The 70,972-nt window shown below is 51.9% G+C and overlaps 1 protein-coding gene across 1 annotated transcript; it reads right to left on the reverse strand.

Moving 5' to 3' along the window:
* Positions 1 to 21,071: 21,071 nt before the first annotated feature.
* Positions 21,072 to 44,635, reverse strand: LOC135894424 (corticotropin-releasing factor receptor 1). The gene is made up of 8 exons (XM_065422502.1): positions 44,606 to 44,635; positions 41,746 to 41,899; positions 39,967 to 40,027; positions 38,480 to 38,552; positions 32,256 to 32,341; positions 27,971 to 28,106; positions 27,366 to 27,407; positions 21,072 to 21,212 (listed from the first exon to the last, which is right to left on the reverse strand). Exons 1-8 carry the CDS (start codon positions 44,633 to 44,635, stop codon positions 21,072 to 21,074), a joined length of 723 nt encoding a protein of 240 aa, XP_065278574.1.
* Positions 44,636 to 70,972: the final 26,337 nt, after the last annotated feature.

Consider the following 70,972-nt stretch of genomic DNA (forward strand, 5'->3'; position numbering starts at 1 on the left):
AATTTCAGTCAGAATAGTTGGTTCAGCTGTTTTTGGAACAAGGTGAGGGGGAGAATACATTGATTTGCCCATGTAAAAAACCTTCTGGTGAACTTTTTTTGAGACGATCTAGCACCCCTGTGCTTTGGAGCACAGATTTAAAATTGGGCCCGGAGGTGGTCTTTAGGTCAGGGATGTGCCTTTTGCTAAGCCCGTGAAAATCTGTCCATCTTTGGCCAAGTTATACGCCTCTGAAAATTTGCAGTTTGCACATGCTCAGTAGAGACTTCTACATTCACAGCTAAATTCCTCAAAGCTCCCAACAACACTGGACATGGAGCCGGGGTTGGGAGATTGGGACTGGGAGCCAATGGGAATGGGGAGCATGGAGGGGGGTGACTGGAGGCAGGAGGAGGGATTGAGACAGATCAGAGGAAGAGAGGGGAACTGGGATTGACTGGGTATGGGGGGGACAGAATAGACTGTGCCAGGGACCTGCTGGAGGGGACAGGGCACGCTTTGGATCAATGGGCAGAAGAGTCGGTGCCCAGTACAGCACGCTCCCCTCCAGAGGAGCCTGAATCTCACCATTCCTCTGCTGTCCGCAAATATCTGTGAAACCCACTGGCAAACTGTCCCCTCTCCCTCTAGTGCTGGGCCACCTGGGGGATGGCAACCTACTGCCGCTACCAGTCACTGTGTTAGCTCACGTGGCAGGGGTCTGGGTGGTGGATCTAAAGCTTCCAACCCTGCTGATGCCCCGTATCAATATGATGGAATTTCTGTTTTGTCAGTTTGCGTTTTTAAAAGCCTAGGAAATTGCTCACAAGAAAACTACCTTAAAGAGCTTTCTTCAGAAGGAAAAGTCAAGCACCCCAAAGCTAGAAAATGCCAGAATTAAGGTGGCCTGGGCAATGTTACTTTGCCCCATTGTGCATATTTAGGTGATCACACATTGTTGTTGTTTTTTCCCTGGAGGATCTTGGTTTCACTCGGTGCACAGGATGGACGGTGGTCACCGAGTGAACAGCTATTCAATATTTTGTTTTCTCCTCATTCTTCAGTGGCCCCATACCTTATGTACTGCATGCTATTCCTATATGTATCATTAGAATCAAAGACCAATGGATTATGACATGTGATTACCAAGGGATGCTGTTACATGGCCGGCAATCAGGGCCAGCTCCACGCACCAGTGAAGGAAGAAAGTGCCTGGGGCGGCCAATAGAAAGGGGCGGCAATTCGTCCGTTATTGGGGCGCCACGTCCGGGTCTTCAGTGCCAATTCGGTGGCGGGGATGTCCGGGTCTTCGGCGGCAATTCGGCGGCAGGTCCTTCAGTCCCTCTCTTCCTCTTCGGCGGCACTTCAGCGGCAGCTCAATCAGGTTTTTCTTTCTTTTTTTTTTTTTCCGCCACTTGGGGCGGCAAAAAAGCTGGAACCAGCCCTGCCGGCAATCCCACAGTTGCCAAAAGCCGCGGTGGTGTGATAAGATTGCCAGTGATGGACATAGACTGAACATCTAGCCAGAACGTCTTAAGGACCTAAGTAGAAATGGATCCAGGAGGCACTCAATCTGCAAGCAAGCTGTTTCTCTTTGGGGTTTGCGCTGTTGCTGATTCCTATATATGCCCTGTATTTTGTAAAACACTTTGAGATCTTTGACAAAATGCACTATGAAAATGTGAGAAATTATTATATTAGTAAACCTTTTTTCTCTTTTATAAACTAAGTCCAAACTTTAACTCAGAGCTGTCATGATAATTACTCTTTATGCAATCCTTGAACAATAGTCTAATAAATTTGGTATTGTGCTGTCATCCAGCCAGCTACTTGGGCCAGCTCTCTGTTGCTAGAGGAATTCAGGAGCTCTAGTGAACTAGTTGTCGGAGAGGAAAATTCCATAGTAAGGTCAGTCTATGTTGTGAAGAGTTCGAAAATAGGGAGGGTAGTGAACACCCAAAGAGTTCAAGGTTCAATGTGGATAATCACCCTACGTTTTACATGCACCTCCAAACCTCAGAAAGATCTGAAGAACTGAGTGAGATGTCTTGCAAGGGAGAGTTTTCCAGTAAACCCTCTTCTTGGTGGAGCCAGATAAAATATTTAGCCTCCTTACAGAACCTTCCATCTGAAGTTCTCCAAGTGCTTTATGTACTTCAATGAACTGAATCTCTACATCACTCTCTGAGGTAGACAATTGGACCAACTTCTGCTGGTGGAAGAGACAAGCTTTCAAACTTACACAGAGCTCTTCTTCAGTCTGGGAAAGGCAATCCAAGTGTCACAACTAAATAGGTGGGACGGACTGTTAAGCATAAGATGTTAACACATGTTGCAAGAGACCATTCAAGGTGAAGTGGGCAGGTAACATCTCTGCATGCATAGGCCAAAGGAGGGTCAGTGGGTTACAGATTGTTGTAATGAGCCATAAATCCAGTGTCTTCACCGAGTCCATGATTTTTAGTGTCTAGCAAAGCTATGAAATTTAAGCTTCCAGGCTCATCTTTTGAAAGCATCATACAGGTTCCCTTTGATAGGTCAGATCTAGAGTGATCGCCTTGGGAAAAGTGTTCACCCACACGTGATAGGGTGTTTGCACCTTTTATCATTTTCCTGTGTGAGTTCAGTCGAGAGCGTAGGGACTGTCTGGTTTCCCCCACATAATTGTTACTGGGGCATTTAGTGCACTGGCCAAGTGCCTCAATTTGGGTCAAATTGGGGTGTCACATTCTGGGACCGGTCGCCTCAGTGGGCCACACCTCTATACAATGCCATCTGGAAGGATTCCAAGCCACTCGTGGCTCAGGCTTTGACCTCGTCTCCCTTCCAGCTTCTAAAGTTTGCTGTGGGCCCAGGTACTTTCTGATGAATGGTACTGTACAGCAGGCCTTGCTGGCCCCGAGGGCGTAGCGGTGAAAGTCTAAACCTGAGAGCCAGGAGACGTGGGTTCTCTTCTCACCTCTGCCACTGCCTGGCTGCATGACCTCAAGCAAGTCACCGTCACAAGTCAAGTAAAATGGTGATAATGATCCCGCGCCTCCCTTGTGCAGTGATGAGGGTAAGGGCTCATAGGGGGGATGGCTCATAGTGGGAGGGATAGCTTAGTGGTTTGAGTATTGGCCTGCTAAACCCCAGGTTGTGAGTTCAGTCCTTGAGGGGGCCACTTAGGGATCTGGGGCAAAATCAGTACTTGGTCCTGCTAGTGAAGGCAGGGGGCTGGACTTGACGACCTTTCAAGGTCCCTTCCAGTCCTAGAAGATAGGACATCTCTATTTATTTATTTATTTATAAGGGCTGGGGAGGTTTCTAACCCCTGGCGTGGAAAGCAGGAAAGGCTAGCATATCTGAAGATGCTTGGGTGGTTGATGGCTCAGGCCTATCCATCATGCTGGCAGGCATAAGGATCAGAGGGGCTCCAGCCACTTGCAGAAGGCAGGGAAAGAACATAGCTGTGACCACAGCCAGTGTCTGTTCCCCCTCCCTGCCATGCATGGCTAGGCAGCAGTTCTGCAGAAAAGGACCTAGGGGTTAAGGTGGACGAGAAGCTGGATATGGGTCGACAGTGTGCCCTTGTTACCAAGAAGGCTAACGGTATTTTGGGCTGTATAAGTAGGGGCATTGCCAGCAGATCTAGGGACGTGATCATTCCCCTCTATTCGACATTGGTGAGGCCTCATCTGGAGTACTGTGTCCAGTTTTGGGCCCCATACTACAAGAAGGATGTGGAAAAATTGGAGAGAGTCCAGCGGAGGGCAACAAAAATTATTAGGGGGCTGGAGCACATGACTTATGAGGAGAGGCTGAGGGAACTGGGATTGTTTAGTCTGCAGAAGAGAAGAATGATGGGGGATTTGATAGCTGCTTTCAACTACCTGAAAGGGGGTTCCAAAGAGGATGGATCTAGACTGTTCTCAGTGGTACCAGATGACAGAACAAGGAGCAATGGTCTCAAGTTGCAGTGGGGGAGGTTTAGGTTGGATATTAGGAAAAACTTTTTCACTAGGAGTGTGGTGAACCACTGGAATGGGTTACCTAGGGAGGTGGTGGAATCTCCTTCCTTAGAGGTTTTTAAGGTCAGGCTTGACAAAGCCCTGGCTGGGATGATTTAGTAGGGGATTGATCCTGCTTTGAGCAGGGGGTTGGACTAGATGACCTCCTGAGATCCCTTCCAACCCTGATATTCTATGGTTCTAGGAGACTTGATGCTTTTCGAAATAGGTTTCATTTCAGCTAGTCCCCATAGAGTGCTGGGCTGGTCTAAGATGCAGGGGAGCTGCTTCTCCGAGGCTCCTGCCTAGCTGGGAGCAGTCCCCAGCCACACCAAGCCAGGTGCTCTCCTTTGTCATTGTATTCCAGAGACAGGGGCGGGATGGGGTTGCTGATGACTCAGTGACAGGTGTGGAGCAAGGTGTTGGGTGGGCGGTGGCTAAGGCCGCTCCAAAGGTTCTCTAAGTCCCAGAGGACAGGTGACCCCATCCCCAAATCCACTGGCATAACGGGCCCTTTTATCAGCAACCTCAGCAAACAGGACTGGGACCCACTGAGCCCCCGCCCCGGAGCTGTCGTCTCACCAGAAGGGGTCACACGTGGTCAGGGGGAAGTGGTTTAGAACAAGGGTCCATGCTTTGTGGCTTGGGGGACGTCAGCTTCCAGCGCTCTCCATCTGGCGTGTTTTACCAGCCCTTTAAAAAGTCTCCCCAGACGTGCTCATCTCCCAGGGCAGAGGCCGGACTGTATCTCCTGCCTTCACGTTTCCTCCAACCGGGAACAATTCAGCCCTTTGAAAATTTCATGAGAGCAGTAAAGCACCGTCACTGCACGCCATTTCACGGTGACTGCTCTGACAAATGTGAGCCGGGCTCCTTCTGGGGAGCAGGGAAGACAAGCGCAGGGGAATGAAGGGATTAAATATTAATTTGAGAGTTTCATGAGGTTGGAATAATAATACAGGGGGGAGAGGGAGACGTCTCTGGGCAAACGGCAATAAAAATGCTCAAATTAGACATTTTCAGCTGTAACAGGAAATGAGATTTTCCCTCCCGCCCCCCCAGCCTGTAGGGATGAACTTAACCCTTGCTTGCCCTGCGTGTGGCTGCTGCGTACCAATGCCATTTACATCTTGTTTTTTTTTACTAAGCAGGGGACTCTATAGAGGCCCAGCAGGGAATGTGGTCAAGTAGGTGACTGACCTCAGGACGCCTGGGTTCCATTCCTGGCTCTGCCGTGTGACCTTGGGGGGGGGGGAAGTGGTGCCTCAGTTTACCCAGCTGAAAGTAGCATAGCACAGGCCTGTTTCTTCCCTGCCTTGTGTCAGCACTTATACCAGTGCAAAGTGGTGTTAAAACGCAGCCAGGTCAGACTAGAATGTAGAAATACTACACATGAGGTGCAGGGCCAGGTGGGTCAGGCTTGACAAAGCCCTGGCTGGGATGATTTAGTTGGGGTTGGTCCTGCTTTGAGCAGGGGATTGGACTAGATGACCTCCTGAGGTCCCTTCCAATCCTGCTATTCTAGGATTCTATGGCATGAGAGTCAGAATCAGAGTTTAAGGCCAGAAGGGGTCAGCAGATCATCTATTCTGACCTCCTGTATAGCACAGGCAACTAACCATCACGCTCTAATCCCTCCACCACACAGAATTAGGCCAAAGTATTACAGCCCACTGGAGATGACTGTTGCGTGCCACAGGCAGAGACCAGGAGGGACCAGGCTGTGTCAGTTCCCTAGGCCCTGCGATGGACAGAAAACCTGAGGCCAGGAGGGGTGCCAATGGAGTAGCTCTCTTTTAAAAGGCAGTTGGGGTGCTCCTGGGGATGGCAGAGCTGTGCTCCTTAACCTGTTACATAGAGAACAACCCAACTGCTAGCTCAACAGTTCATAGAATCAGAGAACATCAGGGTTGGAAGGGACCTCAGGAGGACATCTAGTCCAACCCCCTGCTCAAAGCAGGACCAATCCCTAACGAAATCATCCCAGCCAGGGCTTTGTCAAGCCTGACCTTAAAAACCTCTAAGGAAAGAGATTCCACCACCTCCCTAGGTAACCCATTCCAGTGCTTTACCACCCTCCTAGTGAAATAGTGTTTCCTAATATCCAACCTAGACCTCCCCCACTGCAATTTGAGACCATTACTCCTTGTTCTGTTAGCTGGTACCACAGACTGTGGGTCGGGATCCCAAAGTGAATCTGGACCCCATTTTAATTGCGTCACCGGGGCGAGCATAGACTTGCTGGGACCGGGAGCTGAAGCTGAAATCCGAGCTCCACCCTCACCCAGGGCCAGGGCCGGCTCTAGGATTTTTTAATTACCCCCACCCCCGGCCCCGCCTCAACTCCGCCCTTTCCCCAAATCCCCAGCCCTGCCTCCTCCCCCCAGGCTCTCAAGCCTGGGAGGGAGAGCAGCGGCGCGCGAAACAAGTGTTTCGCGCGCCGCGGCTGCTCGGGATCTCCCCCTCCCTCCCAGGTTTGAGAGCCTGGGAGGGAGGGGGAGACTCCGAGTGGCCGCGGCGCGGGCGCCGCTTCTCCCCCTCCCTCCCAGGCTCTCAAGCCTGGGAGGGAGGGCGAGTAGCGGTGCATGAGCGGCAGCGGAGGTGAGCTAGGGCGGCCGGGGCACATTTTTAGGGGCGGCATTCTGGCGCCGGCCATGCCGCCCCTAAAAATGTGCCGCCCCAAGCACCAGCTTGTTTTGCTGGTGCCTAGAGCCGGCCCTGCCCAGGGCAGCGGGGCTCGGACTACAGTCCCTTCTCCCCCCACCCGGGTGGTGGGGCTTGGGCTGCGCCCCACCCCACCTGGGGTAGCAGGGCTCAGGCCCTGCCCCACCCCCCCTCCCGGTCATGCGGTAAACAGGGTCACAGTGCAATGAAGTTTGAGAACCGCTGTAGAAAGCTGAATGGACTGTGATAGAACCCATCTCACATGCCTTCCACACCCCTCTAATCGCCTCAAGTGCGTCAGCAGAGGAGTGGAGCCAGGAGAACATCATTTGACTGGGATTTGAAAAAGCCCTCTGACAAAGTCCTTTCTCCCCCACCCAGGAAGCTACACTGTTAAAAGGACATGTGTTTTCCTATGTAGCTGGTGGAACTCCCTGCTACTGGACACCACTGTGGTCTGGAGTTTAGCAGGATGCCTAAAAGGCCTGAACCCCTCTACCTGTTCCTATATTACTCTGTGTGTCACTTCCCAGCGGAGTTGTAGTGATGAGAGCTTGGAGAGTGAGCTGAGCCCGTTGGTGGAGTGCGCAATCCAAGCGCCAGCTCTAAGTAAATGATGGAACTGCTGGCTGGCTGGGGCCAGGCACAAGGTCCCAGAATGGGCAGAGGGGAGTTGTGGGGGTTTTCCATTCCTGACTGTACCATTAACTCACCATGTGACCTTCAAGCCCCTCCTCCTTTCTCTGTCCTGGGGAGATGACTCACCTTGTGCTATGGTTGGAAAACGTTAAGCATACGGATGGGGGACGCTCGCTGTCCCACACCAAGCCTGAGACTTTAATTTGCTGCTTCTCCTCCTTCCATCACCACTTTTCCGTGCACCCCTGACCAGGATCGTGCCCTGGGGCTATCACTTCTCCAGGTCGACGTCTAAGCCTTGTGCAGCCTGCGGTGGGGATGCTGGCAAGCTGGGTTGGCCCAGACATGGGTGTAGGCTGCAGGGTAGACGCCCCCTTTGTCGCAAAGTCGTTGCAGAAGCAGAGCTGGGGGAGGGAATGCCCATATGAACCTGACCCAAGGGACTGTGTGACCGGGGCCAACATCCTGCCTAGGTGACATTGTGATCAAACCCAGGCGCTAAAATAGGGACAGTGAACATGTGCAGCACCTGGTGTGGTGGCTGCCCCCTGAAGAGCACCCCCAAAAACCTGCTATATCCTGGCAACGAACTCTCCAGCGGTACCATATTGAACCAGGGTCCCCTGCCCTCTCCAGTTGGGTGGAATAGCCCACGTCCGTCCCCGCAGCGCATGGGGGCTGATTGAATAGTGACCTCCATGTAGAGACTGGTTCTGATGTTGCTATCACAGACCGAGCGCCATGAATGAGACTGTGCCCAAGCTTAGTCTGGGCTGGGTATGAAGACGTTTCATAAGTCATATCAAGACTGTTTCAGAAGGAGTCAGCGTGGTGGCTTTACTAATCTGAATGACTGGCATGTTCATTTATAACTCTGGCCTTGTGGCTTAATTCGTAGCACAGCCAGTTGGGGGACTTTTTTGCAGCCTGGTGAATCGGATTGGGTGTGCCGGGAGACTTGAGTTCGATTCCCTCTGCTGCCACGGACTGACTTCCTGACCGTGGGCAAAACACTTGACTTCTCTGTGCCTTCATTTCTCCATCTGTAAAATGGGGAGATTGACCCTGGCACACCTTGACGGAAAAGGGATTAGTCAGATGATGTGGTTCTGGCCTGGAAACAGACTTCTTGAAGCACGGGGGAGTTGGAACCTCTGGCTGTTTTTTGTTTTTTTTTCAAACGCGAAAAATAAACGGGAGGGAAACAAAGTGACGTGGACACGTCACGGCCTTTCCACAGGTTTGATTGACATTCGGGTCTGGCAATGAGCAAAGGCTCCAGTGGAGAGGAGGGTCTTCCTTCCTCCGAGCAGGGCCAGCTACTCCTAGACCCACTGGGCAACTGTGAGTGATCTGTGGGTCCTGCTGCGTGCTCCTTGGAGTATGGAAGGCTCATGCTGCTAGGAAGGCTGGAGCAGTGGTTAGGGTATTAGTCTAGCACTTATAAGCCCCATATTCGAGTCACTGTGTGTGTGGAGTCATCTGGCCTCTGTTCCCATCTGGAAAATGGGAATAATAACACTGGCCTACTCAAAAGGCGGTTACGAGAATAATGCAATGAATGGGAGGTGATCAGGTAATAGGGGGCTGTAGACAGCTAAGTAGGGGGTTTGTATTTTGTCCCCATCTAGCAGCTGGGCAAACAGAGAGAGTAATAGATTTATTGTTCGTATCAGTTAGGAGAGTGCGCCTTTAGCTCAGGGACTTGTGTGTTTGGAGCCAAAACCCTGGGTTCTAGTTTTGGCTCCCCAAGGTTTATACAGGATCTGGAATTGCATCTGCTATCGGCAGATGTGGACCTGTTAATAGCAAGGGGTCCTGTCAGCAACTGGGTAAAATCCAGCGATGGACAAAGAGTTCTCCAGTTCTTTCCTTTCCTTTTTTTGTTTTGGTCTTGTCACTGCTGTAAACAAAGGGCTGTCTTCGCAAGATCTCAGTCCCCAGGAGCCTGAGAGCAGGGCGCTAAATATCACCCCGACACTACCCCATATGGTGAAGGCTGAGCCAGCGCGATTTGTGGGGCGGGAGGCAGCCCCTGGAGAGGGCTTCGTTTGTTAATCAAATCAAGGGAGCAAAATGAAATGCCACCTGCCATCTGTCTCTCCCACGTTGCATTCTGGGCTTTTGTGCTGTCGTCCCATTGAAGGAATTCACGGGGGCTCCTGGTTTCAATCTGCCTCAGCCCCCAGCCAAAGAGGGACCCCAGGACACCCCCGTCCTGCTGAACATCCTCCCACATCGTTCTCTGGCCTCGTCTAGCGCTGCGGGAAATCATTAAACTCTGCCACTCCGTAAAATGCTCCGTGTTCCGATGCAGTCAGAGAATGAATTCCAGAGACATGAGCATCCAGACGCCCAAGACAGCGCTTACAATAACAGGAGGGGTCAATGGCTGGCAAGGGTGGGGGGAACTGGGTAGCCCAGGGCACTAGCAAGACCCTACAGAGCTTTTTACCTTTAGGTGTCTGCTTTAAAGCCACCCTGGCTGGGTAGCAACTGCAACTCGTCACCACCTGCCTGCCTGCTGCGTGGTTCATGTAACAAGTCTGGGGGCCTCAGCCCAGGTCTTCCCTAGTGCCCCTCGGCCCTGTTCTCAAAAGCGCGCCGCTCCTGGTTAGGCAGTGAAACAGAGCGGCCAGATTTTCCAAAGTGTTTGAGGTCAACGGGGAGCCGCTGGGGAGCTGGGCACGTGAAAATCTGGCCTTTGTTGGCAGCGAGGGTAAGGATGGAGTGGGCCATAGAAACTCACCTACCAGCTGACCCCTCTGGCTGAGCAAGTTGAGGCACATTGATGGGTGGGGACGATACCTGCCCAGGGGGAACTTCCAAAAGCACCTAAGTGATTTAGGCACCTACGTCCCATTGACTTTCAATGGGATTTGGGCACGTTTGGAGATGTTACCTGTGGTCTCCAGGGCTGTCAGTCTGGCCCCTTCAAAACACCTGGCCAGGATTGCACCTTCTGTGACTTCCAACCGAGGAGTGTTTCACAGCATCTCCTGCAGGCATCTCTGGTGCGGGGGAGGGGGGGGTCACTTACCCAAAGGGAAAAGGACAGCGCTTGTTCCTTGTGCCTCCACTTGTCACCACGCACGGTGCCTTCTTCTGCTTGGTGCTGCTAGCGTGTTCAGCTGCGGGAGCCTTCTACCAGAGCGTGCCCTACTCACGCGTCAGGCCAGTGTGCTAGTGCCATGGGTCGTTCGTGGCTGGGCCGAAGCCTGCGGGAGGAAGGGGAGATATGGGGAGACAGCGGGGACGTGGGCATGTGACAAAGGCATTAGTCCACGTGGAACTGAACGGGTGCCTATTAGCTCAGCCTAGGTTTGGGGAGAGTCCCTCAGCGCCGGGGGAGGTTTTTGCTAGTCCTCCACCCGCCTACGCTCCTCAGAGTGGCTGTGGAGGTTTTCTCTTCCCGTGTGGTTTTTTTTTTTGGCCTTCCTTTGGCATAAAACTATTAAAAAAGCCAAAGGGCGGCCCACACAACGTCTCTGAATGGACGTGACCCCACGGGCCGCGGGTTTAACTAAACTGAGTCAAAGACCCATCTAGTGACCAGTACAGAGCCCTGTCATAGAGACACTGACTTCTAAGCCTTGCTTGCTTCGATGCAGAGGGCCTTGGGGAAAACCCCAGTGAGGGAGGAGAGGTACTGGAGCTAAAGGACAAGACTGGCACAAAAACAAATGGGGATCAAGTGGCCATGATGAAATGTAGGCTTGACATGAGGAGGGTTTCTAAGCAGCAGCAGAGGGAGGTTCTGGAAGAGCCTGCCAGTAAGAGCAGTGGGGCCAGGAGACCCCAGGAGGCCGGACTAGATGATCACCGTCGTCCCATCTGGCTTTAGAATCTGTGAAGATGGAGCTTGATAAATTTATGAATGGGATGATATGATGGGGTTGCTTCGGTTACCCAGGAAGTCCTACGCCCCGTGTTCGAACAGGGCATCTCTTGTTCCCGAGATATACCGGGACATGATTGGAGGGTTACCACAGGATCATCTCGCCCTGCTAGAAGCTTGTCAGGAGATCTGAGGACAGCAAGTGACAGCTCATTAATCTGGGAATTGAGAACTTTAGTTATAATTGTTTGCAGGGTTGTGGTAGCTGTGTTGGTCCCAGGATATTAGACAGACAAGGTGGATGAGGTAATATCTTGTATTGACCCAACGTCTGTTTGTGAGAGAGACCAGCTTTCAAGCTTACGTAGGGCTGAAGACCTAAAGAAGAACTCTGGGTAGCTCGAAAGCTTCTCTCTCACCAACAGACGTTGGTCCAATACAAGATGTTACCTCACCCACCTTGTCTCTCTTAAATATAATTATCATGTAATCAGCAGGAACCTATAATTATTATTTATGTAATAATATAATTAATATATTTATCTATTATTTATATTTATGTGCCTAGTGCTTCTGCCCCTCAAGCTCGGTGCAACACGTGAATTAATTCCGCATGAGACTAACCTGACCAGAAAGAGACGTTTGTGTCCGAATTTCAGCAGTAAACAGAGATCCGTGGCATGACATTCAGTTTTGATTGGCCTTGCCCCCGAGGAACTGCATTGCAACGTTATTATAGCTTGGCCCAGCTAGTGAGGAACAGCTTCAGAGGCCTCATGCAGAAATTCAAATAACACTGTGGTTTTCCAGCCCTACCACCTCAGCCTGTGAATTTGCTCACAGTCTAAAGGGAAGTGGCGGGAGGGAGGCCAAGGGTCAACCTGGTTTCTGCCTGAAATGGCGTGGTAGCTACTACACAGCCTCCGAGTTAGTCCTGAATCAATCTCCACACTCACTAGGGGGTGCTGTTCTGCAGGGAGTTGTGTGGGGGATTCAGTAGGGGGCGCTCTCCTCTCTGATTAAAATGCCCCAAAGTGGTGGTGGTGGTGGGGGGGGGGATGCTATGCTGCCGGGAGCGGTGTTGGTAGCTCCGTAGGGGGCGATCTGCCCTCTGAGTCAGTGTTGAGCCCAGTACAATGCTGGGAGGCTCTGTGAGTGGGCGGGCGCAGTAGGGGGCGCTCTCCCCTACATGTAGAAATTGACAGCTTGAGCCGGGTAATAATTTTTCAAACATATCATAGTAATAATTAGCACTTCCTGTCTGCAAACCGCACCGCCGATCCCACCCAACTCCCCTCGCATATCATGACCCCCGTGACAGATGGGGAACAGAGGTGCAAAGGGGGCTGGCTGTGGGGGCTTGGCCCCTCTCACATTAAAGTGACAGGAATAGCAATACCCACAGCGTACTTGTTAGCAGTAGATGTCAACGGAGGTGAGTCTCCTTATCCCCGCTCTGCAGTTGGGGAAATGGCAGCACAGAGTGGGTAAGTAACTTGCCCTGGGGCAGAGTTGGGAAGAGAACCCAGGTCTTCTGAGCTCTGTCCACTAGGCCACACTGCCTCCAAGGTGCCGGGTTAATTCTACAGATCACCACCCAATTTTAGCTCATTTGGCACCCAAAAAGAAATAGCAGGATCAGGTTCTGCTTTGTATTTTGTGCCCTGGCTTCAACCCCTGATGCTTTCTGATGACCATCATCGGCTGGAACTTGAAGACCGTGCCCTTGGATCTGAGGCTCGGGTCTTTTGGAAACAGTTCCTCTTGAGATGTCCTAGATGTGGGGAGAAAAGGCAGGACTCCGGGGTCGCATCCAACAGGTGCGAAGAGCCATGACTGAACCAACCCTTCCTTCTCCGGGAGACAAACACACCTGCAAAGTCCCGGTGAAATAATTAAAAGCAGGTTTAATCGAACAGAGTTGAGAGTACACCTGGCAACACACAGATTTTTAAAGCAAATTGTGTACATCTGAACAATCGTATAACAGGAGGATGAAATAAATAGTGACACACACACAGAGCTGCTTTTTGTTGTCGTTTTTGAAAAAAAAAATCAGATTGCTTTGCGCCAAAACGACACGCGCCGCTTTTAAAATGCCCTTCGACCCAGGACTTTGGGGTAGTTTCTTAAAGTCAATTACGTTATCGTTTCGTATGTACAATGGAAACACCCCCAGGGCATGTCCCTTCTGTGAAGCAAAAGCTCCATTGATGTCTCCCACCAGCACACAATGGATAAATCAAACCGACCTCGTGGGAAGCCGATTGGGGGTTCTGTGTCGTGATTCAGCTCCCTGTTTGAATGCTGCCCTTTGCGGCGAGAGGGCACAGTGAAATCCGCACACAATGCTGTACCCACGACAGTATGGCCTTGCTGATTGGGATGTAAGCTGTGTGCTGGTCAAAGCGCTCGGAAATCCCGTTCTGTTGCCTGGACAAAGCGAGGTCTCTCGGAGAAGCAAAATAAAGCGGCGTGGTTTCGTTTTGTGGCTCTTAGGTGAGATGGTTCCAAATCCTTATGCAGGTGACTGGCCCTGGTGAGGCCCCTCCATGGGGAGCAGGATACAGGGAGAGGGAGAAAGGGATTAGTCAGCCAGCTTCAGGTCTCCCAAACTGGCACCATCCTGCATCCATTCTCCCGGGCACCCAAGGGCAAACTAAGATCATTGGCCCGCATGAGGGGATCCCAAGGAGGGAGTGCACTGGCCCCTCGGCGCTGATGGATTTCCGTGTTAAAGTGGGTGGGAATTGGCTGGACATGATGGTTTGTTTAGGCAGCAGTTTTTATAGTTTGTGGGATGGCAATGTTCATTTCGTTTATTTGGCGAGGTGTTAGGCTGCAGGGCAAAACTATGACTGCGAAATCACGGGGCACTGGTGCCATTCCACACAGAGAGCAGGCAGGACGTAGGCTTGGCAGCAAGTTGGGCATCGCACATCGGCCTCAGTTTCCCTGGAATCTGATGAATGCCATTCCCGGTTCTGCTTGCGCTCGTTTCATTCTCTTTGGAGTTCACTTTCCGTATCGGATCCCTCCGCACCCTGGAGCCGGTGAGCGTTGTTTGACTCTGCCTATTGTAAAGGGGTTCGTTTGAATCAGGTGTTCTACGCGGCAGTCAATCCCATCCGGCTGGAAAACAAGGAGTTCCTGGGTCCCATTCCTTTGCTGACGGGTCTGAGACGCCGTCAGCAAAGTACCGAGCCGTTGCCTCGTTCCTGGAGCTGGGCGCCACGTTTTTATTGAATATTTTTTTGCCGAGATCAAAATGCTGAGAAAAAGTGTCAATTTGACAACAGCGCGTTTCGCAAAACCTCCCCCTACGAAGCGATTGGATATTATCCTAGCTCGACATTTTCGGCGTGGACCACTGTGATTTTTCAGTTTGAAATGATTTTTGACATGAAATGTATTTTTTTAATATTTTTAAAAAAGTAAAAGGGTTTCCAAAGGTTGAAATTGAAATGAAATGTTTTGATTGTACCAACATGAAACGGTTCCATGGACCCAAAGTGATTTTTCCTCCCAGAATTTCCTTTTGCGGGAAAATTCAATTTTTTGGTTTGTTCCAGGTTTGGAAGGGAACAAATTTAGAAACTGTGAAATTCCTTTGAAATGAAAAATCCAGGTCCTGCCCAACTCTACTCATTTCTCCACAATGCTGCAGCACCTTGGAATTATTTTGGGGAAGTCCCATGGCCTGTGCGATACAGGAGGTCAGACTAGATGAGCACAATGGTTCCTTCTGGCCTTGGTATCTATGGACTTCTGTGTCTTCAGGTTGTGACATGGCTTGGATGCCATGATGTTGCTGCATCACCATGTGCTGGTGAATCACCCCAATGAGAGAGCAACATCTTCAAGTTAGAACATGGTAACTATGACCCTCAGCATCAATTTAGGGCTTTTCAATGACCTGTGGGTTGTGAAGCAATTTCTGGGCATGTGGCAGCTGGTCATGGGTGGGCCTAAAAGGTCCAGAGATGGATCTCAGTTCAGGGAACATCCTGAAGGTCGGATGGAGGTTTTCATTGTGTGTTTTCTCCTTCTCCTCTCTAGCACCTTTCATTCCAGGATAACAAAGTGTTTTGTGCATATTAATGTGAAGCCTCAAAACTCCCTTTTGAGGAAGTGTCATTAGCCCCATTTTATAGTGGAGAAAACTGAGACACAGAAAGGTGAAGTGACTTGCCCAAGGTCCTACAGTGAGTCAGTGGCAGAGTGGGGATTAGAAGCCAGGGGTCCTCAGGAATGAAGCATCTCCTAAAGCAGAAGGAAGCTAGTCTAGTCAGCCTTTTAACCATTACACCATCCTGCCCTTTAACCAGTGCACTCTCCTTGCCCTTATTAGAAGTGTTTGTTCATCTGTAGTGGCAACACTGATGAAATCTTGGCCCCAGTGCAGTCAATAGCAAAACACCCATTGACTTCAATGGGGGTCAGAATTTCACCCGATGTCAGTAAATTTTGCATAGGGCCCACCTGCCCCTGAGCACTAACTAGCTCATGTTCGGGGAGGATTAAGGTGAAATGGGACCCACAAACTACACCCCTGCTTTAGCCCCTTTGCCAGACAGACGGTCCTTCCTACACCCCATCCATCCGGGAAATATTCTGCTGTGAGAACTGCTGGCTCGTCAGCCACATGGAACTGCCAGACACAAATGTGACCTGCATGTGTAGGGAACATGGGACAGCACAAAAATGGCCATCAGGGGAATCGGCCAGGACCCCATAAGAACATAAGAACATAAGAAAGGCCGTACTGGGTCAGACCAAAGGTCCATCTAGCCCAGTATCTGTCTACCGACAGTGGCCAATGCCAGGTGCCCCAGAGGGAGTGAACCTAACAGGCAATGATCAAGTGATCTCTCTCCTGCCATCCATCTCCATCCTCTGACGAACAGAGGCTAGGGACACCATTCTTACCCATCCTGGCTAATAGCCATTTATGGACTTAGCCACCATGAATTTATCCAGTCCCCTTTTAAACATTGTTATAGTCCTAGCCTTCACAACCTCCTCAGGTAAGGAGTTCCACAAGTTGACTGTGCGCTGCGTGAAGAAGAACTTCCTTTTATTTGTTTTAAACCTGCTGCCTATTAATTTCATTTGGTGACCCCTAGTTCTTGTATTATGGGAATAAGTAAATAACTTTTCCTTATCCACTTTCTCAACATCATTCATGATTTTATATACCTCTATCATGTCCCCCCTTAGTCTTCTCTTTTCCAAACTGAAGAGTCCTAGCCTCTTTAATCTTTCCTCATATGGGACCCTCTCTAAACCCTTAATCATTTTAGTTGCTCTTTTCTGAACCTTTTCTAGTGCTAGAATATCTTTTTTGAGGTGAGGAGACCACATCTGTACACAGTATTTGAGATGTGGGCGTACCATGGATTTATATAAGGGCAATAATATATTCTCAGTCTTATTCTCTATCCCCTTTTTAATGATTCCTAACATCCTGTTTGCTTTTTTGACCGCCTCTGCACACTGCATGGACATCTTTAGAGAACTATCCACGATGACGCCAAGATCTTTTTCCTGACTCGTTGTAGCTAAATTAGCCCCCATCATGTTGTATGTATAGTTGGGGTTATTTTTTCCAATGTGCATTACTTTACATTTATCCACATTAAATTTCATTTGCCATTTTGCTGCCCAATCACTTAGTTTTGTGAGATCTTTTTGAAGTTCTTCACAATCTGCTTTGGTCTTAACTATCTTGAGTAGTTTAGTATCATCTGCAGACCCCAGAGAGAACCAAGCCTGGTACAGGGTCACTCTATCCCCTGCCCGGAGTGGTACTTCCTGGAATGAGACATGCTGTCTGGCTAGCATTGGGTTACCAACCCCGGTTGTCCTTCTCTGAATGGCACAGCCTTGTACAGTCATAGATTTTAAGGCCAGAAGGACTCTGATGATCAGCTAGTCTGACCGCCTGTATACCACAGTCCTGAAAACGTCACCCCGTGATTCTGGCAGTAGGACAGCCTGTTTCCATTTAAAGCCTCCCGGTGGTGATGAATTTGCCAGGTCCCTTGCTAACCTGTTCCAAGAATTATTTCCCCTCGGTGCATCTGGTTTCCCTTTTGAACTTTTCTGGCTGCAGCTTCCAGCTGGTGGATTTTGTTCTGCCTCTGCCAGCTACCTAAAAAAGCTCTCTACGACTGATATATTCTCTTGGCATAGGTATGGATGGATAGGGCTTCTGAGTTTAGGTTTTAACTGATAAACACTGATCAAACACCCCGGATACAGAACCCCCAAACAAACCAGTATTTATCCAGTCAACACTGAAAAACACCAGGAATGGTTTCTCAATTCACGTGGATTTCACCCCTTTCCCAGCCCGGTGTGTTTACATAGGTGATGTCCCTACTCACTGGCTTGTATCTATGGGCTTGTCTACATGGAGCACCACTGCGGACTACAGGAGTGTGACTTCTAAAGCGCACTAGCGTGTTGCGCATTAATTGGTCTGTGTAAACCTTGCTGGTGTGCACCAGTTTCCCTACTGCACATGAACATGGTGCAGTTTGCAGCAGTACGAGGTGTATATCCAAAGGGAAAGCCCTGAAAATAACCCAGTTTTTGGACATCTACACAGAACTCAAAAATGGCTAAAAATACCCTTCCCCAATGAAATTAATAAACCCTGAAAAATAGGACCCTACTCATAGATCACAAATAAATTGCCTTTTAACCATCTTGGGGCTGGTCTACACCCAGCCGCTAGTTCGGCGGCTGGGGATCGAAGTTCTGGGTTCGACTTATCGCGTCTGGTCTGGACGCGATAAGTCGAACCAGGAAGTGCTCGCCGTCGACTGCAGTACTCCAGCTCAGCGAGAGGAGTACCGCGGAGTCGACGGGGAGCCTGCCTGCCGCGTGTGGACCGCGTCTGAACTGCGGTAAGTTCGAACTAAGGTATGTCGAATTCAGCTACGTTATTCACGTAGCTGAATTTGCGTACCTTAGTTCGAATTGGGGGGTTAGTGTTGACCAAGCCTTGGATAAACTAAGCAGATGGAGCTCCATTAGACTCTCACTGGAAGGCAGGTTTTGCAGACCCTGAATCAACTGTATAGGTTTTTTCTAAACCTTCGCCAGTTGTTGAACATCCTTTTTGAAGTGTGGACACCGGGTCTGGATAAAGTCTCTCCAAGGCCGTAGACGGAGGTAGGGCCATGGAGTGAGAGGGGTATTTCAGAGAAGACGCTGGCACTCTTGGTAGAACTTAATAACGCTGAGCGAAGACTTTCAGAGGAAGGGCAGTACAAGGAGATGGGTGTAGGTCTGTGTCATAGGGTTGGATGGGAAACGGATTCCCCGTCCCATGAACATTTTTCAGATTTTGAACATTTTTCCCGTCCCAAGTTTGGATGAAAAGTGGAACTCTTGAACATTTTCATGACCCCCCCCACAACCTCCCTCCTCCAAATTTCACTTTAGGCCAATTGAAACATTTATTTCAATTTCAACCATATTTTTTAAAAAAAATGTCGTTACTCTAATTAGCTTTAATTTCTGAACAAAAAGTCTTTTTGACTTGGAAAACCATTTAGAAAACATCAAAACGGGACCTTTTTGGAACTTCGAAACTTTCTTTTCAACCGCTGAGGAATTCGTCGTCACTCAGCCATTCCTGAGAAAACGTGCAGTTTAGAAAAATGGACATTTTGGGGAGAAAAAAACGGTTCATCGAAGAATTCCTGACTAGCTCCACTGTCACTGCCATGAGTTTATGGGCTGAGAAAAGCAGGATTTGCATTTCTTTGTTAGTCATCTGCAATTTTTCTGTCGAGAAGGTACAAGCAAACCTTGCCCACAAACGAACTGTTCCCTAGCTCTCAGCTAAAGCAGTTCAGGGCAGCTGGGAATGTTTGCCACACAGCTCTACCCACCCGGCCCATACAAGGCCGAAGATCCAGAAATCTGGAGGGTTTATGCAAATGCTTCAATATCCTCATTTGCATACTGAATGAATATGCATAAATATGCGGAAGTAGCTGGATTGTAAAACTGCAGGTTTCAGAACATGCCACCCATGACCTACCAGTCTCTCCTCAGTGCTTTCTGTAGTTCTCCATCTCAGCTGTACACCCTTCGGGAACAAAGCCCGGAGGAGCAGCTTGAGACCAGGGGGCAGCTCAGCCCCATGGCCCCTCCTGCATCCCCACGGCTCTCCTGCGGGAATTGCGGCCTGTAGACAATGCAGCAGAGGTGGACCAAATTTTGCTTATGTTAGAAAAAAAAGACATCAAAGCCGTGTGGTCGGATGAAGCATAAACCCAAGGTGCTTTATGTGTGTGTGAGTTGCATGATTGTGAGTGTGTATGTGTGTGTAGGAGAGTGTGTCTGTGTGTGAGGGTGTATGTGTGCGTGTGGATTTGGGAGAAGTTAAAAGATTTTGTGGGGCTTTTGACTCCCTCTTCCCAAGGATCCGGGTGTGAACCCAGGTGTCCTCCAAATCCTTGTCTTGCCATGGGCAGAAGCCAACACCCCCCCAATTCAATTTTCCCTGGTGTTTCAATGGGAGCTGCCTTCCTCTTCTTCGCACCCAGCCCATGGCCCTATTATGCCAGGTCTCTGCTCTGGGAGGAAGAATCTCCTCCCCCCCGTCACTTGCTGCATCTCCACTAGCATTGCTGATCTAGTGTTCATTTACCCACTTCCTCCCCTGGGCTCTGATCTCCATGTTCCCTACGGGCGCTGGCTCTTTCCACCTTAGTGCGGGTGAAGAGGGGCTTTCCGCTGGCGTGGGCTGGCCCGGCGGGGTCCAGTGGGCGTTCCACTTGCGCGCTGGGCTAACGCCAGAGGAGTGAGCGCGAGGGCCGGTCCCTGGGGCGAATGCTGCCATGAAGACTCAGGATACTCTCACAAACGCTGAATTCACACAGCTACGTGCGGGCCTGGCTGCCGCGGGTCCTCGCCAGGCACTGCACGCTGGGGTTGGGGGGGGGGCAGCAGGGTGACCCCAGTGCTGCAGCAGGCCGCGTGACCTCACCAGGTGTCCCGCTTGGTGCGGGGCGACAAGGGGGATGAATAATCGCAGGGTGGGAATAAAACGGAGGCATAAGGCAAAGCACAGAAACGGCACCAGGCAAACTGCGTTCGTGGCCCAAGCAGCCGGTCTGTCCTCTGGGTTGACGCACATCGGGGCATCCCTCCCCAACACCGCAGCGTGCAGAGGTTCTTCAGGGCATCTGCACTGGCAGCAGGAGCCTGGAAGCAGCGTTTACCAGCCTTGCCCCCCAGAACGTGTTAGCAGGGCCGTGGGGTGGCAGGTGGCTTCGGACAGGGTCGTTCCCGAGGTGCCATCGCCATGTGCCACAAACAGGGCTTTCACCACACCTTTGGATGCAGACCTGCCGTGCAGCCGCTGAACCAGAGCGAGGGATTTATACCCATGGGAATGGGGAGAGAGGCAAGAACATAGACAGGTCATATCCCATCCATGTGACCAGTGCTAGCCGGACCGGGGCTCTCACTGGACGAACACGGGTTTCCGCTACACCTGCTGCTAGGTCAGGACTGGGGCGGATGCTGGACTCTGCCGTATCTCCAGCAAACCCAGCATCACTCGGGGAATTGCTCTGCCCTCAGCCGGCCTTGGGATAATGTGACTGGACCGTTGTCCTCAGTTGCTGTAGGCCTTGCCAGGGCCACCAGATATTGCCCAGACCCACAGTCCTGGGCCAGGGAGGTTCTGGCCTCACAAGGGTTTGGGAGAATAAGAAAGAGCTTCTCTGAGATCTGGTCTCCCAGAGCAGACACTGGCGAGGGGTTTCTTTGGTGTCGGACAGTCCCCGCCCCCGCCGGGGTTCTGCTGTGCTTGTGGGGCTGGGGGTCCGTCCTGGAAGTACATGGCCCACAGGCTGTGCTCAGTCTGCAGTGCAAGCAGCGGCGGCTCTGCTGCAAACCTTGGCTCCCCTCCCGCGCAATGGCTTCCTCCCCGCTCAGACAGCCGTCGACTGCTTGATGCTGTGGAAGCTGACGCGTGTCGGCGACGTAGGGATGGACATGGCTCTGGCCACGCGGGCGCGGATCGAGTGCTTGTCCTGCCACCGGTGCCATCTCTTCCGCACGGCGGAACGGACCTGCCAACACATTGCAGAGCACACAGGGCATTTACTACCCATGCTGCTGGAGAGGGCTTTCCTTAGCCCTGAGGCAAGGCTGGGGCAAGATTTCCCTCTCCCATTGCACAGCCTGGCAGTACACCTAAGAACTAAGGGGCTGAAAGCAGGTTACAGACATCAATGAACTAAGCCCTCAAACTCCCCAGGAGGAAGGGACAGTTCATGGCATTATCCCGTTTTTGTAGATGGGGAAACTGAGGCACAGAGCAGGGACATGACTTGCCCAAGGTCACCCTGGAGTTCTGGGGCTTGCCTTATGCTGGAGGTCAAACTAGGTGATCAGAGTGGAGCCTTCTGACCCCCAGAGCCTATGAATCTGCGAAAAATGCTTATCCCAGTGTGCCGGGGGGAGAGTTGAGGCAGATGGGGGGGGGCAGAGCATTTGCAACTGGGTCGTTGCAATGGGAGATTCGAGCCCAGCAGTTCTGACTCCAAACCCTTTGCTCTAACTGACAAGGCAGGCTCCTTCCCAGAGCCAGGAACAGGTCCCAGGAGTCCCGACTCCCAGGCCCGGCTAGTCCCTCTCCATGGTTGGACCCTGACCTCAATAAATCCTGTCTTTAAAGGTCTGACAGGAAACGAGAGCAATGAACCCAGCTCCATGAACACGAAAGAGCAAGCAGGAGATAAATCCGGACTCCGGCTATAAAAAAAAGGGGCTAGCGGCTCATAAACCTGAGGCTGTCTAGTGTGTGACGGAGGGCAAGTGAGCGATGGGCTCACAGAGTTTCTTTATTACTTGTCTGGTCCGCATCTGTGTCAGTTCTAACCTAGAGCAGCGCAGATGCCTTGGGTGGCTGGTAAATATCAGAGATTCACAGATTCCAAGGCCAGCGGGGCCCATTGTGCTAATCTAGTCTGACCTCGCGTACGACGCAAAGAATACTGCCCGGAGTTACTGCAGAAGGGCGGGTTGATTGGTAGCAAGGTGCGAATTCCACCAACGGGGACAGAAGCCGCTGGGGCGGATGAAATAGCTGTGTGGGGACAGATTTCTTAGTGCCCGTCATTAGCCTTCCAAATATTTAACACCCGGAGGACTGGGCTGCTAACTAGCTGGCACTGCCCCCTTTCTGTCCCCCTGGCTCTGAGCTACTCGAGTTAGTGCAGGGGACGATTGTTTCCCACGGAACCGCCCGGCCGGCAATCCGGTCTTGGCGCATTGTTTGCGCCGTGGGCACTGCAGCAGAACCAGGCCACACGCACTGCGCAGTCCAGCAGCGTGTCCTGTCCGACAGCGGAGCTAGGAATGGGATCGAAGAGCCTGGTCTATGTAATGGCTACTGGGGGTGTCTGCATCTCAGTGCTTCATGACCCTGGGCGAGCACTGAAATTCTGGAGGGCTCTGAAATTCCCAGGTCGTCTCCAGCGGGGTCCCATCCTAAACTGCCTGTTATTTGCTCACTGGGGCAAATGCCAACTGCTCGCCCAGCTGCAATCCTATGGGAGGCCCCGACAGCCCGGTGATGAGATGGAGAATCATAGAATCATAGAATATCAGGGTTGGAAGGGACCTCAGGAGGTGATCTAGTCCAACCCCCTGCTCAAAGCAGGACCAATCCCCAACTAAATCATCCCAGCCAGGGCTTTGTCAAGCCGGGCCTTAAAAACCTCTAAGGATGGAGATTCCACCACCTCCCTAGGGAACCCATTCCAGTGCTTCACCACCCAACCTAGACCTCCCCCACCGCAACTTGAGACCATTGCTTCTTGTTCTGTCATCTGCCACCACTGAGAACAGCCGAGCTCTATCCTCTTTGGAACGTCCCTTCAGGTAGTTGAAAGCAGCTATCAAATCCCCCCTCATTCTTCTCTTTTGCAGACTAAATAATCCCAGTTCCCTCAGCCTCTCCTCGTAAATCATGTGCCCCAGCCCCCTAATCATTTTCGTTGCCCTCCGCTGGACTCTCTCCAATTTGTTCACATCCCTTCTGTAGTGGGGGCCCCAAAACTGGATGCAGTACTCCAGGTGTGGCCTCACCAGTGCCGAATAGAGGGGAATAATCACTTCCCTCAATCTGCTGGCAATGCTCCTACTAATGCAGCCCAATATGCCTTTAGCCTTCTTGGCAACAAGGGCACACTGCTGACTCATATCCAGCTTTTCGTCCACTGTAATCCCCAGGTCCTTTTCTGCAGAACTGCTGTTTAGCCAGTCGGTCCCCAGTTTGTAGCAGTACATGGAATTCTTCCGTCCTAAGTGCAGGACTCTGCACTTAGAGACACAAGGAGGCTGCTGCTGCTGGCGTGAGCTGCAGAGGAGAAGGCTCCTGCACCCACAGCGTCTATAGGGCTGGGCAGAGAGGACGCCAATGCTAAAGGAAGGGAGTGGGGAGGGCTGTACAGAGAGAGAAGGTCAAAGGCGGAGTGGGGGGTGGATTTTGAACTGGGTCCAAACCGTGTTGGTGAGTGGGGTGCATGGGGCCATGGTTCTTTGACGAGGAAGGCAGCATTCTGCACTTACTAGACTCTGGAGAGCTGTGATTGGGGATGTGGCTGGACAGCAGCTGTTGCAGGGGAATAGACTTGTAGGAACCAAGGAGGAAAGAGGCAGATGGGAAGTCGTAGCATATGCGGGAGGTTGCAGAAGGAAATGACAGGCAGATTTGCGACACAGGAGACGAGGGAGGAGAAGCGGAGTTTAGGGTCAAAGATCACAGCAACAGGAGGTCAGAGAAAGGAGCTTTTTACCTGATCCACATGGAAAAAAATAGCCTCTCTCCACCTGCTACAAATTCAGTAGCTGGCAGCATCTTTCCCTTGTTCTGGGCTTCAAATGTCTTTATGACTTAGACAGGAAACATATGATTTGGAACACACATCTCAAATAATATCATTGTTATCTCAAATAATATTTTTGTTATATGTAGCCCTGCCATTGTTATCAGATGGCAGTGCTACATAGAGACCTACACATTCTTTTTCTTAGTGTGCGAGCAAGTTTTTAGTCTTAGAAGAAATGCCATGTTGGTTTTCAGATACGGTTTCCTTGGGGGGAGCTGTTGCAAGTAGCAGGAGAGTTTGCTCTCTCCCTTAACCTCTGTAAGCAGAGTCTGCTCCGGGGATAGAGTTGGGAGCTGGGCATTGGGATTTGGGCTGTGTGTACTGAAAGAGAGGATTGCCTGTGTGCTATCTGTGCCCACCTCTGTTCCAGGACTGATGAATATACAGTAAATAAACAAATTACACCAATATCCCCAGCCTCCACATTACTGATTTCTCCTCTAACAGGAAGCGGACTTGCAAGGTCCCGACAGCTGCTACCTTTCTGCAGAGGGGTGCTGTTATTATTTACCACGTGCTGAATGCCAAGAGGGCTCAGGGCACGCAGAGGAGTCATGGCTCTGCCCCAAGGAGGTTACAAGCTAGTCTGCAGGGAAGCTAATAACAGAGTCACACATCGGCTCCCTGGTCTCCAACACGCTGCATTAAAACCCTCCATGGGTAACCTGGAGAAAACAGCACGGGCCTTCCTTTGTCCCCATCTTGGCTGCCCCCTGGTGGGCTCAGGAAGGATTCTGAGCTGCTTCCCAACAGTCCCTCTTGGAAGTCTCCCTTTCAGTTCCTCCGCTGCCCTGGCTAATTTGCAGCAATGCATCCTGTCACCAAGATGTCTGTCCCTTCCCCTCCATGCATTGCAAAGCCCCCCGGATTCCTAGTTCATCCCGTCCCACATCTCCCCTCGGGGTTTCAATCTCCCCAGGAGCCATTCCAGCACATTTATCTTTTCAGCCCCTTTCTAGCTAATGTTCCTTCCCTGTTGGGAGTGGCTGTTGGGGCAGGAATGCTGTCATGTGATTAGAGGAAGGGACTTGCAGTGGGACTCACTGGCTCCTATGCCTGGCTTTGGGAGGAAGTGCTGGTTAGTGGTTATAGCAGGGAAGTGGGCGTCAGGACTCGGTTGCACTGCAAGCTCTGCCACTGACTCACCGCATGACCCTTCGCCATGTTACTTCTCGAGTTCCCTCTCTGTAAACAGGGGCCACGCTAATTCTCCACGGGTGTGTTGTGAGGATGAATTGGTAAATAGCTGAGTGCCCAGCATTGTGGCCCAAATCCTCAAATACTTCCACCAGAAGTTAGGAGCCTAAACACCTTTGAGAATCTGGGCCTATTTAGAACATAAGAAGGCCAGACTGAGACAGACCAAAGGTCCAAGGTCCATCTAGCCCTGTATCCTGTCTTCCCATAGTGGCCAATGCCAGGTGTTTCAGAGGGAATGAACTGGCCAGGAGATCATCAGGTGATTTGCTCCCTGGTCACTTTTGGCCTGACTGACCACAGCAAACTGCCTGTTATCAAAGCATACGCCATGAAGGGGCTTAGAGTCATCCTCAGTGACTGAACAAACCCTCCCGCCTTGGTGATGGGGAGGGCAAAGCCAATCTCATCCTTCTCTTCTCCTTCTCATCATACTCTGGTTTCTCTTCAAATTGTATAAATCTTTCGCCTTTAACTAGACCATTTTACTGCTTTGCAGAAGGTGGGAAACAGTTTAAAAAAGAAAGTTTTTGAAAATAATAATAATAAAAAAAATCCATCCACAAAATTCCCAGGACAGAAACAGCCACGGTGGGTGAATTCTTTAGCAAACACCAGACCGTTAGCTCACAGAGCTGCTGGCTTGGGAGCTGTCTCTCCCCGAGGGAAGGCTATGGACGGGTACAGCAAAGAGATGCCATGTTTTCCTTCGGCGTCGGAAAAGGCTTTTTATGTTCCCCGGCCCCCGGGATCTGTCTTGTACCCAGCCATCCATTCTTACAGCTAGCAAAGGTGTGAAAGCAATTGCAGGGAGTCATAATACTTAGTCCTGGCAGGGGACTGGACTAGACGACCTCTCGAGGTCCCTTCCAGTCCTATGATTCTATGTGAAACACGGAAACACAACTGATCAGCCCAGAGAGGGGCTTTGGTTCCTTTTCTCTTGGGTCACAATGCGCTAGGTTTGGAGAAACGATCCCTGTATTCAAACAGCTGGTGCACCCGACACTGGTGTGCAGCCCCGGCAAACTCTGCTCATCTTAGGAAAGGTTTACAGGGACACCACCTAATGGACAAATTGAACTGGGGTCTCGTCGTGACAGTTTTCCCATGCACTGCGTCAAAATAGCCTCACGTGCCTTCGGCCAGCCCAGCGGCGCCTTTCTCCGGCCACGGGAGCAGAGTTGGCTGAAATGTCCTCATGGAAAAGGAAGTTAAATGAAAAATGGGGCCAAACTGAACATTTGTATGGAAAGTTTCGTTCCGGCCAAAATTTCCCAAGGCCTAATTGTTTTTTTCAGTAAAAGCCTTTGGTGAAAATATTCGGTTTTCAGGAAAATGTTTGGTTTCTGATTTGCAAAATCTGACCCTTTCCACCAAAAAAACCCCAACCCCAACTTTTCCCCCCCATAAATGTTTTGAAGACACTGAAAATGTTTCTGTTTCCAGTTTTCCTTTTTTGTTGAAAAAAACCCCAAACCCAAGACAGTTTAATGGGAAATTCTGATGAAAATGATTCAAGCCTGAGGTTTTCCATGATGAATACTTGCCATTTTTTGACCTGCTCTCCCCAGAAGTGATGTGTGTGTCTCCTGCTTACCCAGTTTTGTACCTTGAAAATTAATCCCAAGGAGGGCGACAATCCCAGAATCTGTTCAGTACAGACAGGGAATGTAGCAACTGCATACAGCTGTGACTGCCTCTTGGCCTTCCAGACGATGCAGTGCTGAGTTTGTTCCTGAAATGCAGGGCCGGGAGCTGGCGTATTTGTGAATAGCGCCGATTACAAGTTCTGCGGGAACAGATCTGACATTGCCGGGGGAAGATGGCTCCCATTGATGAATTGACTCCTTTGGGACCACACCCAGCTCTGCCGATGCACCTTGGTCCCTGGCCTTTAATACCCCTGCCAGCCGATTTGGACACATGTTAAAACCACCACACTTGTTTCATTATGGCTCCAAGTGTCAGGAAACCCCAGGTCTCCCAGGGTGACCAGTCCTGGGCCCATCTCCCCATCCATGAATACAGTCGTTAGATTGGGCGGACAGGGCTGTTTCATTTGCCAGGCACAGAGGGAACCGCCATGTGGAAGCCTTCCATCCCCCCACCTCACCAGGAAATGCTCACCTCGCTGTTCAGGAAGCAATAGAAGACGGAGACAAAGAAGCCCTGGAAGAAAGAAACACAGTCATTATGATCTGTGGGGGACCAGTGCCCACGGGCTGCTCTGGGGCTGATAGCCACCTGCATTGCATTGATCAGACATGTCCATTCTTGTCATGTGTGCTTTACTTAAAGCCCGAGCTCCTGGAGTCAAGTGATGGAGTGAGAATCTTGGCTGCGATTAAACAAAACAAAACTACCCCTGTGGTTGCAGAGAAAAGCTGGAAATGTGAGCGGGGTGTGACTGACAGGCCCAGAAATCAGAAGGAAAAGAAATAGACTCCCCTCAATTCATGTCTTTAATCTCATGATTTTTAAGCCAATCTCTGGTTTGTTGAGGTGTGGGGCCAGCCTGGCTAAAATCTTGCCATTTCACAGGGTTTTGTGTAGAACCCAGCAGTGAGGGTGGCCACTGGTCTCAATACGGCCTGCGGAGCTCAGAATCCCCAGGATGCGCATCTGATGCAACTTCAGGCACATTTTCCAGCTGGGTGACATATCTCCTGGGGGCGTGCGCCTGCCGGTGCTGGCAGGGTTCTGGCCAGGAGGGGGCGATGCTGGGCGCATACCTGGAAAGATTCCAGGAGGGAGTTGAAGTAGATGAAAACGACCCTGGAGATCTCGTCTTCCCCCGGATTCACGAAGAACAGCATGTAGGTGATGCCCAGCAGCGGCAGCAGGACCAGTGTAGCCTTCACTGCTTTCCTGAGGAAGGAACACGGGGTTCAACCACATCAGCACCACAGCAGATTCCTCCCCCTGCCACTACCATGGGCTGATCCGAGCGGGGAGGCTGGGATCAATGTCTCTTACTGGGCAAAGGCACAGCAATCAGATTATTGTGAGCAGGGGAGTGGGGCAGCCACAGAAGCTCGCCGGACGATGATAATTAATGTGATGCGGTAATACCGGGGTACAAACTATCTAGCCATGACAGAGTAGGTCGTGCGGGTGGGGCAGTGGCACTGTATGTGAAAGAAAGCACGGAATCAAATATTGGAAAAATCTTAAATGACTCAAACTGTGCCAGAGAATCTCTCTGGATAGAAGTTTCATGCTTGAATAATATAAGTATAGCAGTAGGAATATACTACCGACCACCTGACCAGGAAGATTAGGGAGGCTAAACAAACAGAAAACCCAATAATAATGGGGGATTTCAGCTAGTCCCATAGTGACCGGGTATGTGTCACCTCAGGATGGGATGCAGAGATAAATTTTCTAGACACCAAACTTTCTAGACTGCTTCTTGGAGCAGCTAGTCCTGGAGCCTACAAGGGGAGAGGCAGTTCTTGATTCAGTCCTAAGTGGTGCACAGGGGCTGGACCGCTGGTAATAGAGGCCATCCTGTAATTAAATTTAACATCCTTATGGGGAGGAAAATATCAAAGAAGCTCACCACAGTAGCATTTAACTTCAAAAGGGGAACTACATAAAAATGAGGAAGCTAGTTAAACAGAAATTAAAAGAAACAGTCACAAGAGTGACATGCCTGCAAACTGCATGGGAATTTAAAAAAAAATCATAACAGAGGCTCAAATTAAATGTATACCCCAAATTAAAAAAAAAGAGGACCAAAAAATGCCACCATAGTTAAAAACAGAGTAAAAGAGACAGTGAGAGGCAAAAAGACATCCTTTAAAAACTGGAAGTCAAATCCTACAGAGGAAAATAGAAAGGTTCATAAACTCTGGCATGTCAAGAAGAGAAGTATAATTAGGCAGGCCAAGTATAATTAGGCAAAAAAGAATTCGAAGAGAAACTAGCAAAAGACACAAAAACTAACAGCAAAAAAAAATAAAAATAAAAAACGTGAGTACATTAGAAGCAGGAAGCCTTCCAAACAATCTGTGGGGTCACTGGATGATCGAGGTGCTAAAGGAACACTCAAGGAAGACAAGGTTGTTGCGAAAAGCTAAATGAATGCTTTGCATCGGTCTTCACTGCAGAGGATGCAAGGAAGTTTCCCGCACCTGAGCCATTATTTTCAGGTGACAAATCTCAGAACTGTCCCAGATTGAGCTGTCAATAGGAGGAGGTTTGGGAACAAATTGATAAATTAAACCATAATAAGTCACCAGGACCAGATTGGATTCACCCAAGAGTTCTGAAGGAACTCAAATGTGAAATTGAAGAACTCCTAATTCTGGTATGTAACCTATCACTTCAGTCAGCCTCTGTACCAGGTGATGGGAGGTTAGCTAATGTAACACCAATTTTTAAAAAAGCTCCAGAGGTGATCCTGGCAATTACAGGCCAGTAAGCCTGACTTCAGTACCAGGCAAATTGGTTAAAACTATAGTAAAGAACAGAATTATCAGACACATAGATAAACACTATATGCAGGGGAAGAGTCAACACAGCTTTTGTAAAGGGAAATCATGCCTCACTAATCTATTAGAATTCTTTGAGGGGCTCAGCAAACACGTGGACAAGAGTGATCCCATCGATATAGTGTACCTGGACCTGGAACTAAAATGATTAGGAGGTGGAACAGCTTCCATATGGGGAGAGATTAAAAAGCTTGGGACTGTTCAGCTTGGAAAAGAGACGCCTAAGGGGGGATAAGATAGAGGTCTATAAAACCATGACTGGTGTGGAGAAAGTGAATAAGGAAGTGTTATTTACCCCTTCACACAAGAACCGTGGGTCACTCCAATGAAATTAATAGGCAGCAGGTTTATAACAAACATAAGGAAGTATTTCTTCACACAACACACAGTCAACCTGTGGAACTCATTGCCAGGGGACGTTGTGAAGGCCAAAAGTATAACAGGGTTCAAAAGAGAACTAGCTAAGTTCATGGAGGATAGGTCCATCAATGGCTATTAGCCAGGAGGGGCGGGGACACAACCTTGTGCTCTGGCTGTCCCTAAGCCTCAGAAACCGTCTAGGTAAGTGCAAAGCCATCCTCGTCTGAACCATGTGCTAGGTACATCCTGGCTCCTGTCCTGCACGGGAAGCTCCTGTAAGAAAGGCCGTCCCATGGGAACGAGCCCCCTACAAATTTTTAAAAATCTGGACCAGCGTCCCAGCAAGACCCCTGGAATATTAGGACTTGGCAATTGTCTCTTTTTGGAAAGTGCTGCCCAGCAGAGGAAGGGTTAAATTTTCTGTGCCACGTGCCGGCGGGCAGGTGTTTGAGCTGCATCGATTAATTCCTCCTACTTAGTCCTTTGCTTTGCTCCCAAGTGGCGATTTCATTCTCCCCTCCGTGCCTGGATTGGCAGGGCCAGCTTTGGGGAGCAGAAGGGTGGCTCCCATTGCGGGAGGCGTTTGCAAAGGCAGTCATTCAGCTACTAATTGCTCTCTTTAGTGACGGACCCAGCAGCTCGCAGTCTCTGGCCTGGGCTCGCTGGCTGGCAGTTTCAAAAGCCTTGAGAGATTAGGGTGATTATGGTTAATGGGGGCTGTGCTCTGAAGTCACTTTGGTGCTTTTCAGAGGGAGACCCCAGCCTCGGAAAGCCTGGCCCTTCACACCCCCTGACCCGTCGCTGGTATCATTGTCCTTTTTGCCTGAGTCCCTGTCAGTGTGAAAGTTGCCAGCACCCCTTGGGGCCCCAATGCATCTGCAGGAACTGGAGGAGATCATTCATTAATGAGCACTCCAGATGGATTCAGAGACAGTGCTGCTGAAATGCAGCCACCTCTGGGGTGGGGAGTGGCAAAGTACTTGGGAGGAATGGGGAACGTTTGGACAGGAACAGCAGGGCAAAACCAGAGCGCTCTCATAGCCAGGAGCAAGGATCTTTAAATATGGTTGCCAACTTTATACTCACACAAAACCAAACACCATTGCCCCGCCTCCTGCCCCGCCCCTCATCCAAGGCCCCGCCTCTTCCCCACCCCTTCTCTGAGGCCCCGCCCCCTGCTCACTCCATCCTCCCCTCCCTCTGTCGCTTGCTCTCCCCACCCTCACTCACTCGCTCATTTTCACTGGGCTGGCTCAGGAGGGTTGGATGTGGGTGGGGTGAGGGCTCCAGCTGGGGGTGTGGGCTCTGGGGTGGGGCCAGTGATGAAGGGTTTGGGGTGAAGGAGTATGGGAGGGGGCTCTGGGCTGAGGCAGGGGGTTGGGGTGTGGGAGGGGGTATGGGCTCTGGGCCGGGGGTGCGGGTTCTGGGGTGGGTCCAGAAATGAGGGGTTCAGGGTGCGGGACGGGGCTCTGGGCTGGGGCAGGAGGTTGGGGTGCAGGGGAGGTGCGGGGCTCTGGTGTGGGGCTGGGGATGAGGGATTTGGGGTACAGGAGGGAGCTCCGGGTTGGGGCTGAGGGGTTCAGAGTGTGGGAGGGAGCTCCGGCTGGGGGTGCAGACTCTTGGGGTGGGGCTGGGGATGAGGGGGCTGGGATGTAGGAGGGTGCTCCAGGCTGGGACCGAGGGGCTCAGAGGGCAGGAGGGGGATCAGGGCTGGGGCAGGGGGTTGGGGTACGGGGGTGGGAGAGGACTCTGGCTGGGGCTGCGGGCTCTGGGGTGGGGCTGGGGACGAAGGGATTTGGGGTGTAGGAGGGTGCTCCGGCCTGGGACCCAGGGATTCAGAGGGCGGGAGGGGGATCAGGGCTGGGGCAGGGGGTTGGGGCGCAGGAGGGACTCAGGGAGCTGGCGCTCAGGGCCCCGGTGCTAGGAGCAGCCAGTGCCGAGGGTAGACCAGAGAGGCAAGGCCGGGGCATTCCCATGCCGTGACTACTGCCCAGCTTTTGAAAGGCCCATAGAGGCCTTGGGCAGCCGGTGGCTAGTCGGGGCAGCTCTCCATGGTGCTTTATTTGTACGGCAGGAGAGAAATGAATTGGGGGCCCTCCTCAGCCAACCTGTCACTCCGCAGCGCGGGCTGTCAGTGGCACTCTGGCCTGCGTGCTGCTACCTGTACTGCATGGTCTCCGAGGTGGTCGAGGCTCGGAGCTTGGTCATGAGGATTCGGACGATGTTGAATAAGAAGATGAAGTTGATCTGCCAGAGACAAAAGGTGGAAAGTCGCCAGTGTTCACACGGCTCCCACGCCTCACCCCGCGCGCCATGGAACGATCCCGAAAGGACTCCAGAAAAAATCTAGTGCCCAGAGAACAGCTCCCGAAAGCTTTGCAGAGGCTCTGCCCATAGCACTAGCCTTCTGCCTCTGGACACTTGCACTGGGTCCTGATTTCACGCCCACGGGGAATGAGGTTTATGTTTTATTCCATTTCCTAGCAGGCATCCGTCCATAGCATTAAGTTCCCCTAGTAGCTGGCACAACTGGTCCCTCCTTAAAGGATCGGGAGTGGACTAGCAGGCAGGATTGGGGTTTATGGACAGAGCTGCAGGTACGGCGCTCAGGGCTGTAACAGCAGGGGGTGGGGTGTCACATCTCCTAAGCATACTGGATTTGGCAGGATGTGCCGTGCGTTTGGCTATCCTCACCAAACACCCCACACCCTAGGGGACGGCAGAGCCCAGAGCCAGAAGCCAAGGTGCTTAATTCTCACCTTGACTGGCTGCTGGTTCGGTTTCTGTGCCGCTTCCAACCCTTCTACTGACCCAGGCCTCTAACGCGGCAGCTCTGCGGCTAATCCACTCAGCCACGAAGCTTTCAAAGCCAACAGGCTCAATACGTGTGCGCTTTGGTTAGTCTGTCACTAACCTCGGCTCCAACCACTAGGCCATACTCCCCGCCCAGAGTCTGGACTCCTGCTCGCCGCTGTTCTCCTGCAGGCTAGCAGTAGTTTGCAACCCACTGGCCAAGCGTGCATCAAATCCTTCTCTAGTGGCTAGTCTGCATATCATGTTATTTGTCATGATTATTACGGTCACGCCTAAGGACCAATCACGAATGGGGCCCCACTGTGCCAGGTGCTGTACAGACGTAGGACAGTTGCTGGTCTCTGCCCCGAGGAGCTTACAAGTGAAATAGAGCAGCCAGACGCAGAGCAGGGAAGGGGTAGAAACACACTAGCCCTGGGACGGCAGCAAATGCCATTATTTTAGGGGGGGGGGGGTGAGTTAGGAGGGGATCAGCTGAACAGAAAGAGAAGGGAAGGGAAGTGGACGAGGGGGACAGGGCAGGGGCGATGGGAAGTTCTCTGAATGTCCCAAGGTTCCTGCTTTGGCTGCTTCTGCTCTGAACAGCTGGAGTCCCTGGCTGGTTCCTCTTGGCAGCTTTCCCCTCCAGCCATGGCTGCGTCTGTCACTCAAACGCTTTGCCCCTCCGGCTTCCTGAGTGTTTCTGGGGCTTCTCGGTCGGTCTGGGAGGCACCCCCAGCTGAGTGGTTTCTCCTGCGTAGGGCCATGCAGCTTGGCTGCCTCTCTGATCGTGGAGAAAGAAGGGAGGCTTGGATCTGGCTGCAGGTCAGGCCCAGGCATGTGTCCAGAGGGCCAGGGCTGGCTTCCAGGAGAGGTGGATAGCTAATGCTTTAGTCCCACACAAGTCGCTGGGCTCAATCCAGCGTCACTGGGTGAGCTTTAAGGGCTGGTGATAGACAGGAGGTCAGACTGGAACAGAGAATCAAATAGCCCCTCTATAAATCTTATGTGACAGAGCCCCTCCATTTAGAGATGCAGCCAAGCCCCCGTCTCTTGGGGGTCGGTCACCAGATGAAGCTGAAACCTTAACCCTGTTTCGCTTCAGATGGTGGGAAAAAGCACAGCCCCCCCGCCCTACTTCTCTGTTCCCGCTCCGGGGGTAGCGACAGGAGCTGGCTGGAGAATGCAGTTACCCCGATGGCTGCTTGGTGCCATCACAGCTCGGGGGGAGGGGAGGGGGGAATCATCCCCCAAGGGCAGAAACTTGCAGAGAGAGCCGTGGTGCCAGGGAGGCGTGCATCAGAGCCAGCCTCACCCGGCCATGCCGCCCTGCCTCTGCGGCGGGCAGAGGATGAAAAGGCCTCATTACCCATATGCTGGTGGGAGACAAGTGCTCTCTCCCCGGGGGCCAGTTCTGAGCAGACAGGCGCTGCTGCCCATCCATCCGGATGCCCCTCGGCCTTGAGCTGTGCGTCAGTGATTACCCTGGCATAAGGCGGGCATCAGACCCGGCCGAGCCAGACTCACTCACTGCACGCAGGAGGAGATGCTGCTGCATGGCAGGGGGAACCCAGCCCTAGAGGGGAGCAGACCCCCCGAGAGCCGTGCCACCTGCCCTATGCCCCTGGCACCCAGCGACTGATATATTCATCTCAAGACAGCAGGTCTGATCTCAAAGGGCCAGACTCAAGTCTGGCCTAAGGGAGCATAACGTGCCCCAGGAGCCGAGCTGGACTGCCGAGGGGAGGGTGGAAAAGCTGGCTGCACTCTGCCCTGGGGTGATGGTGTAGGGCTGGCTACACTGCCTCGGTAGTGACCCCCTTGCACTGGGGGGAATCATCTCCCATCGCTGCTTGGCACTCGGTCGAGCCAGCAGAGCTCTGGGCAAGTGAGCGACAATCTATTCCTTCCTGTGCATCCGCGACAGAACTCGCGTCCAATCAGCCACTCCGGTGAGGTTTTTAAGGCCCGGCTTGACAAAGCCCTGGCTGGGATGATTTAGTTGGTGTTGGTCCTGCTTTGAGCAGGGGGCTGGACTAGATGACCTCCTGAGGTCTCTTCCAACCCTAATCTTCTGTGATTCTATGAAACTCATTCAAGCCCCTGGGGCTGGCCCAGTGTATCAGACTGGAACGTAGCCAGCAATTCGGTTGACATCCTACCGAGGGCCTCATTTATTCCTGGGGTTGCTGAAGGAGAAGGAAAAGACCCAGCTTGACTCTCAGATCCCAATGGGTGTCTGTAGGAAAAGGATCTTTCTGATCGTAAATGGGGCCCATGTGATGTGGAATCCCCGAGTTGCCTCAATCTTGCAATCTCACAAGGGCAGAATTACATGCACTTATAAACCCTTTCTCCTCCATTTTTGGGGAAATTCATGGAGTCATTTCAATATGGTAAAATTTTGGGGGAGAGGGGGGTTATGGTTTTTCATCAAAAAACCTCAAAAATAACAATGTAAGTTTTATTTAAAAAAAGCCATTTTTTTGCTGGAAAAAAAAGCGTTGATGAAAAAAACGTCAATCCCGCTCTAATTCTGACAGAGTCTTTCATGACTTCCATGATTTCCACAGGACCCCGCCTCGTTCAACACGCAGGCTGGACGGCACGCGGGGAAGGGGCACCTCAGTCACGTGGTGTTGTTTCTGGTCTTTGCTCAGCTGACCGACCCTTGTAAACAGGAGATGTGAAGGAGTGAGACATTTAGCACCTTCAAAGTATTTTATTAGCAAGACATTCGGGGGGCAACTTCAGTGTCAGATCTGGACTTTGTTCCAGGGGAGGGGAGAAGTGGTGGGAGATGGAGATGAGATGGAGAGCTGGAGGGGAAGGGTTACAAGACAGAGGGGTGGAGAAAGGGGCGAAAGAAAGAAAAAGAAGGAAGAGAAAGGTAAGTAAGCTTCTGTGAGTCCCGGAGGCAATCAATCCATTGCCTGGCAGCTTCCCTGCTTGCTGCTCCATTAATGAGGTCATGGGGGGAGCTGCAGACAGGGCCAAGCAAAACTGACACAGATTAAAAACGGTCTGGCTACCTAAAGGGCTGGGAAATGAGAAGCCAGGCCCAATTATCCAGAGGAATAGAGGGGAGGCCAGTTGATACCGGTGATTAAAAGCGCTGGGTATTATTACTGATTGGCGAGAAGGGAGGAGTAGCCACAGGGGCTTTTTCCCTCGCGCCAACACGTCCCAAGTCCCACCTGCCCCAGAGCAAAGCCAAGTCCCAACGTGTCTCACTCCTTCACATCTCCTGTTCACAAGGGTCGGTCAGCTGAGCAAGGACCAGAAACAACACCACGTGACTGAGGTGCCCAGGTTGGCCTCTCCAACACCTTGCGCCGAATCCCACCTGGCGAGTCCCGGTGCATTTCCTCCAAGGCCAAACACACTCAGGCCTTGAGAAGCCAGGGCTGGGCTGGCGCGTGCTGTTTGAGCTGCTTTAGCAAAGACGCGGTGGAACGGATGCTCCCTTTGTGACCATTTTAAAGGCGAAAAAGGAACTTCCCAGGCATGGGGAATATTTTGGCCTCCCTACAGGCTCAGTCCATTCAAACAGCATCTCCCTGGCTTGTCACTGCAACCCCTCTGGGACGGGGCATCCTCTGGTTGGCACAGGCCTATACCTCCGGGCAGTGTTTCACTCCACCACCTTCGACGTACTAGTGCAGGCGCAGGATTTACAGCGCCCCCCAGTTTTACTGCCCCTTCTCCGAAGGTAGGAGGAGCAGAGGTGTCTCCTCCCAGAGAACTCCCTTTTGTCAGCCCTACTAGCCTTTCTCTCTTCTGCTCCTTCCCCCGACACGGCCTCCCTATGCTCTTCTCTCCAGCCTCCTCGTTAATGGGCTCATTTACTTCCCCACCCCAATCTGATCTGATCTCCTCAATCAGGACCAGGCCGCTGGACAGCGACCAGGGTGCTGGCTCAGCTGCTGATTCCCAGCACTCTGCCCCGGGGCCCCTCCACTGGCTTGCCCTTCTCCACTGCATCAAACACAAACCGCTCGCCTTCGCTCTCACGGCCTAGCCCCGCCTCGGCTCTCGTTCGCTACCCAGACGCTGACGCCCCACTCTGCTCGGCCAGAGACGCCAGCCTCCGGCGCCCGTTCGTGACATTTTCGGACAAGCACCTTCGTGCCCCTCATGCTCCCCGTAAACGTCAGCAAAACCACCTCGTTGTCCTCCTCAAAACTCCCCTTTGCTGTGAGCCTGAAAAAAACCTCGACGCCGGTTAGGCAGCTGGTGTGCTGTTACCGTCTGCTGCCTGTTTTACCGACCGGGATTGTCTTGTATTCCCCTGGCTGTCACAATCACCCATTGTCTCTCAACGTTATCCTTAGATTGTAGCTCTTTGGGGCAGACACTGTCATTTGGATCATAGAATCATAGAATATCAGGGTTGGAAGGGACCTCAGGAGGTCATCTAGTCCAACCCCCTGCTCAAAGCAGGACCAATCCCCAATTAAATCAGTGCCTAGCCCAATGCTGCCCTGATCCATGCCTGGGGCCTGGAAATGCTACAAGAATACAAGGAATAGATAATGTTACTAATCTGGGCAAGCCACTTTGCCATGGAATTCAGGATAGTGCCCATCTGGGATGGTTGGTAGATGTCCATTGCAGACAGTGAGCTGTCTACACGGTACAGCTGACCTGATTCAGACCCAAGAAGGCATTTGGCAGCTAGGAGAAGAGGGGAGCAGTGATAACCCTGCGGGGGGGGAGTTTTGGAATTTGGGGGAGGCAGGAATGGGAGGGACAGACCCAGGGTTACAAGTGGGAGGGTGGTTTCTGGATGGGAGAGGAATCAAGCAGGGAGGGCCTCCTCCCAGCAGGGTGCAAAGGTGGGGTTGGAAGTTGAGGTGTAGGATACCTTGGGGGTGCAGAAAGGGGATCAATTTTCAGTGTGATTTCCAGTTATTATTTATATGGTGGGAGCACCTGGAGGATCAGGGTGCAAGATGCTGTACAAACAGAAAACGCCCAACGTGCTTAAAGAGTTTAAGGGAGCCAAGGGAGTCAGATTTTGCAGGGTGGTGGGGTTAGTAGCTGGGTCGGGATCGTACGGTTTGACGAGGGCCTTGTCTAGTTAGCCGCTGAACTGCACTGGATGGGACGTCCAGTGCTGAGCCGCGCAGCTACGTCACGTTCTAACCCGTCCTTCCTGCTCAAAGCAATGTTGGCCGGCTAGCTCCATCCCTGCACTGCTCTTTCTTTATCCCTCGCTCTCCCCGCTCACGTCACCCTGTCAGGGGGCTGCCAGCCAATCACAGTACAACGGCTGTCGCGGTACCCGCAGGCTTTCCCCAGGGCGCCCCACATAAGCAGCTGAGTGTCAGATGCCCCGACTGGCTGGCTCTGGCACACCGCTCGGCGGGGTGAAACACTGAGGGGCATTTCGGGGGTTGTGGTTATTTCCAAGGAGACCTCAATCTGCTGAGGCAGACGCTCTCCTAAGAAACGTTCCCCCTTCACCAGTCCCATGGGCAGGGATGCTTCCCCTGGCTGAAGAGGCCTGAGCAGCTTAGGAGAAGGTGGCCACCACAATCGGGACAAGAGTGAAGGTATCATCAAGGGAGCAAGAACATCTGCTCTTACCAGGAGCACCAGGATCATGGGGCCTTGGTAGATGTAATCGGTATAGACTCCTGCTCGCTTCCCGAACCAGCATCTGCAAGTCAAGCGAACGGGGCGGTCAGCATCAGGGCCATGAATCTAGGCACAACTTCTCGGAAGAGCCCCTCCTAAGCCTTGTCTACATGGGAAGTTGTATCGGTGTAAGGTAGGGTGTGAATTTAAAGCACAATAACTAGTTGGGTATAACTCCCCATGTGGAGACTCTTAATCCGGAATAGAGGCTTGTCTACACCTGGAGTTATTCTGGAATAGCTATGACTGATCAGCTCCATGAGTGGATAGGCTTCTTCTGGAATAAAATGACCTTGCTCTGGTTTAGTTTAATTTAACTAAAGAGGAATCAGGCACTCTTATTCTGGAAGAAGGGGGCGTACACGTGGAGTTAGTCAGGAAGAGCAATGGAACTTTAAATTCACACTTTACCCTAATCTGAATTAAATTTCGAGTGTAGGCAAGCTTTAAGAGGGCCTTTTGCTGGGTTAGTTTATGTTGCTTTGGAAGTAGTCTACACTAGGGCGGGGGGTAGACCTAAGATACGCAACTTCAGCTATGCGAATAGCGTAGCTAAAGTAGGAGTATCTTAGGTTGATTTACCTGGCCGTGAGGACGGCCGCTCCCCCGTTGACTCCGCTTTTCCGCCTCTCGCCGCGGTGGAGTTCCGGAGTCGACAGCAGCGCGATCGGGGATCGATTTTATCGCGTCTACACTAGACGCGATAAATCGATCCCCGATAGATCGATCACTACCCACCGATCCGGCGGGTAGTGTAGACGTGCCCTAATCTAAACTGAAGAGACCCTGTTCTCCAGGAATTACAGCATCCACACAGGCAGTTATAAGGGCATAACCAAAGCGGTATAAGTATACAAGTCTAACATCCCATGTGGACAAGTCCTGAGAGTGTCTACCCGGGTTTTGCCACCCTTTAAGTGCATCTCAACCGGTGCATCTCCTAGGGGAGCGGGAAAGGTCTTAGAGTCACAAGGCAAAACCGCGGCTGACAAACAAGGCAAGTTGTCAGGCACCGAAATGGGCTAATTTTAACGCCACCGTTCACAGGACGAACACGTCACGCTCCAGCTAAGTCCTCCCTTAGCAGGTCTCTGTGAAAACAGCACAGGCGGAGGCAGCGTATAACTCTGCTGGCAGATTAAATCCCAGCTCCATTTAGCAAACACTTTGTAGGATCCCAGGCTCAGTTATCCTCACTTATCACTTCAAGGGGAAAGCCCAGCGGCAGCCAGGCACTGAGCGGGACTTGGGCTCGAGCACCAAACCAAGGAAGACTCTTGTCTGTCTTTCCCCACCTTTTGCACGTAGCCGGCCTTCCATACACTCTTTAGGGTGGGAACCTATCCACCTCTTTGTTTGTACCGCAGCCATCCTGAGCAGTGCGTCAAGATCAATATTTTCCCGATGCTAATAGACGTAGTAGAAATCAGGCTTACTTCTCATTGTCATAGTATAGCTTTCCCAGGGCCCAGGCAATAATGATCGGAAAAGGGATACCTGCGAGGAAAGAAACACGTCGCTCTGAGTGGCAGAAGTACAGAGGGAGGTCCTGGGAAGATCTACTCCAGATTCCTGACCAGGCCTCTGGGGGCACTCACGAGACACTGCCCCCAAAGCGCCGGCTCTGGTGGAGCTGGTTGGAAGATGGTTTCTGATGAAATTTGCAAATTCAAAAGCTGGAAATTGGGACAAATGCAGGCGATGTTTTCATGAACTTTCCCCCTCCGCCTCCTTGTTTTTTCAACCCAATATCGGGCTGGCTTGGAAGTGTGAATGACAAAATGAAAATGAGGTGAACGTTTTAAAACAAAGACAACACGACTGGGGACAGGAGTGCCTACAGAGTCCGGTCAGCCAGGATTTACTGGAGACTCATGCGGATACATTTTAGTCAGCAGCTTTCTCCTTTTTAAGATTAAAGATTTTGTATCTTGTGAAAGTTATTTCTTTTATAAAAGTCCACCTTATGTATGAGGGACACTAATAAGAATCTTAATAAAGGAATGTGCTCAACAAACACTCTTTAGGCACACTGACATGATTTTAGAAAGAGGGGTCCAACTGAACGTTGAGGGGACTTTTGTGCTTGTCTGCTCTGCATGGAACCCCTGCATGAGTGCTGACGTCCACCCTGGTGTCTGACATCCACCCCTGCTGTCTGCACGGATCCCTGAATGCAGCGCTGGCGTCCACCCTGCTGTCTGCACAGATCCCCCGCATGCAGCGCTGGGGCCCACCCTGGTATCTGCACGGATCCCCGCATGCAGCGCTGGTGCCCACCCCTGCTGTCTGCACGGATCCCCGCATGCAGCGCTGGTGCCCACCCCTGCTGTCTGCACGGATCCCCGCATGCAGCGCTGGTGCCCACCCCTGCTGTCTGCATGGATCCCCCGCATGCAGCGCTGGCGTCCACCCTGGTGTCTGCACGGATCCCTCGCATGCAGCACTGACGTCCACCCCTGGTATCTGCACGGATCCCCCACATGCAGCGCTGGTGCCCATCCCTGCTGTCTGCACGGATCCCCCACATGCAGCGCTGGTGCCCACCCTGGTATCTGCACGGATCCCCCGCATGCAGCACTGGCATCCACCCCTGCTGTCTCCACGGATCCCCGCATGCAGCACTGACGTCCACCCCTGCTGTCTGCACAGATCCCCCGCATGCAGCGCTGGTGCCCACCCTGGTATCTGCATGGATCCCCGCATGCAGCGCTGGCATCCACCCCTGCTGTCTGCACGGATCCCCGCATGCAGTGCTGGCATCCACCCTGCTGTCTGCCCAGATCCCCGCATGCAGCGCTGGCGTCCACCCCTGCTGTCTGCACGGATCCCCGCATGCAGCACTGGTGCCCACCCTGGTATCTGCATGGATCCCCGCATGCAGCGCTGGCATCCACCCTGCTGTCTGCCCAGATCCCCGCATGCAGCGCTGGCGTCCACCCCTGCTGTCTGCACGGATCCCCGCATGCAGCGCTGGTGCCCACCCTGGTATCTGCATGGATCCCCGCATGCAGCGCTGGTGCCCACCCTGGTATCTGCACGGATCCCCGCATGCAGCGCTGGCATCCACCCTGCTGTCTGCCCAGATCCCCGCATGCAGCGCTGGCGTCCACCCCTGCTGCCTGCACGGATCCCCCGCATGCAGCGCTGGCGTCCACCCCTGCTGCCTGCACGGATCCCCGCATGCAGCGCTGGTGCCCACCCCTGGGACTTACACCAGCCGATGCAGATGAACATCCACTTGCGGAGCTTGTCGGTGGAGTAGGTGAGCACAATGGCCGTGTGGAGGTAGCAGCCCTCGCCGAACATCCAGAAGAAGTTGGTGACGTGGAAGTAATTGTAGGCGGCTGTGACCAGGCGGCACCAGGCCTGCCATGGTGGGGAGGGACACAAAGGAAGCAGGAGAGGGTGTGTGTTAGGAGCAGACGATGAAGGCATAAAACAAACAGCCCAGCCATTTCAGAGTTTCTTCTCCCCGCTGGGCTACTTGATTCATCTGGTGCTGAACACAGACAGCACACTTCCTACAGGTGCTCAAAGGTAGGAAGCCCCAGCAGCTCCATATTAGCGAGGGGAAACTGAGGCACACAGAGAAAGTGACTTGCCTAAGGAGACCCAGTGGGTCAGTGGCAGAGAACCCAACTCTCTTGACTCTACTTTAGTTCTTATCTAGTCCCCGTTATTGTAGCATCAAAGCATCTCACAATCGTTCATATATTTATCCTCACAACACTCCCTGTGAAGCAGGACGCTGCTATTATCCCTCTGCAGCACATGGGAAACTGAGGCACAAACTAACCCAAGCGCTCAGTGGCAGAACACAGATTTGAACAAAGGTCACCTAAGTCCCACGGTAGTCCCCTAACGGCACCATCCCTGCGCCTCTCGGCTCGCTCCATGGCCTTCCACAGACAGTAAATTAACGCAAGGTGCGACCTGCTTGCATCGTGATACCCACCCCCAGGGCTGACTGCGCATGGTGCAGCTCACACAGGTGATTCCCTGCTGAGAGGCCCCAGGCACGGGCATGTCCCAGGGGTGGCCTGGGCATGGACTTGGCTTCTTCTCTTCTGCTATGGTTTCATGCCCCCCTTTTCCCTCCCCTCACAGAGACCATGTAACCCCCGATCTCCTGCCAATCACCGCCCACAGCGCCAGGCTGGAGCCGGGCTGACCTGGAAGCGAGGGCTGCTGGGAGAGGGTTAGAAGGGGCCGGTCCTGCTGGACACATCCCAGCCCTGGGTGCGAACTTCGGCAGGGGGCTGTGGCTCAGGAGCGAGGGGCAGCAGCAGAGCGGAGGGCGGGGGAGTTTGCCCAGCACCTACCCGCAGTCTCAGCTCTTTGCCGGCTGTGAAGAATCCGGCGCTGCCACGAGAAGCAAAGCACTGGAGAGCCCCTGGAGCTGGTGATATTTACCCCTTGGCCTATACCCCTGGGGGACCCCGCTGGGAGCCCAGCCAGAAGGGTTTGAACCCAAGGAGCTGCACATCCGCCGGCAGAAAACTAGCCAGGTCTGTGGGGGTGGGGGACAGGGTGGAGGAGCCCTGGGGGCTCTGGTGCCTCAGTCGGAAGCAGCAGGGGCTGGGGGGGGGTCAGTAGCCCTTGGTCTAGGCCAGGGCCGGCTCTGGCTTTTTTGCCGCCCCAGGCAAAAAGCCTCCCGCCGCCCCCCGCCCCCCCCCAGGGGAGGGCGGCGAGCCCCGCTGGGGAGAGCGGAGCCCCAGTGGCCAGAGCGCCGGGAGGAGGGCGGAGAGCCCCACCGGGGCTCCGCTCTCCCCGGCGGCCAGAGGCAGCGCCGGGGGGGGGGGGGGGGCGGCGAGCCCGGCCGGGGCTCTGCTCTCCCCGGCGGCGAGCCCAGTCGCCGCCCCTCTCCAGGTGCCGCCCCAAGCACCAGCTTGGTGGGCTGGTGCCTGGAGCCGGCCCTGGTCTAGGCTATAGACTGACTCTGGCATCCCCGTCATCGTCGCCAGGCAAAGCTCAGGGGTGCCTGTCTCCTCCCCTCTGCACTAACTTGCCGAGGTTCCGATGACCACAGGGGGCCTCGGGGCCGGGAGGTCCTAGCGCCAGGTTAATCGCGTCCCCGGAGGCAGGCTGCTCCGGGGGATGAACTCACACATGCAACCACACAACAGACACAGGCCAGGGCCCTGAGGGGTGGTGATGGGCTCCCCCGTCCCCGACAGCTGTGCTGAGGCTGCGGCGGCTGCAGGGCCCCTGGTGAGACATCAGGGCTCAGAGATAACGGGGCTGTGAATCCCCTCAATGGGGCCCCAGCAGACCCAGCGGGGCCCGCTTCTCCCAGTGGGTCCTGCTGCGCCCCAGGGCTCTGCCCTCGACACTGGGGGAGCCCACATCACTGGGGACCGGCCTGCACTGGCCTGAGCTGCCTGCCTGCTGGGAGCCATGCACAGCACCGGTCACTGCCACAAGCAGGGGCGATGCCCATGCTGGCACCACCTGCCCCTTTGGTTAGTGCCGCTCTAGCCGCAGCGGCAGCGACTTGTCACTGTGACAGCTCTCGGCTGCAGGGCCCACCGCCCACCCGGGCTGGGCAGCACCTCGCCCACTGGGCCAGGCAACACGTGCCACATGGGGGCAGCACCACCCAGTGCTACGACTTAGCACACTGGGTATCACATACCACCCTGGGTGGGGCCCGGCACGCTGGGTGTGCAACGTGGCACCCAAGGCAGTGCCCAGTATCCTGGGTGTGCAACGTGGCACCCAAGGCAGTGCCCGGCACGCTGGGTGTGCAACATTACACCCAAGGCAGTGCCCGAGATGCCCAGACATGGAACATTGGACCCTGGGCAGTGCCTGGCGCCCTCAGGATATGTTCCCACTGCACCTCGGGTGTGTGACTGGACTGCAGCCCGGGTGGCCAGACCAGCGCTAGCTTTAATCTAGCGAACATGTCTAAAAATAGCAGCCAAGGTGCGGTGGCCAGAGGCTTCAGTGCCCCCCTGGACCATGGGACTCGCTCGTGCTGCTGCAGCGTCACTGCGATTGTTACTTGGGCTGGGCCATGCCCGGCACGCTGGGCGTGTAGCAGCCCACCCTGGCCGCCGCTGGACTCACCACATTGCTCTCATGCACGGCCGGGTTCATGGTGAGCTGCACCACGAACCAGATGGCATTTCGTAGGATGAAGGCTGTGATCAGGTTCCAGTGGATGATGTTCCGCAGGCACCTGATGCTCCTGTGCGCACAAGAGGGGATGGGAAGGGGCTGTTAGGACACCTTTGCCGTTCGGAGTCAAAGCGGTACCATCCTCTGCCCTATCTAAGCTTTCCCCCGCCTCCCTGATGTCCACCGGTGGAGCTGGCCAATCAGTGCCAAGCGCGGGGTGGAGTTTGTGATGGGGGAGCTGGAGCTGAGACCCACCTAACTCATTGCAACCCTAAGAGCACCCCTTGGCCAGAGGGCAAGGGGATCACTGGTATCAGATGATGAGTTTCAGCTGGCCTGACCAGTTCAGTGAACCCCAACACACCAGGGGTTATACTCTGTATCTAAAAGGGTGACACACCCCCTCACAGGTCTAGATCTCGCCCCAAACATGGTGACACTCATCTCAACCTTCTACTAGGTGGGAGCAGCTCTTCGTCCCCACTGAGCTGGGCTGCAGGCAAACTGGTGACCTACAAGGGACTTAAGGGGGTCCCAGAGCCCAGACTCTAGCCCAAGCCCGAATGTCTACGCCACAATTTAACAGCCCCACAGACCGAATCCTGCGAGCCCAAATCAGCTGACCCGGGCCATCCGCGAGTGTTTAATTGTTGTGTAGAGGGACCCTAAGTCCCTGTTGAGAGGGGACTTAGTGGTGCCTCTCCACAGTGCTGTGTGTGTGTGTGTGTGTGTGTGTGTGTGTGTGTGTGTGTGTGTGTGAGAGCCAGGACATGCCGGCCAAATCTCCTGAGCAAATCCCTCTGGCTCTGTGTCTGCAAGGCCCCTGTTCGTGTGCCTCTGAGTGAGTGTGTGTGTTTGTGTGAGCCAGGACAACATGCCAGCCAAGTCCCCTTAGTAAATCCGCCTGGCTCTTTGTTGGTGCTGGCGGTTGTTTCTGTGGGATGGAGGCCTGTCTCCTTCCCTCTCCACACCCAACTCATTTCACACAGGCAGCCGAGCCACCAACACTTTCAGTCACTACCAGCCCGGGGCCTTAGTCTCTCACTGCAGGGACAAGTAACGCCCATTGGCTTGAATCAGGCTGTGTTTGCTGGCCTGGCTCTGAAGAGTAAAAGCTCCTGTACTCAGGTCCCTGAGCTGTCTTGCCCCGTGCAGCACAGAACGTCTCCCAGGCTGAGCACCAGCATCGCAGCCCGGCCCAGCGCCGGTCAGAATCCCATGAACATTTTGCAATTTTGAAAAACTTTCCCATCTTGAATTGGGACAAAAAGTCAAAAATTCCAAATTTTCCACCAACTGAAATGCTAAAATGCTAATTTTTTTTTACAATAAATGAGCTTAAATTTTGTAATGAAAAGTCATTTTCAACTTGGAACTTTTCATTTCGGAAGTGTCATCACGGGACGTTTTGACAAATTGGAATCTTTTTTTTTTTTTTTTTAAGAAAAGTTTTGAAATGGGAACTTTGTCAAATCAGACTCTTTCCCACTAACAGTTTTGGTTTGAATGAATCGGAATTTTCCAACAAAAATTGTTTTGTTGAAAAATTGTCCACCAACTCGACTGAGCGGAAAAAGACACAAACAGTTCACCTTTCAGGCAAAGAGGTAGTGATCCGTTCCCCAAGCTCTCCGATTTATAGGTCTGTGGGGAGTGACTGTTGGGGAATATGGACAAGATGGGAAACGCGAGCAGGGGCTCAAAACAGTGCTTCCTAGAACTGCTTGGAAATTTCCTGTCTAAACTGTTTTTGTGTCAGAAAATCGGATTTTTAACTAAACAACTGTTTTTGTGAAAAATGCCTGCTTTCCTTGGAAATTTTGTTTTGAAAAACAAAATGCGCCCAATCAAAATATTTCAGCCAAAACTTGAAATATTTCAGTTTTGATTTACTGCCGCAATGCCTCATGGGAGCTGTAGTTCAGGTGCCTAATGTCCCCATTGTCCTCCATGGGCCAGGCTCCCCGGCTGCTCTACATCTTCCACGATGCACCTTGGGATGGACTCCCATAATGCACCACCCTTCCTCCCCAAGACTGTGGTTCATCATGGGAGATGTAGTCCAATTAGAGAGCCTGGCCTATAGAAGAGAATGGAAGCATGAAAGACCAAAACTACAATGCCCATGAGGCATTTCCAAATCAAAATATTGAGGTTTTTGGCCGAAATTTGTTGTTATTCAAATTTCTGCTGAAATACTGAAATTTTCCTTGGAAAATGTAGATGGAGACAAAAATGTTTCTGACCAAGTCTAGTTCTTCCATCTCAATCCCAGCGAGCTGCACAAGAGTACCTATCTCTGACTGCTCACTGGCGGGAAAAAAGAGGAGGAGGAGAATAAAGAACTCGGACACCCGCCATGGGCTTCTTGGGTCTCTTACCTCAAGCGCATGAAGAGGACAAAGGCAAGGAGCAGGGCCCCTAGCGAGACGCAGTGTCCCAGGTAGTTTATGATGACAGCAATTTGGTAATGCAGTTTGCTCTTCCTCTGAGGGAGAAAAGACACAACAACGGTGGATAAGCTGGAAGTTCGTGGCTGCCGAGGGTCACTGCTTTGTAAAGTGCTTCGGGACCTACTGACAAAAGAGCTCGCAATTGTTATTGTTGTCCCTGCCCTGAGGAGCTTACCGTCTCTGTAGACAAGACAGACATAGGGCAGGAGGAAGGAATATAGTAACACGTGAGCAGAGCGACGGCTTGCAAACGCCATGCTAGATTCCTGCTGGGGTTTTCGTAGCGTTTTGAACCACTCTATCCTACTGACTCTCTCCATCCGGCTCTGGGGGTTTGGGTTCCCCAAACCTCTTTTAATCCATGTGGCTGCCCTTCTTTTGATTCCAGTCAACTGCTCGACATCTTTTTTATAGTGCAGGGCCCACAGGTACCTGCAGCTGACTCCTTCCTGGCCCGGAGGAGCCCGGGGCGGAGGAGCACAATGAATCCACAGGGGCGCTGTTGGCCATGAAAGCCCTGTAAGGAGATGAGGCAGCCGATACCGAATGTGCACACGAGCCTGCACTCGATAACATCTCAGCCCTGCTGCGGGAGTCTCGTTTTAAAAATTCTTTGTATTAAATCTTTAAAAAAGTGGCAAAAAAGGAAAATACAAGATCTCGGCACAGACCTCACGGAGCCAATCACCGGGATATCTCAAGACAAAAATTCACGGGCCTTGATTTGCATCGACATTAAGGCTCTGACAGTGTGGAAGACATCCAAGTAAGCGTAGACGGAATTCACTCCCACTTGCAGGCCCTTTTATGCAGCGCAAGCTGTCCTTGATATCAATGAAAATCAGGCCTGACATTTTTTAAAAGCTCCTTCCCTGTTTCATGTCTAACACCCTCAAGCATTAAAATGGAAAGGCTGGTCAAGCTTTTCAAAGATGTCTAGTGATTTGGGGTCTTTGAACGTGGGATGCTTCGCAGGAGACACTTGCCCAGGACCTGATTTCCAGAGTATGGGTGGATCAGCAAGTTCTGAACATCCAGCCTCTAGCTGGTGTCTCAGCTTGAGAACCCGAAGTCTGGGGCACCCCTCGTATCTCAGGCCACTTTTGAAAATCTGGGCTAGAATCTCAATGTACAGGGGAAGGATGGTCCGAAGAACGTAAGAGCTGCCACGCTGGGTCACATCATGGTCCATCCTGCCCAGTATGTCTTTGACAGTGGCCAGTATCAGAGCTTCAGGGAGAGTGCATAGAACAGGGCAATTTGGAGTGATCCACCCCGTCTTCCTCTCTTGGCTTCTGGCAGTCAGAGGTTATGGGGCGCCCTGAGCATGGGGTTGCACCTTGACCATCTTCGCTAATAGCCACTGATGGACCTATCCTCCATGAACTTGTCTAGCTCTTTTTTGAACCCAGAGCTTTTATAATTAAGGCCTCGGAGGGTGGGGGGCAGGAGGGTTGTCACATTTTCAAAGGCACCGAAGGCCTAGATTCTCAAAAGTATTTAGGTGCCTAACTGCCATGGATCTGGGCCTAAGTGACTTAGGAGCACAAATCCTGTTTTCCAAAGAGACTTAGGCACTTGGGAGCCTGAGCCCCACTGACAAAGGGGCTGGAGTCCCTTGAGGTGAGACAAGGAGCTCAGAGAGGCCTGATGCCTGGTTAGCCGCTGGCTGGATCTGACCCGGTCTGGCAGGTTGCAGAGCAGGTGGCTCATACACACACCTTTGTCTAGGGTCACTTGCATTAGGGGTTGGATTGTTTCAGATTGCCCCATAGTTACCATTCGGGTTCTCCTGAAATGGCAGAGGGAAGCCTTCGGCCCTGAGCAGGGAGGGGAACTGAGCCAGCATGTCATGGGGGAGGGGGGAAATCGAAGGCTTTCCCCTCTCCGCTCTGTAGGCAGCTATGCTCCCAAAGTCTTCAAGGCTGGATGGGTCGGCAAAGGCTTGGACGTTTGAGAGCTGGGCCTCGGCTGTCCAGAGTGCTGAGCCCTCCGCAGAGTCAGCAGGCCGAACTGTGGGCTGCAAGGCACCATGCATGGCTCTGCCGGTGCTGGGCCCAAGAAGGCGAAGGCAGCTAATGTCTGACACAACCACGTCGCGCCTCCAGCAGCCCCGCTTGGTGGAGAGGCCTGGGTGAAAATCCCAGAGGTCTCTGATGTAATTAGAATTGAGCAAAGGTGCCTGGAAATTTGATACATCCAATATCTCAACTGATTTCTTTTCCCTCCCACCCTTGAGGGGTGGTGGTGGGTTTCGGCCAGAGCAGTGCGGGCTCAGGAGAAGACATGCATGCCAATTAAACTAATTCTTTGCCCCTACTGTCAGGCACTCATCCAACCTGAGAATCAGCAATTAACTTGGTGAGAAAACCCTTCCCGGCAAGTGATAGCAGAACAGAATCGTAGGACTGGAAGGGACCTCGAGAGGTCATCTAGTCCTGTCCCCTGCACTCACGGCAGGACCAAGTATTATTTAGACCATCCCTGACAGGTGTTTGTCTAACCTGCTCTTAAAAATCTCCAATGATGGAGATTCCACAACCTCCCTAGGCAATTTATTCCAGTGCTTAACCACCCTGACAGTTAGGAAGTTTTTCCTAATGTCCAACCTAATCTTCCCTTGCTGCAATTTAAGCCCATTGCTTCTTGTCCTAGCCTCAGAGGTTAACGAGAACAATTTTTCTCCCTCCTCCTTGTAACAACCTTTGATGTACTTGAAAACTGCTATCATGTCCCCTCTCAGTCTTCTCTTCTCCAGACTAAACAAACCCAATTTTTTCAATCTTCCCTCATAGGTCATGTTTTCTAGACCTTTAATCATTTTTGTTGCTCTTCTCTGGACTTTCTCCAATTTGTTCCCATCCTTCCTGAAATGTGGTGCCCAGAACTGGACACAATACTCCAGTTGAGGCCTAATCAGCGTGGAATAGAGCAGAAGAATTACTTCTCGAGTCTTGCTTACAACACTCCTGCTAATACATCCCAGAAGGATGTTTGCTTTTTTTGCAACAGCGTTACACGGTTGACTCATATTTAGCTTGTGATCCACTATGACCCCCAAATCCCTTTCTGCAGTACTCCCTCCTAGGCATCTTAAATACCAGGAGGCTTTATCGGCTGCAATTAATCAGTCTTTGCCCTCCCTTCCTCCCTGTTCTGAGGGGCCCATGATGAATCCATTGGGGTCCTGCAAGACCCTCCCATTTCTCATTCCCCCACATCCCCTGCTACACATGCCCCCGCCATCACCTTTCTTCAGTGGCCCATGGGCATGCAGCGAGGAGAGGAAGCTTCTGGAGCTGCTTTGCACCATGGATTCCATTTTAGGTGTGGGCCAACGAAGCAGAAGGAACGAGATGAGATCTGTGATCATTAGAGGGCGCTTTCATCTAGCAGGCGATGGCAGAGCAAGAACCAGCGGCTGGATGCTGGAATCCATCGCGTTCAGACTGAAAATTAGAGGCACGTTCTTAACAGGGAGGGAAAGTGGCCAATGGAACAGCTGGCTCAGGGGCGTGGTACAGTCTCCCTCATTTGGAGTCTTTACCTGAGATTAGATGCCTCTTTCTAGCTCCACCAGATGCTAAGGGCTGGATGCAGGAAGCACGGGGTGGGTTCTCTCGCCTGTGTTATGCAGAGGGTCAGATTAGATGACAGCAATGATCCCTTCTGGCTTTAAACCCTAGAGAAGGGATCTCCCTCCCAGCTGTCCTGGCCTCTAGCAGGGCCGCCGGGGTGGGGGGCGCAAGAGGGGCAATTTGCCCCAGGCCCCGGGCCCCGCAGTGGCCCCCACGAGAATGTCAGAGGCTCGCCCCCGCCTCCGCCTTCCCCTGGTGCCTCAGCGCGCCGCGTCCAGGAACGGCCCTGGACAGCGCTGCAGCGGCGTCGCTCCAGCGGGGCCTGAGTTCCTCCTGCTCAGAGCTGCGTGGTAAGGGGGTGGGGCTCCGAGCTCCGGGCCGAGCAGCGGGAGCTCACGCCCCGCTGGAGCCATGCCACTGCAGCGCTGTCCAGGGCCGCTCCTGGACGCGGCACGCTGAGGCTCCCGGAGGGGGGGGGAGGCGGGAGTAAGCAGCATGGTAATCCCGCTGAGCCAGACACCCCCCTGACCCCCCCCCCCAGCCCTGACCCCCAGCTCCTCTGAGCCGGGCACCCCCCGACCCCATCCCCGCAGCCCTGACTCCCAGCTCCAAGCCCAGCCTCTCTGAGCCAGACACCCCCCTGCCCCCCCCCACAGCCCTGACCCCCAGCTCCGAGCCCAGCCCCTCTGAGCTGGGCACCCCCTGACCCCATCCCCCCACAGCCCTGCCCCCAGCTCTGAGCCCAGCCCCTGTGAGCCGGGCACCCCCTGACCCAGAGCCCAGCTCCCCACCCAGCCCTGGGCAACAAGAGCGCCACACCCAGGCAGCGACAGCCCATTGGCACCAACCATCACCCAGCGACAGCCCATTATGTAATTGCAAATGTATATATACTATTAAAGCATTTAATGTTTTTAAATAATGTATTTTGTGTATTATCAAATCATTAATAATTAATTTTTGAATGTATTTCACTGGTTATTTTTTACATTTCCAAATACATGTTACTATAGTATTGCAACTTTTTTTTATGGAAGGGGCCCCCGAAATTGCTTTGCCCCAGGCCCCCTGAATCCTGTGGGCGGCCCTGGCCTCTAGAGGCTTATGGCATGGCTCTACATTCCTCCACAGTTGTGATGGGCCAGGAAGGGCAACACACTGTGGAGAGGCAGCCATAACTTAGAGCAGCGATCTGGGCTGCCTACTTCAGACGAGGGACGATTTTGGCCCCTGTTGCAGTCTAGCCTTGGGAGCAAAGCCGCCCTGGCTCCTTTCCACTTGGAATCTCAGCCTGTGGGTTTATGAACGGTGCCGCTGCATGGGCAGATACAAGACGCTGATATATTTTGTTCTTTGTGACTTTCCCTCCCTCCAGTGAATTGATAGTGCTTGAGCGTGCCTAGTGCGTAAGGCACTGAGTGCTGTCCAGGATTCAGAGCCGCCTGCACATCCCATTCAACCTTTGGCATCTTTGCTGAGACTCTCCACAGGGGACTCCACTCAGGCCATCTGACAGTGGCTTGTGTTGTGTTACCGAGATGTGTCCAGGAAGAATCGAACTGAGACCCAACAAACTCATTCCGCGACTGGCTACCAGCTGGTAAGGACTGTCACTAGTTTACATGTCACTAGTTTACATCAGTTACCGAGAAATTAGTACAGCCCTAAATGGTTCCTAAAATATCATGTACTTCTTGAGCCAGGAAGCACCATTATCCCCAACCCCTGGCCAGATTTCTGCAGGTAGACCAGTGACATTCAGATCTCAGCAGTTCAGGAGCCAAATGAGCAATCAGCATTACCCTAAAGAGCCACAGTAGTGGAATTCATTATTTCATTTACTCTCTCTCTCTCTCTCTCTCCCCCCATACATCCCCTCCTATCTATCTATCTATCCCCATACATCCCATCTATCTATCTATCTCACAGCAAAATGATTGACCAAGTATTACTATTTTATCCACTACGATTGGTTAATAACATAGTAAAAGCATCCTGATTGGTTAATTACTTAGGTTAATAATTCAATCACACAGTGTCTTAATATGTGCTGCAAAGAGCCGCGGGAGACACATTACAGAGCCACTTGCAGCTTCAATCTGAGTCGCGCTGGCCTAGACAATGGTTCCTAGGGTGCTTTATTTGAAGGGATGCCCTGGATTTGTTACGTACTGTCCTGCTATCAAGTCAATAGAGGGGACGCTCTGTCCTGCATTTCAGTGATAATTGTGCTGTGAATCATGCCCTGTGCGGCCAATGGATTATTTCATGCCACGTGTAAAACCCCTGGACTGGGATACACTTTGTTCTATGCTGGTCATGCAGCTTGTCCTTTACTCCCTAGGTGGTCACCCTAAAAGCTCCCGGTGCATCGAGATGGCTGCTTGTGAACACGGATGGCTCACGATGCACACGGTGTGTAACCCACGCTCACTCATTGTGGCACTCTGTCACCTTGTAGCGGTGCCTGGGTCACTTATAGAGAAGTCAAAGACCCTGCTGTGGGCCTGGCTAACAGCACCCGGTCAGGGAGCAAAGGTTTGTGCGTTATGATCCAGCAGCCTTAGGTTTGATTCCCTGCTGATGTCTCCTCATCCTTACATGTGCTACTCTTCTCCCTAAAGACGCCCATCCACCGAAGCTCATTACTGTCAAACCCTAAAACTTCTTGAAGACACGTGCTTCCTTTTAAAACTTGATTTCCTCTTTCTCCTTCCAACCACCCGGAACAAACACGACCTGGTTCAAATGGTCCATGGGCACGTACCTCCTCGTCGAGAATCTCCTGGCACTGGGAATAATCGACGCGGGCTGCCCAGCTCCCATTCATGAGGCATTCTCTGTACCCGTTGTCTGGAAGAAAGAGACACAAACACAGGGAACAGTTAATAGCACAAGATGCAGGGCGCTGGGCACAAACCTTTTTAAAAAAGAGATTTGCAAGTTGCTATGGCGAGCTTTGCAGGTTGCTATGGTGCCCGGCCAACTGGATCTTTTTTCTGGAATACTGACTCATTGACTTGATTATTATTATTTCAACATGGAAACCCAGTTGCCACTTAGTAAATGCCATGTTTGTTCTTTCAAAAACTTTCTTTGCAAACAAGGAAGAAAGCAGGAGCCAAGAAGGAAAGAAAGAAAAGCAAATCTAGAGCAAAGGGCTGGCGGTAATTTTCCCTTCATACTGGCTGTTCGCCCGTACGATCATTCCCTGTCTGTTTTAACGCTATCTCGGTGATAATGTGAAGCTGGCACCTTATTTCCTGCAATGGCAACCGCCTTAGCATATCGGCAAATTTCATTTTCACGGGGACGACTCTAGGCACCACGAGCTGAGAAGACAGCTCCCGTGGCAAGCCCAAAGCAGTATCCTATTAGCGTTAGCACCAGAGGAATGACAGAGCGAGGGAGACATTGCAGGTCTATTATTAGCAAACAGGCCTTTGTGCCCTATCAGAGAAATTGGACTCAGAGATTACAAGGTCGGAAGGGACCTGTCATAGGCCCAGGCCCCGAGCTGTGCCTCAGTTTCCCCTTTGGCTATATAAACCAGTCTGAGTCAGACCTTACCTTCAATAACCCCTTGTTCACGGCAGACGTTAGTCACCGATAACCAACGAACTAGAATAAAGAAATAGCCCAAAGCTTCAGTTTTCTCCTCACCGGAGATGCCTTTTTCTTCTTGCCACCTCTCATCAGGACATTGCCAGCAGCTCCCCTTGCCCCCCAGACTCAGCTGCATCATCACCAATCACACTGGGGCCCAGTCTCTTGTTTTGCTTTTCCCCCTGTTGGAGCGCTAAGTGCTTGGGACAGGCCTGGAGCCTGGGTTTCAGAGCCCAGAATACCAGCCAGGCCGGTATGTCCAGGAGTGGCGTGGCTTGCCCCCACCTGCGTGACCCCGCCTCCGCTGGCATGACCTCGCGAGCATGGTGCAGGTGAGGCCGTGCTGCATGGAGGACTCTATTTCGAAGAGCGCACCGCGCTGCCCAGCATGATCTCAAACGCGTGTGCGCAAGGTCACGCCGGTGGAGGCGGAGCGGCGCGCTTTTGCCAACGGCGTCCTCCATGTGGGATACCAGACAAAACCTCACGGCTGGTTTTTGTCTCAACCCCTTGGTGCTAGTGCTAACCCCAGTGCGGTGCCGGGAGGCGCTGGGCAGCAGGCAGTGGAGCGGGTAGAGCAGTAGGGGGTGATCTCCCCTCAGCGACAGTGCTGGCCCCAATGCCCGAGTGCCGCAGCAGGGGGCACCCTCTCTGGAATGAAACAGGAAGCTGATACCTTTCCCACGCCGGGATGTGGTTAGCTTCCTCCTGCCGGCCACCCTCCACCTCCGTAGTGCCGGCTTTGCAGTGGGATGAAGACACAAACCCTTTGCCATTTGGTGTGAACGCACACAGAACACCTTGGTACCCTGTGGCACCCCCCCGCCCAGCAGTACAGCACTTAGATAGCCCAGTGATGAGCATGGTATCAATGTGCCCATAGCTAAACCTGTCCTTTCATCCCCCTCTGGAGGCCTCTGGTCGCTAGATGGGATCACGCGCCATTTGTTTCTCATGCACACTTCACACACCGCATCAAATGGGAGGGCTAGATTAGTGATGAGAGCTCTGTGAATGTGATTTAGAGACCACACATTACAGTGCCAGCAGTGGAGAATTCACAGGGACACAGACAGCCCTTGGATTGTTTGTTAAATAAAACAAACAAAACCCCCTCCCCTCGGGTTATTGATGGTGTAATGATTTCACAGCATCTTCCTGCACACCACCTCCCCTCGGATCAATTTATGCCCTCAAATGCCATAGAGCTGCGACAGGCAGCGCTGATCCCAAACCCAAGCCCGAGGCTAATTTATCACACTCACCATTCGTGTTGCCCCTCTGGTCAATAGATGGCCACTAGCAGGGCCAGCTCCAGCTTTTTTGCCGCCCCAAAGCGGCGGGGGGAAAAAAAAAGAGAAAGCCCCAATCGGCGGCAGCTCAGCCGCGCCGCTTCATTCTTCGGCGGCAATTCGGCGGCGGGTCCTTCGCTCCAAGAGGGACTGAGGGACCTGCCGCTGAATTGCCGCCGAAGACCCTGGACGTGCCGCCCCTTCCCCTTGGCCGCCCCAAGCACCTGCTTCCTTTACTGGTGCCTGGAGCCGGCCCTGGCCACTAGGGCTGTCAAACGATTCAAAAATATAATCGCCGTTCATCACGAGATTAAACAAAAAGAACCGTGCTTCACCGCAGTTTTCATTGCACTGTTTAACACTAATGGAACACTCATTTAAATGTATTCTAAGTATTTGTGGGTGTTTCTCTACATTTGCAACTACATTGAAAGTGAAAGTGCAGCTTACAAATGTCGAAGCAGGAAGGGGCATACGAATGTTTAGCACATCTGGCACGGAAATACCTTGCAACGTCGGCGACAAAAGTGCCATGCGGACGCCTGTTCTCACTTTCAGGTGACATTGTAAATCAGAAGCGGGCAGCAGTATCTCCCGTAAAGGTAAACAAACTTGTTTGCCTTAGCGATTGGCTGAACAAGAAGTAGGACAAGTGTAGGCTCGAAAGTTTGATATTGTTTTGTTTTTGAGTGCAGTTATGTAGCCAAAAAAAATCTACATTTGTAAGTTGCACTTTCACGAGAAAGAGATTGCACTACGGTACTTGTATGAGGTGAACTGAAAAATACTATTTCTTTGGTTTATCTTTTGACAGTGCAAACATTTGTAATCTAAAATAATAAGATAAAGTGAACACTGTACACTTTGTATTCCGGGTTGTAATTGAAATCAATATCTTTGAAAATGTCCAAAAGCATCCAAAAGCATTTATAATAAATGTAAATTGGGATCCTCTTATTGTTTAGCAGTGCGATTACAACTGCCATTAATCACGACTGTTTTAAAAAATCTAGTTAATTTGTTTTGCGTTAATCGCGTGCCTTTAACTGCAATTAATTGACAGCCCTAACGGCAACATTTCTCCACAAAGGCCGCCAGTGCTAATGAACGATGGTGGAGTGGGTTTGTTCACTGCATAATTCAACACAGGAGTGGAAGTCAGTCCAGCAGAGGTCTAGGACTGTAATAACCAGATACCATGGATCAGAGTTGTATTGGCAGAATTGCACGGGGATCCCAGGACTGGAATAGCAGGGAGTACTGCAAGTTGGGGGTGAGGCTCTTTGCCAGCTGTGTGTGTGTGTGTGTGTGTGTGTGTGTGTGTGTGTGTGTGTGTGTGTGTGTGTGTGAGAGAGATGCTGTACTGGTATAATTGTCAGAAGCCAGTGCAATCTTACTGTGTGTTTCACAGCCCACTGGGTTAATAGTTAATGCGACATTTTGCAAGACTGGGACCAGTCCACACGTAAAACAGCCTCTCAGCTCCTAAAGCCCTGGGGTGACCAGATGTCCTGATTTTATAGGGACAGTCCCGATATTTGGAGCTTTTTCTTATATAGGCACCTATTACCCCCCACCCCGTCCCGATTTTTCACACTTGCTGTCTGGTCACCCAACCTGTGCTCCACGAGGAATCCAAACTGGATGCAAAATCTGGAGAGAACCCATGAAACTGGATTGGACTTAGGACATGGCCAACACTGAAGTAGATTGGCGCGAGGTACAGAGAATTCTTTCCTATGTGCCTGGCTGGTGTGTCTTGCTCACATGCTCAGGGTCACACTGATCACCAGAGGGGGGTCAGTAAAAAATTTCCCAGCGGGCACAGATTGGCACCTAATCAATTCCCTGCCAATGCAGGGGGCCTCGGGCATGGGTGGAACCTTGGTCTCTGTCTGTGGCATACAGCCGTTTAGTCTCATGAGGACTTCAATGCTTGAGTCTAATCGAAGTCATTGTGCTCAATACGGGGTAACCGGTGAAATGTACAGACCTGTGCTATGCAGGTCAGACTAGGAGAGGTAAAGATTTGTGGGACGCTTGGAAGGTGTCTGTACCATATTGTGAATTCTAAAAGTCCCACAAAAGAGCTAAACAAACAAAAAGTGGGGCTGGGTGGGTCAGGGGGTTTCAAACAACACTGCAAATTTGGAGCCACGTTGAGCTTCCTGGTGGCTCCACTACACTGCAGAAGATGGCTACTCAGAGCCTAGTGGTAAGAGTGGCCTAGGGACTCAGCCTGTCCCGCTTTCAATGCCCAGGTCCCCCGACACTGAGCTGTAGGAGAATCTTAGAATCATAGAATATCAGGGTTGGAAGGGACCTCAGGAGGTCATCTAGTCCAACCCCCTGCTCAAAGCAGGGCCAATCCCCAGACAGATTTTTACCCCAGTTCCCTAAATGGCCCCCTCAAGGATTGAACTCACAACCCTGGGTTTAGCAGGCCAATGCTCAAACCTCTGAGCTATCCCAACCCCCCGTTAGGAAAGCTCAGGAGGCAGATTGTCACCAGAATGAGCTGGAACTGGGCTTGTTTGCTCTTGCTCTAAGAACTGCAGTGATCTGTCCACCCGGCACCCGCCGTTCTGTTTTGCCGCTGAGCTACTGATTTGCTAGTAGCAGCGTTGGGCCTAGGACACACAGTTGAGTAGCTCTGATTCTACCCGGTAGATTGCAGTGGTGTGAGCGTGTGTGCACGCACACACACACACACACACACACACAGCCAATTCACAGGCCCATAAAAGGATTCAAGGCAAAGTGACTTGCCCAAAATCACACAGAGGGGAGTGGCACTTAGGGCTCCGGATGCCCACTAACCGAGCCAGGTCTATAGCTGTGAGTGCAAAGCGCTGGCAGATGGGCACATTAATTCCGAGAGTGCCAGGTGCCAGGATGTGGCGAAGGACAAAGCGGCGGAGGAGCTATTGTGTGGGAAGGCCGCTGAGCGGGAGAGAGCGGAAGCGAGTACGTGAATGTAAGCACCAGCTGTCAGATTCCTCATCACGCTGATTGCACCCACTGAGGAGCTAGAAGATGCCTGGGCCACGGGTCCTGCTATCGGCTTCAACAAGGCAAGACAAAGGGCTGCTCACGCTGGAAGCTCTTTAGGGCAGGAGCTGTCTTTTTGTTCTGTTTGTACAGCGCCTAGCACAATGGGATCGTGATCCATGATGAGAGCTGCTAGCCGCTACTGCTAATAATAAACATCCAACACACAATGCCGAGGTTAGGGCAGTATTGCTGCGGCGAGAAAGGAATTGGGGGGGAAGCTTCCGTTTGAATAAAACCACAGTGATTCCCTGTGAAGGAAGGATGGGCCAGGGGTTAAGGGGATAGCTTATGACTTGGGAGTCCTGGGCTCGTCCCCTCCTCTGCCACCGACATCTTGTGTCACCTTGGGCAAGTCACGTAGGATAAATCTACACAGCTCACGGCAGCAAGCCTCCTAGGCTGGGCTGGCACACCGGGCCTGGTGGGGGTTGTGCCAGTGTTGTAAAAATGGCCATGTAGCTGCTGAATCCAGGTTCTGAAGCCCACCCCCTCTCCAGGCTTCAGCACCCAAGCTGCAGGATAGCTCAGTGGTTTGAGCATTGGCCTGCTACACCCAGGGTTGTGAGTCTAATCCTTCAGGAGGCCATTTAGCAATCTGGGGCAAAAATCTGTCTGGGGATTGGCCCTGCTTTGAGCAGGGGGTTGGACTAGATGACCTCCTGAGGTCCCTTCCAACCCTGATATTCTCTGTTTACACAGCTATTTTCAGTGCAAGCCCAAGTCTGTCTATCTGGGCTGGGAGGCTCGCTGCTGCAGACTGTGTGGACAGGCCCTTAGCCCCACTGCAAGACCTAACTGATTTAGGAGCGCTCTCTAACCGCTCACATTTAGAGCTGGTGAAGAAATGGGCTCTTCCCCCCGCCCTCCATGGAAAATGTGGCCTTTTCCTCCAAAAATCAAAGATAAGAAAATGTTCCACGGGCTGAAACACTTCAATTTTCAGCCAACAGCGTTTGCGATGAGATTTGGAGATTTTCTGTGGAAAGCACTTCCTTGTGGTGAAAGGGCATCAGTTAGCCAAACACCTGACTCTCCATCGAAAAACAGTTTAGCCAGAATATTTCCCACAAGTCCTAGTCACATTCTACGGGCCTGACCTGGCAGCCCTGGCCTAAGGCAAGGAGTGCTAGCGAGGTCAGATCTGCTCTAGGAATTATTTTGGGGCAGTTCCTTGGCTTGTGTTATACAGGAGGTCAGACTGGTTGATCGGACTGGTCCCTTTTTGCCTTAGAATCTACGTCCATGGGATCATATGATTCAGGAGGGGCGACTCGTGTTTGCTGGATCGGGGTCTAACACAGGCTGACGTACAATGTGCTAGCCAGACTCACAGCAGACAGGAGATCACTTTTTGAATACGCGCGTCTCACTTGGCTGCCTTCTTTTTCAAAGGCATCACAGAAGAGGCGGCGGCGCTGGGAGATCCCGTGGCCTCCTCACCTGAGCAGAAGTTGCAAACCTCGTGGAAGATTCCCATCCCTGCTCCGCAGACCCAAGAGGCTCAACGTGTGGAAGAAATTTCCAAACGCCGGGTATGTGGAAGGCTGGTGCGCTGGTCAAGGCTCCAGCCCCAGACTTGGGTAGACCCAGGTTCACAACTTCAGCCTGCCATTGTTAACTACGAATCTCAATACCTTTGAAGCCTCTCTTTTCCATCTGTAAAATGGGTATAAGAGCACTGCCCGACCTCACGGGGGAGTTGTGAGGATGAAGACTGTATGCGGCTCTGATGCTAAGATAATGGGGACCTCAGATAAATAGATAGCTCTGAAATTACCAAGACTTAGCCTCACCTAGTATAAATTGTAAGGAAATGGGAACCCAAAGGACATGAAAGCGATAGGAAAATGTGACCAGCATCCCTTACATCTTTGTCCGTGAGCCCACCTCTCCTCCTAATAAACTGAAGACGCTGGCTAGCGGTGCCGGCTTGCAAAGCCACCAGTGAGGCAATGTAATATGCTTTACCAAACAATGAAGACATCAAAGCGGAGCCAGGCAGGAGGAAAATAAACCTGCTCAATTTCACTGAGCAAAGCTACCTTCCCAACAATGAAGTCACCCCAGAGATCAAACAAACAAATCTACGCGGCCTTGCAAAGAAGCATTGCCGGAAAGTCCCCATGACAACTAGCTGACATCACAAAGGTGGCTTCATCATTAAATCATTAAATATAACGCTATGTGGACAATCATGATGATCAGCAGCTTAAGAACATTAACGAAATATAAACCCATTATCCTGTTCCCTGGGAGAGCCGGGGATAATTCATGTTTCTGATGGATTTTTTTTTGGTTGATAATTATCACCACTTTTGAGGGGAAAAAAGATACCCTTCTCCGTGCCTTAGCCATTAACCAGACTTGAGGTTTCCCCCATCCCCCTCTCTCCCAATCTCTGGCTCTCAGTAAAACTTCATCAGCCATTTTCGTTAAAATGCCATGAACAAGAATAAGCAGAAAACAATTCCCTTCAGGGCCCTTATGTCCGAGGGAGCTTGGAAATTTGCACTTTCCTTTTCTTTGTGGAAGGATGTGACCATTCCTAAAAACAGGGGGACAGACCCGCTTTCTACCCACATATTTACTCCTGAGGCTGATCTGGGCACTTTAGATAATAACCTACTATTCTTTCTCCCAAGCACATTGATATGGGCCGACAGTGCTTATTTCCCGCCACCATGATATCTGAACACCACACAATCTTTAACCCCTCATGACCCCGCTGTGAAGTAGGACAGTGCTCCTATCTCCATTTTACACAAGGGGACCCGAGGCACAGAGAGACTAAGTGACTTGCCCAAGGTCACAAGAGCAGTCTGTAGTAGAGCAGGGACTCAATGTTCTAACCCCAGAACCGCAGAGCTGTAGTGCATCAGAGTGTCAGCCTCCCAAAGGAGGGTAGCAGCATTAACCCCATTTTACAGATGGGGAAACTGAGTCCTTCCTCCGAACCCGTCCCCTTTCTGGGGAGCCACTCCTGCAGAAGCACCTGAGAGTGAATGGCACCCCAGAAAGGGGATGGGTTAGGAGGAAGGACTCAGTTTCCCCATCTGTAAAATGGGGATAATGCTGCTACACTCCTTTGTCAAGTGCTTTGAGATCAATGGATGGAAAGGGCTATATAGCAGTTCATCCCATGCAACAGAAGTTGCCATGTTGGCTAGGACTATTGGAAGCATTGCCACTGCCATGCCGTCCTGCTCCCAAAAGCCATTCCGGTGGGCTGTAATATTTTGGTCTCATTTTGGTTGTTGGGTTTAGTGTGCCAGTGCTGGGTGGTGCTGGTGGCCTGTGCTTTGCAGGAGGTCAGACTAGATGATCTGGTGGTCCCTTCTGGCCTTAAACTCTCTGACTCTAAGCCTCTTGCCCAGTGCCCAGCAATGGCTAGCACTGGCCAAGTGCCAGAACGTGGAGGCCCATTGTTTACACAAAGGGGATGAATGGGCTAGCGAAAGTAGAACTGGGTGCTTCTGTTCTCCCGGTCTCCTCACCCAAGGACAAGGGAACAGTCAATGTAATTGAAAGGTGGCAAATTCAAAACAGGTTGAAGGAAATATGTTTTCACATCAGGAGATTAGCCTGTGGAACTCACTGCCACAGGATGCTGCTGAGGCCAAAATCTTAGCACAATCCAAAAAGGATTGGGCGTTTACATGGTAACAAAGCTCCCCAGAATGACCATATTTAATGCTAACAATAATTGGGAAGGGATATTAAACCTCATGTTCCAAGGTTTAAGCCAATCACTGACTATTAGATACCAGGATGAAACCTAATGTGGGGGGCACACCTACCCACTGCAGGCTTTCTTGCACCTTCCCCTGAAGCATCTGCCAGAGACAGGGTACTGGACTAGGCAGGCCTTGGGTCTGAGACAGTCTGGCAACGTTCCCATGTGGTACCAAACATGGGGTGACTGGGTTCTCTCCTCACCCCTACAGCACCCAACAGATGGCCTGAAACATCTGACTGAACTACTGTCACTGGGCTCAGCCCAGGGTGAGGCCCCACCGTTCATGTGCTGGGCAAGTGCCCATGTCAACTGCAAATGAAGCAGAAGCTCTTTGGGAACCATGAATGGGGTTTTCCTTTTGCCCCATTGCCCTGTCATAGCCCTGTGTGTGTGCAACCGATGCCAAACTCATCTCTGGGGGTCAGTGACCCTGGTGCTGCCGCCCCCTTCCTATTCCCTCCCCCGCCCCGTCAGACCCACGTGCCTTACTTGTGGTGTTGTATCGGACTCCGTAGACGTATTCGGGGCAAGGGTGGGCCACCAGCTGCCCCACAGCACTCGGGGGCCAGCATGTACCGATCAGGTCTATTGAGGCATTGCACTGGAGACCTGGGAGAGACAGGGGAGAGGGTTAACAGAGATCCCAAAGTTAACTGCATGGAGCTCCCACCCGCAGCCCCCCTTGGGCGACAGAGCAAAGGGACTGAACCCTGCAGAGCTGGGGGGATGGTGGGCTAGGGGATTTATTGCTGGCTGCTCGCTGCATCCCATTCCCAGCTGCTTGCTGCATCCCATTATCCCCTAACACACTGGAAGCTTTCTTGCTCTGAAGCAGTCATTGCTGGCCACTGTCAGAGCCTGTTTCTTCACTAAATAAAAAAGGGGTCTCTCTTACGATATAGCTAACTTGAAATAGCCACAGGGTTGCAAGCTCTTAGTGGAGACGAGGCACAGGGAAGTGTTACCTTGCTGTAGCTGGCTGTGGTTAAACCCTACACCACTGGCTCCTAAACTGCACCGGTTCATGTACCACCTTCTTAAAAACTTGTTGTGAAGCAAACGGATGGAACATCAAGCTCGTGTACCACCAGTGGTACATGTACCGCAGTGTGGAAGCACCTGCCTTAAACCCTCCCCCTCCATCCTTTATCTCAATCAGCAACTACCCCTACATCACGGTTTCCACTCGGGTTTTACAGCAAGACAGCTAACATGAAAGAGCTTATCTCATTGTAGAAACACACCTCTTTCCCTAGTGAAGGCAAGCCCAGGAACTGGACTAGCTTGAACATAGGTGTGACTGGGGAAATGCTTGCCCTATCCTGGGTCGGAGTCTGTCTGGGGATACCTGCGTTTCAGACTCCGATGCAAAGTGGATTATAGTAAGTGGGCCTGGGTGGACTTGGAATCGGAGAGAGGCAGCGGAGACTTTCAGTCTCAGTTGGGTGGTTCAGCTCCATCCCTGGTGAGAAGGAACCAAAAGTTGTGACAATAAATGAGAGCTTCCTGCTGTCTTATGTATAATGAGTTGTTTGGTTATGTTTAGAGCTGTTTGGAAAATGGTGTGTGTGTGTGTGTGCATGAATACCAAAATATTTCAATTAGGAAATTCTGCTGCAATTGCCTCATGGGAGTTGTAGTTCACTTGCCTCATGCTCCCATTCCCCTCTATAAGGCAGGCTCCTTGATCAGACTACATTTCCCATGATGCAACATGGTGTCCCCTCATGGTGAGAAGAGGCAGTTGTAACTTGGGAGTCCCTGGATATGGTGCATCATGGGAGATGTAGTCCGACCATGGAACCTGGCTCATGAAGGAGAATGAGGACATGAGGCAGCTGAACTACAGCTCCCATGAGGCACCACAACATCTTATCTAAATACAGCTATGTTGGGTTTCTGACAAAAAAAACCTCACAACATTTTCAAAGAAGGCAGACACTTTTCATGACAAATTTTGTTTAGCTGAAAAGCCAATTTTCTGTTAAAAAACAGTTTTGATGAACATTTTTCAACCCGCCCTAGTTGCAGCACCTGTTATAAAACCCACTCTGGAAACGTGGCCCATCTGTTGGCCAAGGAAGGACTGAATGGGCCAAGGAGCTTGACGGGGGTCTTTCGAGTAGAGCGCTGAGCCCTGGTGGAAGGACATGCACTCACTGTGGTCTTCAGCCTCCATGTCTATAGAACCAGCAAAAAATTCATGTATACACTGAGAGAATAACAAGGTATCAGGGGGTTTCCTGTGGCACAGAGAGCCCAGGTGTCACCATGTTCGCAGGGTGAAACCTCCCCTTTCCTTCCCTCCTTCCCCCCAGGTTGTAATAATACTTTATTCCAGCTAATTTAGAATTCAAGTTTAAGTAGGGCAAGTTGGCAGCTGCATGGTTAACAGGGTATAGCACATAGTTTTATTAACTCATTTGATGCCAGTAGTTGTTTCACAACCCAGTCCACCAGCTCAGAGCATGTACTGAGAAAAAGCAACAGCTCTTCCTTCTGTGGGACTGTAGCAGAATGGACACCTGCTCCTGCCTGGAAGGGCCTGAGATAGCCCAGGGAGCAGGCAGCGTGAAGGCTGAGCTGATTGGGGGAAGTGGCTGCAACGGGGGCCATGCCCCAAACAGACTCAGCAGGCCCTATAAAGGCAGGGAGCCAGGAGCTCAGGCCAGAGTCTCTCTCTGCCTTCAGAGAGAGAAGGGCCTGGCTGCAGGGAGCTAGACAGAGTACCTGAGTGGAGTAGGGCTGGGGAAAGGCTGAGGCGCTGGGGAGCTCCAGCCTGGAAAGCCCCAGGCTGCGGCCTAGGAGAAGGCTAAGGGATACTGGGGGTTGCAGAGGGCAGCCCAGGGCTAGGCCAAGGCAGCAGGTCCAAACCAACCTTGCCGATGATGAGTGGCCTATACTGCAGTCTGCCCCAGGGAGCGGGGGCTAGTTGGTGACTGGCAGTGGCCTAGTACTGAGGCAAGGTGGGGGTAGTGGTGGGGGTTCCCCAGGGAGGGGAAACCCAGATCTGTGGGGTACTGCCAGGGGGCAGCATCCCAGTAATAGGGGCACCGGGTCCTGGGAGGGACACGGGGGCTAGAAGAGGACAGGCGGATCACTGGCCTGTAGAGGGCGCTCCAGATGCTGGACGAGCTGATTCCCCTAAGCAACCAGTAGGGGGCACCGCAGGGGTGAGTCTGCACCCTTACAGGGACCCGCCCCTCTTCCCCATTACTCCTTTGCAGTCTCGTCTCGTCTCCCCTCCAGGGGTTCCTATTCAGTTTTCAGGCACTGGGTCCTCTGGAAGAACCCAGAGGGAGTTTGTGCTTCATGCTGCCTTTGGGGCAGCGAAAGAGGCCTGATTTGGCTCGCGATGTTTTGGGCACATGTTGTCCATTCATGGCACCCGGGATAAAGCATGTCGCTGTCGGGGCTGAAAATAATTCTGCACCCGTAGTGCTATGTGTGTAACACTTTCTGCGTGAAAAGATTTTCGGTGCATTGCAGGCAGAATAATCCAACATCAAATTTTAATGGTGGCTTTAACTCTGACCTCTTTTTCTTGGTGTGGGTTTAGCACTCTGTAAACTGTGGTACTGTACAGGAAATCAGCTCTATCCGGGCCATGGCTAATACGGCTAATGAAAGCACAGTGTGTTAATTTAGGCTTTATTGAGGCCAGATTGCAGAGTTATTTATATATATTTTTAACATAGTACAGGATGTTCTGCAGCAAAATATGTCTTTGTTACATCTGAGGATTAGATACAAAACCGATTTCTCTGTGTCATGTCACCATAATTCAATAATTAACATTCTGCAGTTTGAAGAGGTGTGTGCAATAGACCTTGAAAGGTGTTTGTCTGGTTTAGTGCAAAGCACTTATAGTTATTGAAGATACGGCAGCACTTTCTGGGCTGAAATGAGTGGTTTCATTCTTTTCTAACTGGCTTTCGGTAACTCCGCATCTCAAATACGGTGAGCTTGAATCTGAGCTCAGTTACATCAATTCTACATAGGACTTGAATGGAGTTACTCCATACTTTTGCTGATATGAGAGCAGAATAGACCCAAGTGTATCTTGGTAGCTGCAGTGCATTGTGGGGGAGCTCTGGTTGCAACTGGACATTTTAATGTTCATGTTCATGTGTCTGCATTTCTCCTACATGGCATGTGAATAAAGTTGGTCAAAAACAATTGGCCAAAAATTGGATTTTTGATAAAATGCAAATATTTGTGGGGGGAAAAAAAATCTGTTTTCACTGAAAAACTAAAAATGGACTGTTTAATGAGTTTTTGATGAAAATCCAAAGTCCTTTAAAAAAATTTGCTGAAAAAATGTTTTCCTCAAAAAATTATTGCAGGAAAAATATCATTTCCCAAGAGTTCTACATCCGAATTGTAAAAGCATTCAGAGTTTTGGAAACAATTCCATATTTTTTAGTGGTAAGGTGTTTTTAATTCTAACTCAGTTTTTACTAATGTTTATGTTGCTGTCGCAACCTTAAGTTGCCCATTCCTTGGGAAAAAATCATGGTGGTCATTCTGACTTGCTGGGTGATCTTGGGCAGATCCCATTTAATCACACGTGCCTCAGTTTCCCCATTTGTAAAATGGGGCTTATTACTTGCCCACATCACAGGGGAGCTGGGAGGCGTGAGGTTTGCATAGTGATGCAGCACTGAAAAATGAGAAGTCATTGGCCACTGAATGAAGCAGAATATTCATAAAGGGTAAACAGAATGACCTGAATAACTAAAGGTTTACATAGCTTGACATTGACTCCAGGCATAATAGTGGAATGGCTGATTCCATTAATCAATGTGCTATCAATAAAGAGTGAAAGGAGGATGGAAATATAATTAATACCAGCCAACATAGTTTTCATGGAATTTAGATCTTGTCAGACAGACGTGCTATTGTTCTGTGAAACCGTTCCAAGCGTGGTTGATAAAGGCAGCTGTCTTGATATAATATACTTACATTTCCAGAAGGCATTTGACATCCTACCTCATGACTTTCTGATGAAAGAATTAGCACTATACAAAACGAATGTGGGCCCAAAAGAAATGAATTAACAACTGACAGATCTCAACGGAGAATTATCAACTAGCAGGAGTTCCGGCGGGCTCTGCCAGACTGGTACACGCACCCTGGAGGCTGCGGTTTCTACTGGGGAGAGGAGACTGTGTAAACCACCCCTCTCTTTTCTACCATTTAACATCTCCCCATATTTATATGCCCCCCTGGGTTATACCTGAACACCTTTGACTCTTCATTGTATTTAAGCATCCCAACGCCTCTGTGAGGGAGGGCACTTTACAGATGGGGAAATCGAGGCAGAGAGACAAAGGGACTTACCCAAGGTCACATAGGGAATCTGTGGCACAGCAGGGACTTCACCCAGAGGCTGCTAAGCCCAAGGGGAGTGACCTACCCACTGGCCCATCCTTCCTTTCAGGGTCCTCTAACGCAACCACTGCTATTCAGGATGAAATAGGCCCCTGCTTCGTCTCCCGCCCTGCCCCGGGACCAACGTGCAATGGGCATTTGTCTGGTGGTTCAGATCCCAGTTCTGCCACGCAGTCAGCTCCCCAACCTTGACCCTGCGACAGAGTGTTCAGCCGGGTCCCGTGTCTCCGCAGATTAAAGATTTATGGCATCAGGCAATAAACAAACCCCATAAATCAATCCCGCTGGCGGAGCTGCCGCTCTGGCCCCATCAGCGTGGCTGGTGCACAGCTTGCTGAGAGCAGCTGCCTTTCTGGGACTGCAACGGCCAGGTGGGGATGGGACGTCTCAGCAGCTGGCCTGAGGCGGAGCAGCTAAGGCAATGCTGTGGCCAGTGGCAGATCAGTTAATGTCCAAGCTCAGACTGTGGTGGGGACAGACGGGTCGGGGGGATTTGGAAGGAACTATGGAGCCCTTTGCCTCTAGGTCACCATCCTGAGCAGCCCTGGGGCAGCTCTAAGCTCTGCAACAGCGTCTCAGCAGCTCACCCAGTGGCCGCCTGCTGCATTGCGAGAGAGGGAGAAGAGCCACTGTGGCTGCTCCATTGGCTACTTCCCAGCCAGGTTGCAGGAGTCCTGTGAAAGCAGGGAAGGAGCACTGAACCTGGGGTGTGTGGGGGCTAACACGGGATGGCCCCTCTCCTCCAAACAGCCCCTCTCCTCCAAACAGCCCCCCCCCCCCGGGCAGCCCAGGAGCAGGGAAAGGAGGAGAAGATGGACCCCAACAGCCGGTTGTGGCCCCTGACTCGCTGCCCTAGCTCTAGGGGTTGTTTTAACTTCCACCCGCTGGCAGCAGTCCCATAGGGACCATGCACCATCTGGGGATAGCCGGAGTCCAGGACGCGGCAGCCACTCCCCCTCCCCAGCCCGGCCTGTGCCAGGGGCTGCAGGGATGGGGGCGAACCGGCTATGTCGGCTGTATGCCCACAGGGCCCTCCTCCGGCAGGGGACTTGCAGGTGATGTCTGCCTCCTTTGTGTTGCCCGAGGGGCTCCAGGGGATCTGCCCAAAGTAGGGATTGTGGCCTCTCGACCCTGCTTCAGTGATACGCTGGCGCCCTGGCTGGAAGGGCCGGATATCCCTGGGGCAGGGTACGCCTGGGATGCTTGACCTGCTCGGGCAGTGCCTGCTCTCTGCCACGATGGCGTCACCTACAGGGACATCCGTCTGGCACCCTTCACGTGCACTACGCTCAGCGTTGTGTGTGTGTGTGTGTGTGGGATGTACAACATGAGCCTGCTCAGCAGTCTTGGGGGGGGGCGAGGGGAAAGGCAGCAGGGCCGTGGGAAGAAAGAATCTGTCCAGGCCCTAAATGTGGGCTGGACCCTCCCTGTCCTCCACTTCTGTAAGTGTAACAGGCGTGACTGGGAGGCTGGATCCTGACTGACGGCACCTAAGCCCAGATCCTGGGAGTTAGGGGCCTCAATAGCTGTGAGCAGCTGGGCCTTGCCCCCTCGTCAGGAGGTGGCTGAGGCCTGAAACTGGTCACCAGGCAACTCCCGCTGAATGCAAACAGGACCCTGAAGCAGGGGATGTGGGGAGGGTGCTGACATCAGGGGATTGGAGGGCCCAGACCCACTCCCAGTCAGCCAGAGCGGGATGGAATATGAAACTAATTCACAGCCCAGAAGCTCGCCTGGAGCCACCCAGAGGCCGTTTATCACTCAGGGCAGCAATGCTGCCTTTGATCCCCAGTCCCGGTCTCCTGCTTTGGGGTGGGAATGGGGCAGGGAGGGATGGAGATGGCTTTGTGCATCTCACCCTCTCGTGGCTCCTAAACACCTCTGGGGGTGTGGGCTTTCGTTCTCTGGCTGCTCACGTGTTCATGGGGCTGGGATTCTGGAGCTGAAGAACTGGGGGTCAGTTGTGCACGGGCGTGAGGTACATGAGCTTTCTGCGGCACACACGTTTGGGACACGTGCTTCACGTCTTTCTGTTGTAACCCTAATAACCGACGTGGGAGGGTCACTGGTGGAGCTTGAAGGGGGGTGTCCCAGGCTACCCTCTACGGCCAAAGAAATGGGGCTGGGCAGGCCGAGGTGAGTCCTGGGCTGAAGAACAAAAAAAATAAAAACCCCCAACTCTATTTACAGCACTGGGCAGCAGCAGCAAGACATAGGGAAAAGGATAAACTGGGAAAACCCAGCCCTGGGTGCCAACGTGGGAGAGAGGCAAGTTTCCCCAAGCCTCTTCCATATTTTCTTTCGGAAACACTGAAATGCTCTCTCTGCGGGAACGCTTCCACGTTTCTCAAATGAACTATTGTGGAAATTCAATACTGGGACCAAATTTGAGTTTGGGGTGGGTGGGGGTTCGCCCTGATTTGGGAGGAAAGTTCTTCTGGAAACTTAACATTTTTTCATGGCACCAAAAGTCCACATCCTGGTCAGTTCTAGTCCTGACTGCTGGGATCCTGCACCCGTAGCAGGCGTGTGGCGATGGAGCTGGGTCTGGGGAATGGGTTAAACAGAGCAGTGACGAAAGGGAGAGGGTGCAATTGGACTGAATAATAGTCTCATGGCTCTTTTTACAAGTGGCGTTGATACCCAATGTTCAGGAGAGATTGCATAAATTCCCCCAGTGGTTTTGCCTGGATACATATGTGACTTCTGTTGTGGAGAGTTTCTGTTACTCACACTGGTGTAGAGCGATACAGCTTTCTCGGGGCATGTCCCAAGGGCTATAAACAGTGCGTTACAGTTCTGCGCTGATGGGGCTAGAATTTACCAGTTCTCCTCCCCTCTCCATTGTGCTGAACGGAGGAAGGAAGATCACCTGCCACGCATTTGAGGAATCTTTTTGGAGGGATGGCTGTATCTCAGAAACTCCTGAGTGAAATGACCCCAAATTTGGACCTCTAACCCAAGCGAGTGTCCCCACGAGGCACACCAGATTTCAAGGAAATCAGATTAATGGTGCAGATTTTACAGTCTAAACCTTAACTAGAGCAGAGCTGGTGGTCTGCCATAATAAAAGAAATGGGTGTTGCTAGATGAGGTTCCGTCCCATTTGTCCCTCATTACTAGCCATCACTGGCTACCAGAGTTTAGAGTACCGCTTAGCGTGGAAATGATATTGATCAGATACTAAATGCATTCATGTTTTC

Source organism: Emys orbicularis, chromosome 25 (genome assembly GCF_028017835.1).
Source record: "Emys orbicularis isolate rEmyOrb1 chromosome 25, rEmyOrb1.hap1, whole genome shotgun sequence".
NCBI lineage: Eukaryota > Metazoa > Chordata > Testudines > Emydidae > Emys > Emys orbicularis.

Excerpts from the sequence above, each read along its gene's own strand:
- LOC135894424 (XM_065422502.1), bottom strand. The coding sequence starts at position 44,635 with ATGAACCCGGCCGTGCATGAGAGCAATGTG. Across the intron at positions 41,900-44,605 it reads CCGTGCATGAGAGCAATGTG|GCCTGGTGCCGCCTGGTCAC; the intron begins GTGAGTCCAGCG and ends CCACCATGGCAG. Across the intron at positions 21,213-27,365 it reads ATTGCTTCCTGAACAGCGAG|GTCCGTTCCGCCGTGCGGAA; the intron begins GTGAGCATTTCC and ends ATGTGTTGGCAG.